The 72,089-nt window shown below is 33.0% G+C and overlaps 5 protein-coding genes across 6 annotated transcripts; 2 read left to right on the top strand and 3 right to left on the bottom strand.

Annotated features, from left to right (window-relative positions):
* Positions 8,217-9,055, top strand: LOC109721520 (LOB domain-containing protein 37-like). Its single transcript, XM_020249170.1, has 2 exons — positions 8,217-8,663; positions 8,811-9,055. Exons 1-2 carry the CDS (start codon positions 8,480-8,482, stop codon positions 9,053-9,055), a joined length of 429 nt encoding a protein of 142 aa, XP_020104759.1. The 5' UTR covers positions 8,217-8,479.
* Positions 35,242-47,749, bottom strand: LOC109721364 (QWRF motif-containing protein 2-like). Its single transcript, XM_020248935.1, is given in 8 exon segments — positions 35,242-35,718; positions 35,807-35,896; positions 35,975-36,091; positions 37,114-37,233; positions 38,338-38,913; positions 38,916-39,332; positions 47,423-47,502; positions 47,591-47,749. Coding segments are annotated over 6 exon segments (1,329 nt in total). The 5' UTR covers positions 39,189-39,332; positions 47,423-47,502; positions 47,591-47,749; the 3' UTR covers positions 35,242-35,565.
* On the bottom strand, positions 51,859-54,365 carry LOC109721363 (40S ribosomal protein S29). The gene is made up of 3 exons (XM_020248934.1): positions 54,208-54,365; positions 53,002-53,101; positions 51,859-52,140 (listed from the first exon to the last, which is right to left on the bottom strand). Exons 1-3 carry the CDS (start codon positions 54,267-54,269, stop codon positions 52,132-52,134), a joined length of 171 nt encoding a protein of 56 aa, XP_020104523.1. The 5' UTR covers positions 54,270-54,365; the 3' UTR covers positions 51,859-52,131.
* Positions 55,461-59,244, top strand: LOC109720921 (histone deacetylase 6). Its single transcript, XM_020248284.1, has 4 exons — positions 55,461-55,618; positions 55,691-55,827; positions 58,657-58,782; positions 58,890-59,244. The coding sequence occupies exons 1-4, from the start codon at positions 55,586-55,588 to the stop codon at positions 59,068-59,070; spliced, it is 477 nt and encodes a 158-aa protein (XP_020103873.1). The 5' UTR covers positions 55,461-55,585; the 3' UTR covers positions 59,071-59,244.
* LOC109720955 (FAD-linked sulfhydryl oxidase ERV1) lies at positions 60,888-64,836 on the bottom strand. 2 transcript variants are annotated; one of them, XM_020248332.1, is made up of 6 exons: positions 64,613-64,835; positions 64,439-64,516; positions 62,691-62,738; positions 62,039-62,103; positions 61,489-61,566; positions 60,888-61,347 (listed from the first exon to the last, which is right to left on the bottom strand). In XM_020248332.1, the coding sequence occupies exons 1-6, from the start codon at positions 64,796-64,798 to the stop codon at positions 61,224-61,226; spliced, it is 579 nt and encodes a 192-aa protein (XP_020103921.1). In that variant the 5' UTR covers positions 64,799-64,835; the 3' UTR covers positions 60,888-61,223. The 2 variants fall into 2 exon arrangements, with proteins under 2 accessions (XP_020103921.1, XP_020103922.1); XM_020248333.1 differs by lacking the exon at positions 62,691-62,738 and having other exon boundaries at positions 64,613-64,836.

Below are 72,089 nucleotides of genomic sequence, written 5' to 3'. Positions count from 1 at the left end.
ATTAAAATTAAATAAATTAAAAAATTTAAATGTGTCGATTGATAAGTTGAAAAATTATTGAAAAATATAAAAATATTATATATTTCCACTTATTTATTTATAGATAGTAAACTTAAATGATTAATAAAATTATACAATTATTTCATGTATAGTGAAGATAATCTCACCACTCTATCTAAAGAGATGATAAGATTTATAAATACAATTATCGGCTTCAAATTATCAAAAAAGAAGAAATGCAACTGCAATAGTTGCATCTACACAAAGCCAAAGAAATTAATGTTATTACAACTGTATGCATTTTTAACTACACTGTATTTACAACTATATCCAACCAAATGGCCCATAAATGCAATATAGAAGATGGTGAATGATTCATTATCTTTTCCTTATTTTTTAAAAATGGCGATGCAAAGGCGATGAACTATTCACCGTGTTCTTAATTTTTTCAATATGATATTAAGTTGGCACAAGGAGGGTTAGCTGGTAAAATAAAATTTGGAATAGTTATGTGACAAATTAAACATTTTTATAGGGATATTGTTAGAAAAAAAACTATAATTAACAACTATAGTTAACAAAACTTTTATATTTCTTTTTGTGGATATGATCCAGAAACCCATTGCTGGAAGAAAGAGACACCTACCAACTACTCTAGCCCTGTTTAAACATTGGAATAAATTATTCTTAAATAACTTATTAGGTATAAAATTTCTCGTATATGATTGAAGGCAAAAAGTTTGATTTTTACTCTTTGAAAGGTTTTGTCATCTATTTTGGTAGGATATATAACATATGTCAACTAAAAAGTAGAGTATATTATTCTATATATTCTAAACGTTTAATAATATTTTTTTATCTACCAAATACTAGAGCTTTTTAAAAATCAAAAGTATATCCAGAATAAAATATTATTAAACGTTTAGAATATATAGAATAATATACTCTACTTTTTAGTTGACATATGTTATATATCCTACCAAAATAGATGACAAAACCTTTCAAAGAGTAAAAATCAAACTTTTTGCCTTCAATCATATACGAGAAATTTTATACCTAATAAGTTATTTAAGAATAATTTATTCCAATGTTTAAACAGGGCTAGAGTAGTTGGTAGGTGTCTCTTTCTTCCAGCAATGGGTTTCTGGATCATATCCNATATATATATATATATATATATATATGTTATCCAGTAATGCAAAACAATAGCTTAACTTACAGAAATTTTTTTATAAATATCTATTTTTTTACTTTCCTTCTCCAACTTTTAAAAGCTTATATTTTATTTCTTAACATTTCAAGTCGTTGCATTTACCCCCTTCCGCCAGGGTTCTATCACTCTTATGTCTATTTCTTAATAATTTATACCGAAAATTCTTTCAAAATGACAGAAATATATTAAAAATTATTTTTTTTAGAAGGAATAAGAATAATTTGGTCATTTTGTTCTCTTCATTAATACTGTACTCCTCTGAAAATATTTGTAAAATTTTAAGAGGACAAAATGCAGATTTTTTAAAAGTCAAGAAAAAAAATTAAAAAAATGAATATTTATAAGAGGTTTTCTATATCTTAACCAAAAGAGGAAAAAAAAATCTTTTTCAACACCCAAATAGATCCCGAGTAGCAGGGGTACGTAAAATGACGTGCAGTTGTGCGAGCTTCCACAAATTTTCACCACCAAAAAAAAAAAAAAGAAAAGAAAAAGAAACACCCCCAAAAAAATATCTTAACAAAACTGTCAAAACAAGAACATATTTTGAGGATCCTCCTCTCGGGGGAGATGAGAGTTGAGAAAACGACCCAGTTATGTATCCCAATCCATGAATAAGCTGGAAATGTCGTGTAGCGCCAGGGAATTCCAAATAATATAATCAATGGAACATCTCCCCCAGTTCATGTATACACATCCATGATAGATCCCCCACACTCAACTTGTCTAAAGAGAGAATATATCGTTGTCCCCCGTGGCCGTGCCGCAGGGTGCGTTTACATCTCTCTCGCTCTCTCCGTGGACGCGGCACCCGCTCACCTCTTCCTCTCAGTAGAGAAAGAGGAGAGAAATTAAGGTTTCTGTACCACATATTTCAGAAGTGCCAAAGCTAGTAAAGGAAAACTTTACATTCTTTACATACAAAATAAAAAAATAAATAATTTTTTTTAAGAGAAATGTAGCACATTATCAGTTTTATTATTATTATTTTTTTTTGAAAAATAGGTAGCACGCTACCCGCTTCGTTTATTTCATTTAGAAATAAACTTAACTGGAAATATGAATCAACTAGGATTCGAGCTTGGGTCTCGGGTATCAACCACCAGGCCCTTTGCCACTTGCTTTAGGGACAGTCGGTATTATCAGTTTTATTTGAAAGTGTAATTGTACATGTGTCATGTAATAATAATAATTAGGTAATAAAAATGTACATAACTTATCTGAGCTCAACCATTCAAATTTATGAGTTTAGTACCCGATCTTTAAATTGGTTTGATTTGAATTAGTTAATAATATTTTGACTTTAAAATTTAAGTTAATTATTTTTTTAATGAATTAGTAGTTGCGAAAATCATATGAAATGTACTAACTAAATATATAAAAATAAACGACGCATTCATATTTTGAAGTCAAAATATCATTGGCTAACTCAAATCAAATAAATAGATAGGTTAGATAGTAAAATTAAAATTTTAAAGGATGGTACAGTAAACTCAAAATGATTTATAATTTACATAAATTTTGTGCATTTTTAACGAATAATAATAAATAATATGTGCTTTGATATTTGTGAAGAGGCTTTATGACAGACTAAAGTCAACGATTTTTTTTTTTTTTTTTCGATGTGGCAATGCAAGGTTTTAGACTTGTGGATAGAACTGCTAGATTATAGATTAAACATATTTCCACTTTGTCCATGCACATTTTACACAAGCACTTTAGATTTTGAACTTCTGTTTTTATTTGTGTTTCATTGTTTCGCATGCATGCATTTCATTTTGTTTCCTGATCATTAAACAGATATAGTTTTTATCGCAAAATAATCTTTTAATTAGGTTTTAAGTGAGCTGAACAAAAAGGCAATAATGCGAGTGAAGGAATCAAATGGTTAATATTATAAAATAATTAGATAATTTTCAATTGTTTCATACTAAAGTATATAGATCGTACGCGAAAAATGCGAGACTCTTCTTTTCGAAGATATGGTATCAGAGCAGGTCCTAAGCCCTCTCAAACTATTATGTGAGAACATTGCATTTAATTGGCTCAAATAGTTTATAAATTTATGCTTAATGAGTTACTCCGAAAATTGACGATATGATTTTTGAGTTGCATTAATAACCTTACTCCCTTGATGATGAAAATAGAGAAAAAAAAACTTTCGGCGGGGGGCCTCCCAATGACGATATGTCGCCACGTGTTATTTTTATCTTTATCCAAAAATTATGATCCTTTTTTTCTAGAATTTATTTTTTTTTTTTAGATTTTAGTATAAACAAGAATTAATTTCATACAGATTTCTGCACACATAGTGAATTACAAAAATATTACTACAAAGTTCAACTTTTATATATTATTCCTACAAAAGTCCTAATATTTTCAAATATGTCTCTATCGTTAGGATCTGTTAGAAAAAATTAGTTAACCATAGGTAAATACTTAACTCTAGTTAGTTAATTAGGTGAATTGAATATTTTGCCCCTCTTTAATTAACAGTTGGGACTTTTGGAGAGACATATTTATAATGACAAAAAAGTTATTTCTCTTATAAAATAAACAGTACTTTAACGGTAATTAACAAGAGGGACATATTTGAAAATATTAGAACTTTTACAGGAACAACATATAAAAGTTAAAGTTTGTAGAAATATATATTTGCAATTTACTATATTTACAAAGATCTGTATGAAATTAACCGGATCAAAAAATACCTAAACAAATTATAAAATAGATATAAAATTAATACATAGCAGTTGATCAAAGGAGCGTCTTTGAGAGCCCCCGGCTAAAGTTTTATCTGAGAATAGAGATAGATATCTCTCTCTTCTTCAAACTTTCTCACTCACCAAACTAATTTTTTTTTCTCTTTTTATTTTATCTTTTTTGTCTTTTTAATTTGTGCTTATATAATCCAAAGGGATACAAAGAAAATCTTATAGATTACGAGCACAGGAGCCCCCACTAAAGTCCACTAGAGGCAAGTAAAAAGGGTCAATAACAAGTCCTATATAAGCCTATTAAGGGGACAAGCGAGGACGCATACAATAAATATGCATAATCACCCCCATGTTCTTACCAAATTTTGGCTATATTACGTTTTCGACCTTTAATTTATTATAATTTTTCACCTAAAATTTTTAAATTGCTTTTACTAAAATTCACAACATAATTTACTTGACTGAATATTAACGTGTTGCTGATGAAAAATAATATGATATTTTAATTATTGTCATGGGGTCAATCACAATACTATTACACTATTTTTAAAATACCAGTATATCAATATTTAGTCAGCTAAATTAGATTGTGGATCTCGATTGCAATAATTCAAAAAATTTAATTTAAAAATTATAATAAATTAAAGTTTAAAGACCAGAGCATTACGTAAGGCATAGTTTTAGAACCAAAAGTATAAAGTAATCAAATATTTTACTAAGCAGTCATATATTTTACCAGTCAATAGTGCTGTCTTTACTTCGATCATTTTTAGCGCCAGTGGTAAAGAGTTTAATAGTTTCTATTCCATATTTCAATTCCAAAATCTAATTATTTTACATATTGAATTAAATTTTTTTTAAAAAAAATAAACGAAGTGGACAGTATATTACAATTTCTCTGGAAAAAAGAAAAAGTTTCCCTTACAGTAAGTTGTTTTCTAGGTTAATGTTGTTTCATAGCAGGTCCCATCAAAACATTTCATTCCTAAACTGTCTTATAAATGTGCTACTTTTCTATAATTTATTTTGTTCATCAAATACTCTGCTAAAAAATATCGTGAATACAAAATGCAAAATATAAAAGAATTTTAAGTTTTATTATTATTTTTTCATTTTATGATTCTGATTCTGGTTCTCTTATATGCGGCACCAGGTGCCTAACCACTAAGCTAAAGCTGATTTAGCAATTATATATAAATTTTTATAATACCAATTTTTTAGATTATTATTAAAATGAATATGACATGTACGAAAACGACGCTCCGTTCTTAGCGGAGAATTCTAAATGAATTGGAGCAAATAATTGCATGATTAAATAGCTAACATTGGATTAGCTTAGAATCTATCTCATCAACATCAAATGGGTAAGGTTACATTAAGTTAATAAAAACCCAAACTTGATCTAACTTTTTTTTTTTTTTGGGGGGCTATCTTGGCTAAAGAGAATAAACAAGTACTATAGGGACCTCCATGTATAAAATGTCAAAAGACGTGACACACCAAGTTGATGCATTATTATACATATGAAAAGTAAAATAAAATTGTATGGAAACACCCTCAATTATTGGCCACGTTTAAAATAGAGCTTTGAAATATTTTCTATTTTAAGTAAGAGCTTCATAACTTATGTGCTATTTTTCAGAGATAATTATAATTAAATATAGGATTGTTAATTTGTATGCAGTTAAAAATATATATTTTTTATCGACTGCTGCAGTTAAAATTACAACCAATTCGAATATAGTTTCAATTGCAATAGCAAAATCCTCGTGTACGATTCCAACTGCAGCAATACAACACTTAGGATTTAAATGCATAAATCTAATTTCTGTATTTAAATTTTTGCATGCAGCTAAATTGCAATACTATACTGACTACATGCAACCAAGCAACCTCTTAGTTAAGTTAAAACTTAGCACTGGATTTAATAATCAATTAATTACTAATTCTTATTTATTTAAATTTTATTTGCTCAAAATTAATTAAATAATTAAGTTTAATAAAAATTTTAAATTTATTTGAACAAAACCACTTAATATCAAAACAAAAAGGTAAAAACCTATAGAACTTACCTATTCAACCTTTTTAAATTTTAATTTTACTATCCAACCTTTCAATTTTTTTGATTTGAGTCAGTCAGCGACATTTTTACTTCAAAATTTAAGCCAATTTTTTATTTTAATAGTTTTATAGTTGTAAAAATTGCATTAAATATATTAACCAAATCTATAAAGATAAACAACTTTTAAAATCAAATATCGTTTGTCGACTCAAATCAAATAAATTGAAAAGTTTGATGGTAAAATTAAAATTTTAAAAGCGAAGTTCTGTATGTTTTTACTATAAAAAAAAATCAAGAGTTTGGGGGATTTATTTAAAACAGTATTATACTTGAGGGCTCTAGTTGCATTTTGTTCTAATAAATATATGATTAATTTCATACTAGCTCCTGCAAATATAATGAATGACAAATATATCTCTATAGTTCTCTAACGGTTTTCTAACGATAACGAATCATATGGACATATATGAAAATATCAGGGCTTTTATAGAGACAACATATGAAAGTTGAACTTATAGAAATATATTTATCATTCACTATATTTATAGGGACTTGTATGAAATTAATCCATATATATATATAAAGCAGGGCTACTATATTATTATGAGCACAGCAGTCTTTGTGCTCCTAACTTTCTAACTACCAATCAAATTTGATAGGTAGTTAACTTTCTAACCACCAATCAAATTTGATAGGTGGTTAGAATGAGAGAGGAAAGAGATATTGGAGATATTGGGGAGAAATTGGATGTCTCAATTTCTCTTTTTCTTGAATTTCTCTCAAACATCTCTTCCCTCTCTCATTCTAATCACCCATCAAACTTGCTGGGTGATTAAAAAGTTTGGAGCACAAGGGCTGTTGTGCTTCTAATAGCAAAGTAGCTCTGCTCATATATATATATATATATATATATATATATAGTAGAGCTACTATCCTATCGAAAATATAAAGTGATTGGTGCTTTCGATTTTTTAGCCATTAAATCAACCCCATTGATTATTTCTAACCATTGGATTAATATTATTAACCAATGGGGACCACTCCACCCTAAGGAGACCGCCATCATTCCAACTATAAAATTTTTAATCCAATGGCTAAAAAATCGAAAGTACCAATTATTTTATGCTTCCGATAGTGTAGTAGCTCTATTCATATATATATAGGCTTAAATACTTTTAGAAGTATCACCCTCTTAGTGCTATTAAGTTTTTAACCCTTAGATCCACTCTTTAATTACTAATAACCTTGGGATCAAACACTATTCCATCTACTACCACCTACCATCATCATCCAAATCTTATATTTCTCCATCAAAAGGTTAAAAACTCAAAAACACCAACCTTTTGGTCCTTTTGAGAGTATTCTAGCTCAACACTCTCTCTCTCTCTTTCTCTCTCTCTCTCTCTCTCTCTCTCTCTCTCTCTATATATATATATATATATATATATATATATATATATAAATAAAGAAAAGGAGAGAGAAGCAAGTGGGGTGAATATTAAATTGGAAAGGGAACAAGGGGTTACGTGGAAGAGAGCACAAAGTATGTAAAAAGAAAGGTATAGAAATAGAATATAGGAGAGAGATAGGTATACAAGCGGCGAGGGCGCATCGATGGCCACGCCACGCCCCTATCCGTGACCCCGGACGAATCGGACGGCGGAGAGATGGGGACCAGCCGCGGAAACACGGGGCCGCCACCGCGCACCCCAGGACTTTGGAACTTTTTTTTTTTTTTTTTGGTTTTCTCCTCCCAAAACAAAGCCCGTAGACTCTATCCCCCTAATCCTTCCGATAATAATAATGATAATTTAGTTTTAATTTATCATTCATTGGATCATGCATGAGTAAAATTTTGATTTTTTAATAAAAATAATTAAAAAGTCAATTCGTACGTTGAGATAAATAGTTTTTTTTTTTTAACAACTGTGTTAATATTTTGATGGCAAAATAATACTTTATAATTGATAATCGATTGTGGCAAAGTTAAAGTATGAAAAGTAAAATTATATAATAAATTAAAGTTTAGATGATGAAACAAAAGGCATCTAAAATTTTGATAGTTACAGTGGATCTTTTACTATTTTTAGAAAAAAGAAACCAGATGACTTATTAGTGAACCAGGTCCAGGGAAAAGTTCTCTGGCAGGGCGGTAACAATACCGTTCTAAACTTAACTCTGGAGTCGAGTTAAGTTTAACTCTCCGGTGACCCTTATATATACCACTCCCCACCTCCCCGTTTCTCCGCCTCCCTCTCTCCCCAGTCCCCTCCTCCCTCAACTTTTCTTCTTGCTCAAGCTACTACGTTTCCGCTTCCAAACTAATTGATTTTTTTTTTTAAAAAAAAAGAAACTAGAGAGAGAGAGAGAGAGAGTGAGAGATTTGACCTGAAGAAGAGGATCGATCGTCGATCGAGCTAGGGTTCCGCTGCTTCTTCTTCTTTGTTTTCTCCGTGGCATGATCGATCGGCGCCGGAGTTGGGGACGATGAGCTGCAACGGGTGCCGAGTCCTCCGCAAGGGCTGCAGCGAGGCGTGCGTGCTCCGCCCCTGCTTGCAGTGGATCGAGAGCGCCGAGGCGCAGGGCCACGCCACCGTCTTCGTCGCCAAGTTCTTCGGCCGCGCCGGCCTCATGTCCTTCATCTCCGCCGTCCCCGAGCCGGAGCGCCCTGGTAAAAACACGCCCCCCCCCCAACCCCTCTTTCCTCCGAAACCCTAGTTTGCTTCGCTCGATCGATGGCTCTCCGATCTCGCGATCGCGATCTGATTCGCCGCTTTTTTTTTTTTTTTTTTTTTTTTTTTTGTTCCTTTGGGTGTAGCTTTGTTTCAATCTCTGCTGTTCGAGGCGTGGCGGCGCACGATCAACCCCGTGAACGGGCGTGGGGCTCCTGTGGACGGGGAACTGGCACTGTGCCAGGCCGCGGTGGAGACGTCCTCCGCGGGGTTCCCTGGCCCGCTCCCCGATCTCGACGGCCTCTGCGCGCGCGCGCGCAGCCGCCGCGACGACGACGGCGGAGGCCTTACGCGCGGCCGAGGGGCGGGGCGCCTCACTTCTCCGCCGTGAAGCGTCTCAAGAGCTCGCTCGAGGACTCGCCGCCGCCGTTCTGCGGACGACACGTGCGACCTCAATCTGTGCCTGAGCCGCGAATCTCCGGCGCGCGCCGCCGCCGCCGCCGCGGGGGACGACGACGAGGATCCGCGTCGCCGCGCGGCGCCGACGACGCCGTCGATGACCTCGGAGGCTCCGTGACGACGAGCGGGAACGCAGCGGCCGCCCAACGCACTCTCTACACCTCTTCCTGATCGCGTTCCGAACGCGTTTTGAGGCCGCTGAAAAATCTCGTCGGTGTTGGCAGGTGCCTGTTTCCGATCCGGCGACGGATTTTGTTCGAGCCCGACCGCCCGTCGAGTTTTTTTTATATTTTTTTTTTTTTTTCAAATTTTCTTTTGGCTTCCTCATTTTGTGGTGTAAAATTTCCCCGGCCTTGATTCCCGGTTCAGGGATTAAGATGAGAGCGCCGGGGCGAGCTCGTCCTTGTGCTGCTGCTGCTGCTGCTGCTTCTTCCTTAATTATATTAAACTGTACGATCCTTAACTCCGATTAATAATAAAAATCTCATTTAAACCCTATTTTTAGTCTACAAAAACCTTTATCACCTTCAGAGATAATTGTTGGAGGACGGAATAATCTTTTCGTATTAGAAAAAGTTGACTTACATAGTCAGCAAAGAAAAGAATATATCTCTCTAATAATTTCACAAAATTTGGATGATTATCTTGGTCGATAATTTTCTTTCGGGAGTATACTTATTTTATTATTATTTTCTTTACATTCCTGGGAAATGGTGAAATAAAAAAAATAAAAAAATAAAAGGCGCAAAATAGAAGACGAGAGAAATCGAAAGCACTTACCTTTTGTGAAGGTGGAGGAGAAAAATAAAGTGCTTCGGTCACCGCGACTTTAGAGAAAAGCTTATGCTTTCTTATGGCGCCGCGTCTTGGGTGGGTGACGCGGCATTGCATTGTTCGAGGCCCTTCTCTGCGCATTTGCACGATGCTCCCAATTTTTTTTTTCACATTTGTTTTACTGGACCACAGTGGGTACGGTACAATGTAAGATACTTCCTTCTACTTGGGTCAGTTTCTTAAATACAACAACTATAAATATTTTATTTAATTACATGTAGTTGAAAAATAATTTTTAAAATTTTATTATTTTATATATATGATGGCGAGAAAAAAAATTATTTTTTATTTAAAAAATAATTAAAGAGGTAAGTTTTTTTTTGGTTTAAAATTACTTTCTGACTGTAGTTAATTTGGGCGTAATTTTAACTGTTGCAGTTGGACCTCCTGCATTTTTACTACAATAGTTAGAATTATATATATTATATATATTAAATCAGATATCGAATTTGTATTTGTATACAGTTACAACTGTCATGCAGCTACAATTACATGTAATCAAACAACTCCTTATTTGAGTCAAATTTTGAGTACTAATTACACCTTCGTTTGTTCGAGTTTTTGCATATGACATATCTCTAAAATTCCAAATTTTGTAAATAATTTATATAATATCAAATTTAAGAACTAGAAAGATAACTAATTCTGAATTTAGTATTTCGATGAAATATTTTTCAAATTATCAGATCATAAGTTTTAATACTTACATTAGTTAAACACGGAATAAACATTCAGTAAGAAGCTTCTTAACAACGTACGTTCTGTTGGGAAGCCTTAATAAAAAAGAATTGTTAATCCAAATCGCCCAACAAAATATTATGAGAAGCTTTCTCCTGAATTATTATTATTATTATTATTATTATTATTATTATTTTCACTAAGAAGAGCGGAGAGGTAGCATTACTTTTACCCAGAACTTTAATCATCTCCTCTCGGCTGGTTTGGTGACATGTTGGAAACTTGTAATTATTGCTGAACCAACTTGTGGTTTATCCCCCACTATATCACGTAATTATCCAAACACTTGGGAAGCTTTAATTTTTCCCAACTTTTCCATTAAAAAAAAAAATACGACAACAAGGGAGTCGGTGGAGAGGTGAGTTTCGGCGTGTTGCGAGAGAGAGAGAAAGAGAGAGGAATGGATAATTATTATAATAATAATAAAATAAAAGAATAGAAAAGAAGAGAGAGAGAGAATAGAGAACGGCTTTTGGGGAGGGGAAAGAGGCGTATAGAAGCGGAGGAAGAGGAGGGAGGAATCGCGGTGGGTCCCCCCGCCGCGGCAAGTTGGAGTTTGGGCACTGTCCCTTATTAACGTACCAAATAGTACCAAATAGAAAATTATAGTCGTACTAAATATAAAAAAAGAAAATATATCGCCACACCCCCTCACCTATCTGCTATTTTCAATTGCCTCCCTTGACTTAGACTTTTACTTTTTTTTTAAAAAAAAAATTGCAGTTTCTCAACATCTACTTAAAAAAATGAAAGCCAAATTGATTAGACATGCTATTACGTACATTTCCGCGTGATTCTCAGTGGAGGCAAATTAAAGCTAAAGATCTAAAGACGTAATTAATAGAATGTACGGTTAATAAATTTTTATTTCAATTTGCTAGTATAATTTAAATTGAAATAAATAAAAGTTAAGTGACTGTCGTTTTTTTTTATTAATAGACTGGGAAAATCATTACCAGCAATACTTTCGAGGCATACTAAACTTTCAATATTATGATTTACTAGATCAAGACAGTATTATTAGAGACATTAGAGTGCTATTTGGGTATCCACTTGAAGGAATTACAGATAATGATTACTGGGAAGATATTTGCCAGCAAGATATTCTGGACAAACTTAACCTTCAAGGCTATAGTTTCGATTATCGATATAAACTTACTAGGATCTTATGTTACCACCTATGTTATAACTTGATGCCATATTTCTCTTTTGTTATAAATCCAAATTGGAACTATCCAAATTTGGACTTTTAAAAGAAGACTCTACGCTTTCTTCTCCCCCCAAGAATTATCTGCGCTGAAAAAAAAAAAAAAAATTATTGAGAAGCTTTCAATCTGCTGTCACAGTATTACCTCAATCAAAGAATTATTATAAATTTCTCTTTTAGAACTTAATTTTTTTATAAATTTAGTAATAAATAATTCTTGAATAGAAATAAGATTAATACATGACAGTGTGTCGGAGGCTTCCAATAAAACGTTTTTGGAGAGCTCTTTACTTAAAGTTTTATCTGCCGTAACGATTAGAATCAAACTCTAGTTTTGAACAATGCTAAGATTCCGTTAGAGAGATTGTAGATAAATTATATTATTATTGAGATTATAAGCTCATTTTTTTGCAATTATATTACACATGAAGAGAAAGAACGAGATTAAAACATAATTTATTTACTTCTATAAATACTAATAAATTGATAAAATATAATTTATACAATTATGGTAAAAATTAAAAATACATATATTTATGTGCTCGCGTTCTATGTAACTGTTTTTTCGGCGTATATGCAATTCATGACTCCAAAAAAAAAAAGAAAAAAGAAGAAAAGAAAAGTTAATAGGTGGATTACAAAATAGGGTATAGGTGGGGGGTCCCGATGTATAAATAAATAATTACCAAAAAAGGAAAAGGGAAAGGAAAAGAAAAAGAAAAATAAAAATGAAAATGAATAGGAAGGGTGGGGGTGGTGTGGGGCCCAGGGAATCGGAGAGAGGGAGGGGGACATGGACGCGACCGGGCTCCTGGCCTCGACACGCGCAAATGCAAAAGCGGGCGGGCTGACTGGCTGGCCGGCTTTGTGTGCGGCGCCTGTCAGCGTCAACTCCGCCGGATTCCTTCCCTCCTCCTCTCCTCGTTCGTGGGGGATGACGTCGCCTATTTGTGGGACCCACTCCCCCCACTACTTGCCTTTTCCTGGCGCCACTCTATAGTTAGTTATGAGTACCCGCAGTATGTCCCAAGAGATGGGGGGTACTCCTTGATTAATATAGGAAAAACTTTAAACCCTCGTGTGGTTTCGTACTTTTTCATTTTAATATTCTGTGATTTAAAATGTATTAAGTTAGTACCTTATGGTTTCGTACTTTCTCACTTTAGTACCCTGTGGTTTAAAGTGTATCAAGTTAGTATTCTGTGATTTTATTTTTGTATCAAGTTAGTACCCTGAAACCACAGTGTACTAAAGTGAGAAAGTGCGAAGAAAAAGTGCGAAACCACAGAGTACTAATTTGATATACTTTAAATCACAGGATATTAAAATGAAAAAGTGCAAAACCACATGGTACTAACTTGATACACTTAAAACTACAGGGTTCTAAAGTGAGAAAAAATGAAACCACAAGGAGAGTATTTGAAGTTTTCCCATTAATATATAAGGTAAAAAGCCAAAGAGTTATTCTATTTTTTTATTCTTATGTTTTTTAACATCTCGAGCCTAACCACCGTCTAAAATACTATAATCAGATTAAAAAGTTTAGTCCTATTATATTTTAGAAAAAACTTCAAATACCTCCATTGTGGATTCACTTTTTCTCACTTTAGTCCTCTGTGGTTTAAAGTGTATCAAGTTAGTGCCCTGTAGTTTCGCACTCTCTCACTTTAGTATCCTATGGTTTCAGGTGTATCAAGTTAATTACTACCCTGTGGTTTCGCACTTTCTCACTTTAGTACCATGTGGCTTCAAGTGTATCAAGTTAGTACCGTGTGGTTTCAAGTGTATCAAGTTAGTACTCTGTGGTTTCGCACTTTCTCACTTTAGTACCATGTGGCTTCAAGTGTATCAAGTTAGTACCGTGTGGTTTCAAGTGTATTAAGTTAGTACCCTGTGGTTTTGCACTTTCTCACTTTAATACCTTGTGGTTTAATATTTCATTAAGAGAAAAATAAACCGCAGGGTAGTAACTTGACAAAAAAATAAAACCACAGGGTACTAACTTGATACAAAAATAAAATCACAGAGTACTAACTTGATACACTTTAAACCACAGAGTACTAAAGTGAGAAAATGCGAAATCACAGGGTACTAACTTGATACACTTTAAACCACATGGTACTAAAATGAAAAAGTGCGAAACCACATAGGGGGTTTTTGAAGTTTTTCCTATATTTTGTATATAAAGATTATTTTAAATTCGGGAGGTTACAATACTTTCTTATTTTAAGTCCTAACGTTCTCGTTAGGCTCAAACATACTTACAAGCATCAATTGATATAAGACTCGTCTCGTTACGCTTAGTCGACTTTATAGAGAGCTGTTACTAATCTTAAGCTTAGTTTGGTATTGAGGTCTATCTGACGCTGTTAGATAAAATAGAGTTAGAGAGAAAGCACATAGAGATATGCTTCTACGTTTTCCGGCGGGACCGCAGAAAATATATTATAACCGACTCATCGCAATATGAGGAACACAATATTACGCACGGAAACAAACAAGGTATTTTCCAATCATACTTTCTCACAGCACATAACACAATCCCTCTGCAATCCCAAATGAAGCCTTAGTCGACTTTGTGAGAAGTATGGAGCGTGGCTCTCCACAAGGTCGTTAGTCGGGAGCAAAATAAGATTTATCTCGCTGGCCTTAGTCGACTTAGTAGGGAGTTATTGTTGGATTTAGCCAACCCTGTGGGGAGTATGGAGCGTGGCTCAGCGCTCTACCTGCAGTATGACTCTATCTTAGCCGAAATTCATTTCACACTTCTAGTTGGTGATTGGATCTGATATCAATTTTGATGTGATACTTTTCAGTGGGGTCATCCATTCTAGAATTACTCTAGCTCTAACACGCTTAAGTGCTCTCTAATCTTTTGGAGCTAATCATTGTCTAAAATATTTTTTTTTGAGAGAAACACTGTCTAAAAATATTATTATTTCAAATTTTGGAGGAGTCACATCAACAACGCCTCATTTACGAGCTCTCAATCTGCTATTATATATCAGTTTTATATCTATTTAAACATTATAAATTTTCTTTTAAATTATAAAAAAATTTTGAATTATAGATTTTTAATATTAAAAATATTTAATAATTTTTTTTTAATGAAGGCAAAATAAACAACAGATCAGTAGTTTTTCAACGAGACGTTGTCGGGATGCTCTCCAACAACTGAAGTTTTGTTCAGAGCCCTATTTTGTTGCCGCAATTGATTTTCAGGTAAAGAACAACTTTAAAGGTATTGGAATAAATTCCGCATAGAAATTTGATTGTGATTTAAAACTAACTAAATTTTGTAATAAAAATAATAAACTCAACTTACAGATAATTGCTAAATCCAAATAGAAAATTTGATCGATCCGGAAGCGTGCGAGGCACTGCCCTAAGGCGTATTCCTGTCCTTACGTGCGGGATTAACCGGAAACACCACCTCAAGGTACGACTGGAACTCCTCCTACAAACACGATCGCGGAAGAGGTTGATGGAGCTTCTTTCAACACTCGGTAAAGAGATAATAGAATGAAAGAAAATAACAAGTCTCTCAAAAATTACTTCTCACTATTGTAGTTGTATCACCTCATGTGTATATAGCCCATAGTATTATTAGAGCCACAGGAGAGGTAAGTATATAAAGGCAAAAAGCATGGAACGTTGAAGCCCAACGTTCCAATGCCTGTACTAATTAATGTCTTAATTAGTGAAAGGATCTGCACAGGATCTCAACGCATCGAGCGGCTGCAATTGAGGCACCAAGCTCCCAACGCGTGAAACGGATGCGGCCGTTCATCTAATTAAAATTAATAATAAAATAAATAAATAGATAATAAAATTTTGGATTTTATCCAACAATTCCCTACAAAATTTAAAATTTTCAAAAATAAAATAAAATAAAATAAAAATAAAAAATTAAATAACAAAGAAAAGAAATCAATTAGTCACCGAGTGTTTATACTATGTAATAGGTAAGGTGTCTTTAAGGACTTAATCTCACTTAGTGTTAGCAGTTTCCATCAGAAGGAATCGTAGTGAACCAGGTCTTGAACTACGTTTCTTTGTCCCTGACTTCAACTACCACACACACAGTACAAAATTCTCCGTCGCGGGTCTGTGCGTTAATGGCCATGCACAGTACCTTGATTTTTCATAAGAGTTTCTATGTATAGCCCATTCACATAGCCGCGGCCACATACGGATACTCTTATATAGGTGGTTTTCTCCAGGGATGTGTGTAGAGTCACATCTGGTGAAAATTATCGCCTTGGATCCCATTAAGAGCTATCAGCTCAACCTAATCCACTACACAGAGCACTACTCACCATAGGGATGGGATTGGAGCTAAAGCTCCTATAAATAAACTGTAGAAAGTGCTATTTGGCCAGTCTAGCAGCTTGTTTTTACCACATTGAACCTTCTTCAAGAGATCTCCTATCACAAAGGTTGGGTTCCCACTGCAGGAAGGCCCTTTACGGGCAAAGTCCCATCCCCCTCGATGACTCCAGGACCTTAGTCCTATTCAGGCCTTTCGTCAAGCAATCTGCAAGATTCTGATCAGATCTGATAAAACTCAAATAAATAACATTACGAAAAATAATTATCTAATAAATTTACACCTCAAACTAATTTACCTGCCAATCTTAGAATTTACAAAATTTGTTTTTAAGATGAACTCTAGGATAAAATTACGAGAGCAATTATAATATCAAAATTTATCAAACTGATAAAATAGCTCCCCCCACAAGTTCTGTGATACACCAAAACTTAAAATTATGAAATTAATCATGTTTAATATAGTTTGGTTCATCAGCAAATATATGATCCAAATAATTATAAAAGTTTGATTTTTTTAAAAAATATTTTTTATTATTATTTTTTTTTTACAAAGAGTTTAAACTATAGCAGATTTTTCTTTTAAATTCGTGCTAGTATAGAAAATTACTGCAGCATAAAAATCTATAGCAAAATAATAAATTTTTTTTTTAAACCAAATAAGTTTTACCAAAGAATTTTACTGTAGCAAAATTCTAAAATTGCATACTAATAAAATTATTTTTACTGTAGCAAAATTATTTTTTTTTTCCAAAAGCCACAAAACAGTTTATGCATTTGCACCGGAAAATTTTTTTTCTGTAGCATTTCTTTTTAACAAAAGAGCTATAATAAAAGTATTTTTATTTTTTTTAAATAAAATAATCACCAAATAAAATGTAATTTAAACAATAAATTAAATAATATGCATTTACAGGTTAAAGTGCTAATTCTGAAAAATTTATGTTTGAATGCCAATCTTACAAACAAATTAACAAACAGATTATATACATATAAAATTAAATTAATTTAATACGAATTAGCACTCGTTAGATTTCAATCACAATCAAATTGGAATACGCCTTAGATTGTTGGAACAAATTCCGCATAGAAATCTGATTGCGATTTAAAACTAACTAAATTTTGTGATAAAAATAATAAACTCAACTTACAGATAATTGCTAAATCCAAATAGAAAATTTGATCGATTCGGAAGCGTGCAAGGCACTGCCCTAAGGCGTATTCCCGTCCTTACGTGTGGGATTAATCCGAAACACCGCCCCAAGGTACGACCGGAACTCCTTCTCCTACGAGTACGATCGCGGAAGAGGTTGACGGAGCTTCTTTCAACACTCAGTGAAGAGATAATAGAATGAAAGAAAATAGCAAGTCTCTAAAAAATTACTTCTCATTATTGCAGTTGTATCACCTCATGTGTATATAGCCCATAGTATTATTAGAGCCACAGGAGAGGTAAGTATATAAAGGCAAAAAGTATGGAACGTTGGAGCCCAACGTTCCAGCCCAACGTTCCAATGCATGCACTAATTAATGTCTTAATTAGTGAAAGGATTTGCGCAGGATCCCAACGAACGGAGCGGCTGCAATTGAGGCACCAAGCTCCCAACGCGTGAAACGGATGCGGCCGTTCCTCTAATTAAAATTAATAATAAAATAAATAAATAAATAAATAATAAAATTTTGAATTTTATCCAACAAAAGGGCACTAAAATTTAGATAATTTCTTTTTAGTGTTATTTGTTAGGTACGAAGTCTCCACTGTGAAAGCGAAGATTTTTTCTTTATTAAAAACTTTCGGATGAGTGTATAAGAAGATAAACAATTATAATTAATAATTGACTTTTTTTTTTCTATCTCTAATTGACTTCAGTATCAATTATGGCATTATGAAAATGTAAAATAGATCGAATTTAATCTACAATAAACCAAGCAACTAACCCCCACCACTTTCAATGAAAAATGTTCGTAATGGTATAACTAGTAAAGTTACTGTTTTAGATACAAAGAGAGCACATTTAATAAAAAAAAAATAGTTCACTCTAATTTTTGTAAAATATTAATAACAATAATTATGTTGTAGTGTTTGCTTCAATTTGATTAAGATATAATTTCTACAATTCTGTTAATGCAACTCTCTTAATAATGCCAAACGAATCACAAGCAGTTTAAATTTCAGCTAGTAATATTAGTGGCAATAAATTTGCTCATGATTAATTTAGATACTGAATTTGGCTATTAATTACTCATCAGTGAACGCGTTAATATTATATCTGTTGGCTTAAATGGGCCAGCATCCTGCCCTGTGGTGGGAGGTCATGTGGGCCGAGTCATGTTTGAAATGGCGTGCTGTTGGGTTGGGCCTAGTCAAGTTCAAAGTGGCGTGAGGCCGGGTGGGCGGAGTCACCATCGAGATCCGTGGGCGCTGTTTCTGTACGATTTAAGTGAATTAGTTATGTATTTCTAAAAGCTCGAGCTTTTTGGATTAATGGTTAGTGCCAACTATCCGATAAGTGGTATCAGAATCAGAGGCCACGAGTTCGATTCCTGCATGTTGCAAATGTGTGCAGGTGCTGGAGAGAGGATTGTTGGCTTAAATTACACTTTAACTGGAGGGGGGATTGTTGGCTTAAATTACGCTTTAACGCTTTAAGTGAATTGATTGCGTATTTCTAAAAACTCAAGCTTTTGGGATGGAGGGCGGTTTGTTGTCTTAAATTACGTTTTAAGTGAATTAGTTACGCATTTCTAAAAACTCGAGCTTTTGAGATTAATGGTTAGCGCCAACGATCCGACAATATCATTCCAAGACATGCTAAAACATTTTATGCAATTTTATTTTCCAAAAAGCTTTTTTTTTGTAGGGGGGGGAGGTGAAATTTTAAACAAAAGAAATATAGCGCATGCAGTAACCATTTCGGGGTACACGAAGCGGTACGCATTGCATGATACCTATCCCGCCCTTATCCCATTCCGGTGCTTTTTATTTGGATTTGCCCATCGCCCCGCCGCGTTCGTGGTGGGGCCCATCCTCTTTATCACGAAGCTCTTCCGAGAGAGATTCCCCAAATCCCACACACCACTGATTGGCCGCGGCGATGCTCGAGCGTCACCCACGTGCGAGCGGGGCCCACCAATCGAAACCTCTCTCCCTCCATCAGGACCGTCCATCTCCCCGCACCACACGATCTACCGGTGGCCCTCTTCCTTCCGAGCTAATATATGTTAAATTAGACACCACCAATGCAGCTCAGTGTTTGCGAGTCAGCTCGAGTCTGATCCAAAATGAGCTCAAAATAGAACATGAGTTAATTTTTTTAGCTCAAAATTTTAACTAGGTCGAATACAAGCTGGAGTCAACTCGCCCGTGTTCTATTCAATATAGCTCGAATATATGTATTACAATTTTTTTACAATTTGAATTTTAGGTCAACTCAAAAAATAAAGAAATTTATATTTTTATAAATTTTAATTATTAGATTAAGATTCTAATTTGTTTTTTTAATTTTCTTTCAACTTTTTATTCATTAACAGGACTGACAATCTATCTTATTGCTCGTGAGCCAGCTCATGTTCGGCTCGTTAATAAACAAGCAGAGCATGAGTTGGATTTTTCGACTCATTTAATAGACGAATGAATACGAGCCGGTCCCAATTCATTGGTATTCGACTCGCTAATAGCCTTACTCTATTATAAGATCTACATTTTATATCTCATTGTTTAGTAATTTAATAACTCTTTGCAGATTTTTATAATCAGCTAAGATGAGCTTTTTTCAAATTTAATATTCATATTAATTATAAACAGTTGCTTGGTTTAATTCCCTTTGATAAAAGGATCAAGAAATTTAATAAAGCCTGCAAAATTTTTAGCTAAATTTATTTAATTCTAAAAAATTAAAAATTAAAAGATTAAAAGTTGAGGGTGCCAATTCAAAATCATGCATAGCCGAGGTGGTGCCCATACATTTTTACCTAGATTGAAATGAGCCATATTAGTATTACAGGATTAAAATGCCTATTTTGTTAAAAAAATATATATATATTTTTTAAAATTTGTTGGTTAGATATTAAAGTACAATACATCTAGACATAAAAATATTCACGAGAACGAATGCGATGGACCACACGCCCGATAAGAGCCAAATTTGATCCATTCAAGCAAGATACGCCCGAATCACTTGAGCCAACTCAAATCCATTGGAAAGTGTGGGTTGTGGCCCCTATATTTGGATTTTGGAAATATTTTCATTTGTCGCGCTATATAAATATAATCGTCCAAAATAAGCCCAAAACTCTTCAAATTCAAAGGGCTAAATTTGGAGGATTTAAACTTATTCAATATTCATAGATAAATTAATCGCGAATCAAAAATTGTCACTACAATCAGAATATAGAACTAATAATTATGAAAATATATTAATTATATCACTGATAATAAAAAAAAATTGCACTGTTGAAGGAGATAAGGATGCTGTAAAGTAGGATACCTGGAGTGGTATAATCTTACTGTGCACATAGATTCGAATGCATAAAATAATAATACTCTCCCCCTTTTTCAAATGAGAGAAATAGTTGGAGGGATAGAAGGGAACACCAAAAACTGTTTTTTTTTCTTTTTTTCTCTCTCTATCTCTCTCTCTCTATATATAATATATATTATTTATATATATTTGTTTTTAATTACTTTTTCTTTTTCTCTCTCCATGTTTTGGTTTGTGATTGGTTGGTATGGCGTGGTGCCTCGTCAAGTGCATGCACCACATACGCATATTTTATTAAAAAAAATTGTGATATTTTGATTGGTTTCTAAGGTGAATGTTGGTGGTTTGGAAGTGTTTTAACTTTTATATATATATATATATGAGTGAGGCTACTATGCTATCGGAAGTACGGAGCCTTTCGCGCTTCCAGCTCATTTTCGATGTTGCGACTTTCGAATCGTCGATCGGCTTCGTTAAACTTGATCTAGAGTATTTGGAGTACCTAGAAAATAAATTTTATTATTTTTCGATATCATTTGCCTAGTGATCGAATGGGCTCAAAATCAACAAATTTCAATGGCCGTAGTGAGCTGTTTGCAAGTTTAACGGTGTAGAAATATCCAAATCACGTGAAATTTTGATAGAAAATTCTTTATACTATATAAAACAAGATCAATATCTTTGATTTAAAATTTTAATATCATATTATTATATTTTGTAAGATTTTTATTTTCAGCCGTTGATTTTGAACCCCTCCGTTCACTAGGCAAATGATATCGTAAAATCATAAAATTTATTTTCTAGGTACTTCAAATACTCTAGATCAAGTTTAACGGAGCCGATCGACGATTCGAAAGTCGCAACATCGAAAACGAGCTGGAAGCACGGAAGGCTCCGTACTTCCGATAGCATAGTAGCCTCACTCTATATATATAATCTAATATTTTCATAATACATTATATTGCATTTTACAATGGTGGTGCTTTTATTTTCTTATGGCAAAAGTTTGTGACAAGGATTCCACATTATTGATGATCATCTCCACGTAATTAACTTGACATTTATAACCATCTATACATATTGGCGGGTTAATTTTTATATATATAAGTTGATATGTCTTTCGCATTAACTATCTAAAAGGTCAGAAATTCAAATTCCTGAATATTTTATGGTGGTTTGCTTATGTCGAGCATTAATTAAGCCCTAAAAGGATAGGGAGCGAACTCAGATTCGAAACTCTGACTTTACCATGCATAGCAGTAATTTGACAAATAAATTCAATAATATGGTTTGATTCCTGACCCAACCTATATTCTCGCCTTCAAAATGCACCAAATTAATGTCAACGAATAAAGATTTTTAAGCAACATTTATGAGAATATGCCTCATAAGAAATTCATTATTTATCAGAGGATCTTGAATGCGTCAAGAGAGAGGAATGCTATGAAAAGAAAAGGTACAACAACTAAAATATTTTTCAATTGGAAAATTTTCTTAGGCCCACCACATAGGGTTTTGTAAATTATTAATGCATTTGGCATTTCTGTATTATGGTGTATTGAACAGCATGTATTTATCAGTCAAAATCTTTTATATCATATATGGCTAATAAATGAATGATTTCTGAATACAATATTTTGACGGACCCACAATCAAACTAGAGCTAGAATATTTTCAGAAATAAATAAAAATTTTATTTTCGCATCATTTTCGATCGATGACGGGACATATATATGAACCAATGATCAAAACTTGTTAAACTGGACACAAGTTATTTGAAGTTTATAGAAACGGAATGTTATAATTTTACAACATCATATATCCATTGGCGGAAGCCTCAAATTCACTTTGTATTAGCCACTGGAAACTGTCAGTTTTGAAACTACTTAAATATTAGGTAAATAATGTCAAAAACTAGAAAATATTTAGTTCTTAAACTGTTTAAATAATATAAATTAAATTTATACCTATCGCTGAAACTAACATAGAAATAAAGGATTCTATGTACTTCTAAAAGTTTACTACATTAACTCTCAGTAGTAGTTTTCTTTTAACTAAGATAGTAAACAATTAGTACCCAGTGTCTCTTCCATTAGCCAGCTGGTATGTACATTGTAAATGGAACTTGAGTGTGAATGAAAGCTATTCCCAATACATTTATTAATTCACATAATTATTTTTCTCTCTTTCCACTTGGTTTCCAAGAATCTTAGGTTGTTGCTCCTTTTAGTATGCTATTTAGTTTATTCATGTTAACCTTTCTAGGAACCCAAGCAATTAATCTGACCTTTCAAGTACCTTGGAGCCATACAACAATGTTCTTTTTTCCAATAAAAACCCTAACAAAATCCAAACATAAAGGAGCTATTAATTAATCATCTTGTAAAATATAAAAATATATAAACACTATTCTTTAGCAATTTAAACTTTTAAAGTACAATGGTTGTTTCACATGATATCAGAACATGAGGTTCTGAGTTCGAGTTAGGTCAAACTCCTAGCATTATTAATTTTCACCTATTTAATTCAAGTCCAAGTCAGTGAAACAGCCGTTATACTATAAAAGTTTAAGATGTAAGTGACCGACATTTATATATTTTTATATTTAACACATCTAACTAATAGTGATATTTAATGTCAAAATTATATACCTAATATCAGTTTTGGCCCGAGCAAGCGTTATCCCGTTATCGTAGAAGCTCCAATATAAAAAATTATGGCTTCTGCGATGGAGAGAAATGGATTATTGGTCGCCAATCTTTGCACCTTTTTTTTATTTGGTAATCAATCAATATAGTGAAAATTAATTTTGTTTTATTTGAAATTTATAAATTTAAAATTTAAAGTTAACTTATACTTTGAATTAAAATTTTAAATTTACGGTTAGATTGTTTTAATTTAAATTTAAATTTTTAAATATGATGGGTTCGAATTTTAAATTTAAATTTTAATATTGAAGTATAATTTTGGATTTAATTTTGGGGTCATATTCTAAATTTAACTTTCTATTTTGAATGAGAATTTTAAATTCAAATCCAATTTCGAATTCAAATTCAAATTTTGCACTTAATTTTAAATTTAAAATCAGATTTTAAATTTAAATTTAAATTTTAGTTTTAAATTCTGATTTAGAATTTCAAATTCAAATGTGAATGCGAATTCAAATTATATTTCCATATAATTTCATTCCAACTTTATTTTGTAGATGGACCTTACTGCCAAATGTAGCCTACAGTACTATTTGAAATTTTCTTGTTTTCATAAATAAAAAGAAAAACTCTCACATATTGTAATGCGTGCCACCATCTCATTTCGCGATTAACGAAACTAGTGAGAGGAAGTGGCAAATGACTTGATAGTTGGTACCTGAGATTCCAAGTTCGAATTCTAATTTATTCACATTTTCAGCGAAGTTTATTTCTAAATAAAATAAACGAAGCGGGCAGTGTGCTACCTATCTATCTCAAAAAAAAATGAAAAATAAAACGAAACGAGCGAGGGAGAGAGATCGAGGGAGACGTGAAGCTGTGCAAACCCGAAGGGAGAGTGTTGAGGATCGAGATGAAAAAAAAATATTCTGCAAGAAGTTTTCAACAATGTCTCGTTAAGAAGTTTCGAAGTATTATTTTTATTTATATCTAAAAAATTTAAATTTTAAAATTTTTATATTTAAATTTTAATATTCAAAATAAGTTGTGAGTTATTGAATAGATTTAAAATTAATCCGTGATATGGGATTAATACTACCAAACAACAACACTTCACTTTATCAGTAAACTAACTCATTACCGAAATTTTGATTGTGGGTAGATATTATTATTTAGGGATAATTACCTATATACTCTTCATACGTTTGAAAATATTCAATTTATCCCTACTTTTTTTCTTTCTAAAATACCCCTCATATTTTTCATAGTTATTACAAAATACCCCAAAAATATCCCTGCAGTTATCTCCTGTTAAGTTAATTTGGGTTAAACGTGAGTTAAATACCCACCACAGTTAAAAAAAATTAAAATATCAATGTTGCCCTTAACTTAAGGGCAAATAAGAAATATTGGTGTTAGTAGAGAGGTATATTAGAAAAGACCAAAAGTCAAAATACTTTTTGTACTCCTGACTTTAAGGGCAAATAAGAAAGTCAGTGATAGTGGAAGGATATATTTGAAAGGACAAAATAATAATTTTACAGAGATAATAGAGTTCATTAACAGTTTTTTACTCTAGAGGTATATTAGAAATAGGTTTGAACATAGAAAGGATACTTTCAATATTAGGCTTCTAAGATGGATAAGTTGAAAAATCAGCAACTTTTCAAGAATATATAAGCAATTGCCCTTTATATATATATATATATATATATATATATATATATATATATATATATATATATATATATATGGGGTCCGGCTACTATACTATTTTGAGTACGATCGCCCTCGTACTCATAAGTTGTTTTCGATGATAGAGCTTCCGAATCGGCGATCCACACCGTTAAACATTATTTACAGCATTTAAAACTTCTAAAAACTAAATTTTATAATTTTTCGACATCATTACCTTACGATCAAGAGGTCACAAATTTGACAATTTTTAACGGCCGGTATGGGATACTTGCTAGTTTAACGGTGTAAAAGAATCGGAATTTGTTGAACTTTTGATAGAAAATTCTATTCACTATATAGATAAAAATCAATAACTTTGATCTTGAATTGAAAGATTCAATCATCCTTTTTTAGGACGTCGTTTGATTTTGACTGTTTATTTTATGCCCACTTGATGGACTTTATTATGATTTCGAAAATTTATGAAATTTATTTTCTAAAAGTTTCAAATCCTTTAGATCATATTTAACGGCGTGGATCGTCGAATCAAAAGCTCCAACATTAAAAACAACTTATGAATACGAAGGCTCCAATACTCATAATAGTATAGTAGCCATGGCATATATATATATATATATATATAGAGAGAGAGAGAGAGAGAGAGAGAGAGAGAGAGAGAGAGAGGAGGCGCTACTATGCTATTGGAAAGCACGGAGCCTTCCGTGCTTCCAGCTCGTTTTCGATGTTGCGACTTTCGAATCGTCGATCGGCTCCGTTAAACTTGATCTAGAGTATTTGAGTACTTAGAAATAAATTTTATTATTTTAGATATCATTTGCCTAGTGATCGAATGGGCTCAAAATCAACAAATTTCAATGGCCGTAGTGAGCCGTTTGCAAGTTTAACGGTGTAGAAATATCGAAATCACGTGAAATTTTGATAGAAAATTTTTTATACTATATAAAACAAGATCAATATCTTTGATTTAAAATTTTAATGCCATATTATTATATTTTGTAAGATTTTTATTTTCAGCCGTTGATTTTGAGCCCCTTCGTTCACTAGGCAAATGATATCGTAAAATCATAAAATTTATTTTTCAGGTACTTCAAATACTCTAGATCAAGTTTAACGGAGCCGATCGATGATTCGAAAGTCGCAACATCGAAAATGAGCTGAAAGCACGAAAAGCTCCGTGCTTCTAATAGTATAGTAGCCTCACCCTATATATATATATATATATATATATATGGAGCGCCCATTTATCAAATCCATGTGTGCATGGTTTCTAGAAAGGGCTCGGCTCCCCAAGCAATTAATGGGCCGCCGAAATCGTTGACCTTTTCCTTCGAGTTTCGTACCACCCCGCTTGTACGACACGTCACATGCATGCCCATTCGCGCGCGCGGGCGCTCTCTCTCGCTTTTTTTTTTTTTTTTTTTTTTTGTAATTTTTTTNCTAAAATAATTTAATTTTGTTCTTTTTTTTATTTTACTAAGTAAATAGATATATAAATAAATATATTAATAAATATTATTTTTGTGATAATATATTTATACTTTAATTTTTTATACAATATAAATTAATTAAATTTGATATATTATTTATTTTATAAAGTTTTTATCATTTATTTATTAATATTTAATTATTTTATTTTATATTAATTATTATATATATAAGCCTTTTTTCATATATTATATACATTTTAAATTTGTATTGAAATCTATACTAATTATTAGTTAAAATTATAAGGTTATTGTTAGTATTATATGTGGGAGAAAATCCAATAATTTTTCAATTACTATTATTATTCTTTTATTTTATTAATTTTTTTATTCTCATTTATTAGTATTTATTATTATTTATTTTTTTTAATTAATGAAACGTACGGCCATTAAATCTATTAATGGAGTGGAACATTTGTGCTTCCACCGTTCCTTTTACACCCTTTTATATGGTATTCTTTCCACTGTTCATAAAAAGATGAACATTGCGGAGAGAAACATTGAAAGACATATTTTTTTTTATTATTTTAATTTATTTAGTTTTGATTTTTTTGTCATCGGGTGTTGAAAGAGTCTCCAGTCTCCATCAACCTCTTTCACGTTCGTGCTCGTAAGAGGAGGAATTCCGATCGTATCTTGGGCCGGTGTTTCCAGTTAATCCCACACGAAGGACGGAAATACGCCTTAGAACAGTGCCTCGCACGCTTCCGGATCGATCAAATTCTTTATTTAGATTTAGCAATTATCTGTAAGTTGATTTATTTATTTTCATAATAAAATTTAGTTAGATTTAAATCATAATCAGATTTTCGTTGCGGTATTTGTTCTAACATTATATGGTAGAATAAATTATATAAAATAAATTATTATATACAATAAAATAAATATACTATTTTAAATTATTGTTACATAAAAATTATATTATAAATTACTATATGAAATAATTTTATAAATAAATTTATACAAAATATACTAATATAAATTAATTATTTTATTTTTAAAAATATATTTAGACATTGTTCTATATTTTTTATCCAAACGCTACTAAAAATATCCTCTGACCGTCCCTAGCTAGCGCAAGTGGCAAAAGGGCATGGTGGTTGGTACCCGAGACCCATGTTCGAATCTAGTTGATTCACATTTCCAGCTAAGTTTATTTCTAAATGAAATAAACGAAACGGGTTGCATGCCACCTTTCGCTCAAAAAGAAAAAAAAAAATCCTCTAGCATATCTCCAAATACATCCAAATACAAATTTATAATTCTTTTTTCTTGTACCGAAGTATCCTCTGTTCTCAAAAATAATAAAAGTTGTTCTTTAAAATTTAGTTCTCTAACCAAACGTTATGTTAGAGTACAACGGTTATTTCATACAATATCAGAGTAGGAGGTTCTGAGTTCGAGTTGCGCCAAACTTTTATCATTATTAATTTTCTCTTATCTAATTTAAGTCCACATTATGGACGTTATAAAATGTATCTGAGTTCAAACATGAAGGAGAATGTTAAATATATAACTTTAGCACCGTTCTTTGATAGCTTAAATGTTTAAAGTACAAAATGGCTGTTTCACAAGCAATGAAGGTTCTTCCTCTCTAGCTCCTGCCTCCTTGAAACATGCATGCATGAAGTGGGTTTTGGTCATGCATAGTCATTAATTTATTTTTGTTATTATATAGTTTATCTTTGATTATAAAATTAATTATAAAAAAAAATATAATATTAACTTATTTGTTACATTTTTAACTTTGAAGTTATTGATTTTGTGCCAAAAACAAAAGCAGAAATAGAAGAATTTTATTTTAACAGCTATATAAATAAATAGTTCTACCGTCAATATTAACATTACCTTCGGTGAAACAAACGGACAATAAATGCACTACTAGTCTTTGAACTAAACAGTCAATATTAACTTTACTAGATGATTTATGTCAATATGAAAACATAAATTGAAGGCTGAATATGATATTTTATTTTAGATATTTTTGGTTGCATTAACATCTTATTCTTTTAATATATCTCTTTGGTTTTGTAATGCATGCATAGTTATTGAGGAATAATATATATAGTTATAAATTATACATTACAACAAAAACGGTCTATAGCGACACTTTTAAATGTAGGTACATGTCAAAAAAGTGCTGCTAGCTAAAATTACTGACACTTTTAAAAAGTGTTGCTATATGTGGGGTCGCTAGGTATATAGTGACAGTTAAAGAGTGTCGCTATAACCTAAAAGAGTGCTGCTAATTTACCAACACTTATTTAAGCATTTAGTAACCGCCGAAACTCTATCTCGTTGGCTGCGGTGGCGGAGGAGGACGACAGTAAAGGTTCTTCGTCTAGAATTTCATTGGATTGAGTGAAGAGAGAAGAAAAGATGGTAATTAATTTTTCTTTTTTTTTTCTTTTCTGTTTGTAATCGGGTCAAATGGATTGGATGTGGTGGGTTGAGTAGAGTAATCTTTTATTTTTGGTTGGATTGGGCTTTATATTTAGGCATAAGTAGATATTTTTTTAAGTTTTAGCATAAATGAGACACTTACTCAAAAGTGTCCCAAACATGTGTTCCTATAACCTAATTCTGTTGTAGTGATAGATAGTTTACTAATTTATCACATTTCGAAAAATATGGACTTAGAATGTTAAATATGGTATTCCACTTCAGATTGTTGACGACACTCGGTACGTACCTACATTAAAAGTATGTTAAGTAAATCAAAAAAATATACCGAATAAGATATATACTTTTATATCCAAATAAGATTGGAATGAGCGAAAGCCACGTTCTATACTTGGAGCAAGCTAGGCAAGTCGTAGAGACAAAAGTTTCTTTTTTTGTGACATTAGAACACCTGAGATATATTTTAAACTAATTTTATTGTACCAAATGAGATAATAAAAAATCTAAACAAGAATAATATTACAATTCATTTGAAAAGAATTAATATTTAAAATATCATTTTGGAAAATGAGGTCCTGTATGGCGTTGTTATCTTTTGTTTAATTTTTTTCATAGAATTTTTACATGAAATTGTATAGAAAGGATAGTAAATTGCTTACAATCCTTGCATCAAAAGTTTTAATATATTTAGTAACTAAAAACAAAAACTAAAAAATAATAGTTTTTTCAAATTTTTAAATGAATTATTATTTATTATTTAGCGAGAATGTAATGCATGCAAGCCGATAGACAATCACAATAATAGACAATCAAAATAAGAAAAAAATTTCTTCCATTAATATTTTAAATTATGTATAATTACCATATTTTTAGCCAATTTGTATTAAAAATTCACCATTTTTGCATTTTTGCAAAAAATATGTTTTTTTTTTTTTGAATTTTGCAGATTAAGTCTAATTTTTCAATAAACTAATCAAAATATTTTTATTCTTTTTTAATTTATATTTTTCCTTTCTTCCTCTCGTCCCTTTTTTTTTTTCTCTCTTTGTCTCCCTTTTTCTCACCGTCCATTCCTCCTTTTCTCCTTCCGCTTTCTCTTCCTCCTCTTTCTTATTCACTGCATCTCCCCGACTTCGCCCACATCTCTTCCAATGCCAGCGGCGGCGACGCGAGCTCACACTACAACAGAATTAGGTTATAGGGACACATGTTTGGGACACTTTTGAGTAAGTGTCCCATTTATGCTAAAACTTAAAAAAATATCTGCTAATGCCTAAATATAAAGTCCAATCCAACCAAAAATAAAAGATTACTCTACTCAACCCACCACACCCAGTCCATTTGGCCCGATTACAAACAGAAAAGAAAAAAAAAAAGAAAAATCAATTGCCATATTTTCTTCTCTCTTCACTCAATCCACTGAAATTCTAGACGAATAGCCTTTCCTGTCGTCCTCCTCCGCTACCGCAGCTAACGAGATAAAGTTTCGGCGGTTGCTAAATGCTTAAATAAGTGTTCGTAAATTAGTAGCACTCTTTTAGGTTATAGCGACACTCTTTAACTGTCACTATATACCTAGCGACCCCACATATAGCAACACTTTTTAAAAGTGTCGGTAATTTTAGCTAGCAGCACTTTTTTGACATGTACCTACATTTAAAAGTGTCGCTATAGACCGTTTTTGTTGTAGTGTCAGATATAGCATAAATCATGGTGATGAAGTTGTGACGGAGCCAGTTGCTACAGCAGATAGAGGACGGGAGAGGGATGCACGATGGCGAAAATGGATGCGAAAAAGAATAAAAAAATAAAAAAATTTCTTCATCTTGGAAGGCCACCATTTGTCGTGGTCGCTATAAGAAAGGCTAAGATGTAGAGAAAAAAGAAAAAAATACACTGTTTGAAATAAAATTATAATATTTGAGACTAAATTACACTCTATACAAAAATTGTATTATTTAAACTATTTGGTATTAAATTGCAAAGAGTCCTCCAAGAACTTTGGTGTAACTTTTGTGCCTTGAAGTTATGGTGTTAACGAAAATATCTAGAATATACTAATTATATTGCTGATATGGCAATCTTAACAAATAAGATTGTTTCCTTTGTATTCATATGTCCCCTCATAATTATTAAAAAATTATTTTTATTAAATTTTTTAAATAAAAAATATAATTGATTGATTATTGATGATATATAGTATAAACTTTATATAGTAAACTTTTCGGATACGACACGCACGTCAAATAGAGAATTTAAAAAGCGTTATATGTATTGTCCAGGACATAGTTGTCCCAGAGAGGTTATTATTAGGGTTAAATACATACATGTCCCTGCAAACTTAGTGAATTACAAACATATTTCTACAAAATTCAACTTTCATATATTGTTTCCTACAAAACTTCTAATATTTTCAAATATTTTTTTCTGGTTTGTTATCGTTAGAGAACCGTTAAAAACTATTTATATTTTCAATTTTGTCGTCACAAATATGTCTTTCAAAAGTCACAACAGTATAATATAAGAGGAGCAAAAATATCAAGTTATCTTATAAATTAATCAGGATTAAATATTTAATCTATGATTATCTAAATTTTTCTAATGAATTCTACGATAGAAATATATTTGAAAATATTAAGACTTTTATAGAAATAATATATGAAGGTTAAACTTTATAGAAATATATTTATAATTTACTATATTTACAGGAACCTGTGTGCAATTAAACCCATTATATATATAGAGAGAGAGAGAGAGAGAGAGAGAGAGAGTCTAGACTCTCCGCAGGGAAAAATTCTAGAATGCAACAGGTGTATTAGTGACGTGGCGTAACAAACCAATCAAATTAATTCTTTTAAGAATATACGTTCCATCATGATTGTAAAAAAGTATTTTTATTGCACTTTTGTTTGAAAAGAAGGAATGTGATTGATTTGTTAATTGATGACGTGGTGTAAGTATGACAGTGTAGAATTCCTCCTCCGCAGGAGGGGGGCGCGCAGAAACTACAATCGCCGCCGCCGCAGCTGCACGAACGAGCGAACGAGCGACGGATACAATGCATGTCTTAAAATTTTACATCTCATGCATGCACTCTTTGTTGTAGATTGACAAGATATATAGAAAGAGCCAGCTCTTTGTTTTATTAATGAGCTTTATTTATTATAAATGATTAGATAAATGCCATTAATACACTATTCAGGCTCAACAAATTAAACCGTATAATATATACCTAGTAGCGTTGCCTGACGTCTCAAAAGTTAATATCTGGGATCCCGAGTTCAATTTTAGTTTCTTTCGATTTTGATTTTGGTAACAGATGATAGAAATATAGACTATTCGCCTTTGTAAGTAATATCATATTTACACATCAAATAAAATATAATTTCTACAGGTTTATCGAAAAATGAGAAAGCGTATTTCTAGATGCTTTTGCCCTAAGATATTTTTTAGCCCTTTTTGTTCAATAATAACATGCTACTTACTTTTGGATGTGTTTGTTTCACCAAAGTGGAGACGAGAGCACTGCTCAGTTATAAATATCCACTTCTATTATTTGGTTCATTGTATCTTTCCCCGCCCAAATAATAATAATAATAATAATAATAATAAGTTATTGATGGTGGGAAACTTTAGTTTTATGCCTATAATGTTCTCCCAAACAAACCACAAAATTAAAAGAACTTCAAAAAAAAAAAAAAAAAAAACAAATAATTCTTTCTTTGCTCCAAAAATTAAAAGAACATCCAGTGCGTGTAAATGGCATGTAAACCTATCGACTGCTTGCAGAAAAAGCCAAAGTGTGGTCAAGATTTCAAACATTCTTTCCACTAATCGAAGGCATCAAACAAGTGGATGAGAATTACGACGGGACATTGAACCGCAATTTGGTTGACCCACCCCCTTTTCATATGATTTTTGTCCCTAATAACTAATTATTTGCTATATATATTTATTTATGTGCAGATATTCGAAGTAAACTAACACAATTCCAGTGTTGATATTCCCAAATGTGTGGTGCATATATATTTGCTCCATGGGAAAAGAATCTTACTAGTGCATGGCGTCCACGCGCCACGCTGAGCCCAACCTGGAAACCTTTGATTAGTTTGGTTGGCATAATAGCATTTTAGCAGACCGACCGTCCCTAGAGCAAGTGGCAAAGGGCTTGGTGGTTGGTATCTGAGACCCAAGTTCGAATTCTAGTTGATTCACATTTCCAGCTAAGTTTATTTTCAAAAATAAAATAAACGAAGCGGGTAGAGTGCTACCTATCTCTCAAAAAAAGCATTAGCAGTAGGACGCGAAGATTCTCAAATGCTAAAATGTACGCAAATTCGCGGCTGATTTGATGAGATTGCCTGTTTCGTATTGAGGGCTATATATTATTATTATTTAGCTAAAAAGTAAATCAAAGTGTACCATTCTGATAATTTTACATCAGATAATATGAACGAATGTGAGAAATTTATACATGACGAACACACTAATATTAATAATCGGACTTGAACATTTTGAGCCATTGGGTTAGGCCTGCGAGTTATTAATGCTCGTGAGTTAGAACCGAACATATATAAAGTAAAAAATATTGAGAGTTAACCTTATTTATTCCTCAATAGGATGGCAAAATACTATTTTAACGAAATCATTATGATCTACGCAACGTGATATCTTTTATGATAACGTAACACATTCTCTTCTCAATCCAGAACGCAACGTAAGTATACATTCTCTTCTCAATCCAGAACGCAATTGTTGAATACGTACGCACAAATATCAAATATCTCAAATCTACAAATAGGGCTTTAATGCAATGTGACACCACCGCATGCAAATAGTAAATAGTTCACCGTCTTTGTAAATTTTCATAATCTGTTATGTCATGACACTTATGCATCAAGAAAGAAAGTTATTTATCATAATAAAATTTTGACAAGACTAGATACCAAATTTTTCTTTTTGGAAGATTTAAATTGGAAAAGAAAAAAGCCCTGAAACACGGGACCCGCAATCAAATATCTCCGACCCCGTTATTATCTACGACTCTGATACCAAATGCAACGTCCAAAAAAATCGACTAGTATCTACATACAGTTCAGGCCCGATGAATTACTAATACTAAAACTAAACAAAAGCCATTAATTTGGCACCTTTAACTTTTCTCCTGTTATATTGCAGGCAAGGGGAAAATGAAAGATAGTCCTATCGGGCTTACCAAGATCCAAGTTTTCACTATATAACGGGCCGGGTCTCTGCGATTTTCATTCGGGCCAATGTTGTGTTCGGATTCACTTGGGTTTGAGCCTGATTAAGGGTAGCAAAACAATCCTACAACAATATTGAGCCCATGAGTGATAGCATCATTGAGGGACTGATTTGCAAAAAATAAATAATAAGAAAAAACCCAGCAGTAGCAGGTAATTCACACCCAGAAAAATTTGGATCCAATATAAATTGCCAAACACAACTAAGTTAATGGCAGTATATAATGGAACAAGCGCGAATCAGTCACTGATTTGATAGAGAAAATACGACAAATAAAGTTCCTTCAAAGGAGTCTATTTAGTTGCCTTTAAAATAATACCTTTACTAAAAGAAACAATGAGGCAGAAAAATAGGTTTATAGTTCTCTATCAAATCAGTGACTGATTCGCGCTTGTTCCATTATATACTGCCATTAACTTAGTTGTGTTTGGCAATTTATATTGGATCCAAATTTTTCTGNAAAAAAAAAAAAAAAAAAATCATGTCAGCTGCAGTTAACAATTGTCAATAGTTAGAATCCTGAGAAAACTCAGAAAAAGCTACAATATAATTTCGTATAATTTCTTAATGAAGCAAAATTTATACATGCAATTAATAAATGTTTTTTTGTGCCACTAAAACAGTACCTAGAAGATCACATGAACATCAAAGATTAAATAATGCAAAGGGAGAAGGGGAAGTAAGGAATAAGCCAAAAGATGAAGGCAAATAACAATGATCTCAAAAACAAAAAAAAGATTACACAGAGACTACAAAGTTGTCATAGCTGTTTTTTGACGCTAGTGGCGACTACCAGTTGCTGTGTTATATAGGTAATCATACTTACAATTAAATCATACTTACAGTAAAGAGATACTGCTGTATCCTGTTGTTCATTACCTACTTCGGTGTAGGTTGAACTCTACTCATTTCCTTTTTCCTAAAACCATTTGATGAGACAAGAAGTGCTTCAGTAGAGATAAAAGAGTTATATGACCTTTTCTTCTTCTAAAAAGAAATTAACTAAAAAACACTAAATTTAAACATATATATGCATAAGCTTTTCTTTTATAAGCACAAGTAATTTGTATACATCTCCTGAAATCACTGCAGGAAAAAGAGCCACTCATAATGTTATGTAGACAAAAATACATGAATTAGCTGCATTTGGTGAAAATCAACAGGGAGAATTAGAACTCTCAAGGATGCAGCAAACAAACAGGGAGAACTAGTACTCTCAAGATGCAGCAAACAAACTGCCATGATTTATTACCTTTTGTCGCAATCTTCAGTTAGGAAACAAAGAGGCCGCTTTGATGTTAGTAATCACAGAGTTGGTGAGAGAATTTGCTTTACAACTGTGCCTAGCTCCGACGCTATTTTAGTTGCAATAAATGCCCCTGAAGGCTACATTGCCTTACGTGCATGACTGCCACAGTGGACAAGACATCTCTTAATTGGTCCAACAGAGTTAATTCTTGTGCCGCCACTTTAGCAAGTTCGGACGCCAAGGAACTTGTTCCTTCTACCTGAAGAATTCAAATCTAACATGAGAGAGAGAGAGAGAGAGTTTTTTAATACATAAGATGTTGTAAGAGAATATAATAAAGGATCTACCTTTGACAGTAGAGAGTATATAGATGATCCCATTGTGTGCATTACATCAACTACTGACCCGACAGATTCTTTCATATCTTGGACATCTGCCTGTCAAAGAGAATGCGGCTATTAGTCTTCAGAAATATGTAAGTTCAAACCACTAACCAATATCAGATCGGAACAAACCTTTGCACCACCTACAACTGGAAGACGAAGCGTGCTAGCCTTTAATGCTTCAATAGCTCCTGATAACGAACTTGAATGATCTCTATCGAGAAGAGACCACTCTTCCAGATAATTTATCTGTAAAATAATCACATGGAAACATTTAATTTTCACATTAAGTGAGCAGATTTACCAATAACCAACCTCAAAGAAGTTGCAAGAAACATCTTCAAGAAACAAGGGAGGCAATGAGGTCGTAGAAAAGCAATCTGCACTCCTTTTGTTTCATGTCTTAGGAGCAATGTTTCTTAACTTCAGCAGTTTATTCAGATAATATTTTAATAAGGCCATTTGCTAACTGTTAGTCCCTTCTATGTAGATCTTTTGATAAAATTGAAAAAAAATCATGTGAATCTTTTTGAACAAGCCACTGTGCGTAAGCTTGCTTCTTATAATTGCATAAGATAATTTAATGAAATCAGATTTATTTTTGCCATGAAATATTTTCCAAATTTCAACCTACATTTCCCAGTATTGGAAAACATTACTTTTCCCTACTTTCAATTCTCAATTCAATCAAATTTCAAGGAACTTCACCCAGGAGTAGTGAGAAATTCTATCAATTAATACTTTTGAAACTCTTAGAATTATAATTGAACATCCATCATATTCTGTGACATGGAGCTTTTAGCTTAAATGTTCTGAACAAATATCCCATGCCAGGGCATGTCTGACACAAGGGTAGCATGTCAGTAGCACAACCAACATGCCATTGTAGCGTGGGTATGAATCACGGCACTGCAGGGCTTGATCTTATCTTATCTTTTTTAAGCGATAAATGAGCATTATCATGACAGTCTGTATGTAGCTCAGAGTATCTACAATAGTAGATATGACTGGTTCCCCAATTCATCCTTAATCTTTCTAGCCCTGAACAGTTTGTATTTATCACTATAACTTAGGCCTTCGCAAATTATTTTCTTAATGTGTTTTGCTATCTAGGTAAATAAGAAAGCATTTACTGGAATTCTGAAACCTTATACATATTTAGCTATTTGTCCAATATCATTGTTGTACTCCAGAGCAAAATTACTAAGAAATGGTGAAATGGAGTAACTGTAGATATAACTGGTAAATAAAGAAACGACGAGAGAACTTACTTGTCCTTTGAGAACTGTACTTAGTTTAATACATTGTCTCAGATGTTGGAGCTTAATACGCTTGGCAGTGATAGAGTTACGCAATTCTGAGATACTTATCCGCGCATTATACAAATTTTTCTGACAACAATAAAACAAGTATCAGTAGATAAGATCATAAGCATATTTCTGAGACAAAATAAAGAAAAACAATCAATTTTCTCAAGTGTGGATGCAAATCACTACCAAAAATAATAGCTAAACAAAGAGCCATCCACCAGAGTGCTCAAAGATAAATCTTAGAAATATATGGCGTGTATGAAAGAATATTAGCACCTGGGTTTTCAAACAACCCTAAAATTGTGTACAAGCACAAGCTATCTTCAAAGTGACCAGTGTTAATAGACTAATCAACAAATGCAGGTTAGAGCACTTAGTGCTACACATCTCAGATAAAAATGACCAAAAAATCTTGATACAGAAAATGACAATAAGATCCTCCCACAAGCCCAATACGCATGCGCACGCAAGCGAACGAGAGAGAGAGAGAGAGAGAGAGAGAGAGAGAGAGAGAGAGAGAGAGACCCAGAAGAACCCTGGCAAGATTGGAGCAGTGTTGTGATACTTGTTTTAGCAACTGTAAGCTTTGCATGCACGGTTCTCTGTTTTGACAATTTTTTGGTTTCCTACTTCACAAAATTGTTTGATTACTTCGTCAACATTGAAGGTGGCCAGAGCTTAAGACTTGCATGCCACTCCTAGTTGAACCCAAATTTAATCATAATGGCACTTCTAAACGAAGAAATTAATGAGCATATGATGGTCGCTGCCGTTACAGATTTAAGTAGCCGCTAACAAGAAAATGACACAGGATATCCAGATGCAGCATGCAATTATTAAGCAAGTTAGCAATCGTTATCTTATTGCAGGATACCTTCTAAGTTTCATTAAGCAATATGAAAGATAACGAATTACGACAAAGCCAAATATAACAAGTTGCTACAATTCCAAATTTGCATGATCATCGAATCAAGAGACATACCGAAGATCAGGCGATGCACTAACAAATTATGGTTTTATAAACCCGAGTAAAAGAATTACGAAATGGGAAGCAAGTATGATGTTTCCTCTACAAATCAAAGGTGCAAACGAAATAAGTCAAATTATATGTTGAACTAAGCAATTTCTGTGAACATCTGAATTTGAAATACACCAACAGCAATAGCATTATTAGCAATCAGTTACCTCTGTGGCCAATCTCTGCGCCAGAAGCACGGCATCGGCCCTCGCGTTCGCGTACCGCCACTGCAAATGCCGATTATCCAGTAGCCGCAACGCGTGCGCCTCCTCTATCCGGTTCTCCCCTCTCTTCGCCCTCCTCACTTCCACCGCGAAGCTTATTATAGAAGGCGCATTCGCCAGCTGAATAACTGGAACGGAGCCGCCCCGCGCCCTCAAAGGGCTGGTCATCCCTCTCGCCGGAGAAGGCATGCGGTTACCGGGCGGCGAAGCAAGCCCTGGTTTCGTGGGCAGAGGCGTTCCGGGCTCGGGCAAGCGGCGGAGGCGGCTGTTCGTCTCCTGCCAGAACCGCGCGGGGACGATGATCCCCCGGGGCGGGGCTTTCGATCGAGCGGGTGTGGCGAGGTCCGAATTGCTCCCGGAGGAGACGCTCTCCGTATCGGAGGAAGCGGAGAGCTCGGCGGCGTCGAAGGAGGCGCGCCGGGTGGGGTCGTCGAGCACCATGGAGCGCTGCAGCAGGTGGACGGTGGCCAAGATGGAGTCTTTCCGGTCGAGGGAGCAGTCGAGGCTCCGGGCGAGGGGGTCGAGGGCCGCGCGGCGGCGAGCGGGGAGGGGAAGCGCCGCGAGGTCGAGGTGGTGGTAAAGGTCGAAGAAGAAGAAGAAGAGTACGAGGTCGAGGTGGAGGTGGAGGTGGAGGTCAAAGAGGACGAGGAGGAGGAGGAGGAGAGGTAGCGGGAGGTGACCTCCTTAGCGCTGCGGCGCCGCGCGTTTGGGAGCGCGGCGGCGCCGGCATTGTCCTTCTCCGACGGGATCAGCGGTGGGCGCTGCGGATTCACCCCGGCGGCGGCGGCCACCATTGTCGGTGGCGAGATCTCGATCTCGAGCTCGAGCTATATTATCGTCTTCTCGTTCCCAAATACGTTTCAAAAGATGGGGGCGGTAATCTCACCGGAAGCGCTTCCTCTTTCTCCCTTCGCTTAGGGTCGCTTCTTCTACTACTGCTGTTGTTTGAGGAAGTAGAGAAACTTGAGGAGTGAGGAGATAGAGAGAGTGTATAATATGTTTATGTTTAGAGAGTGTTGTTCCCTTATTTTTGGGTTGAATTAGTGGGATATTTTTGTAGTATCTAGACGAGTTAATTTGCTAAAATACGATATTGGTTTTTGGGGCGCGTGAGTGAGCGACTAGCGAGTGTGTTTTACTTTACATACACAGGAGGAGAGATTCGGAATTGGGATTTGGTCTACAAACACTTATTACTATATTTTGGGATTTATGTGTTAACAAAGAGAAGGGTGATGGCGAAGGAATAGGCCATGTTAGAGGCCGGTCAATGTAATTCTCGTACCTGGTCCAGTAGACCCGACTAATCAATCCGCGACACGTCGTCCGGCGCAGCATAAAAACCGGATGATGACGTGCGTACAACCGGTCTAGGGAGACGGCTACTCATAATACCGTTGCTGGAGAGGGAAGAGAGAGCGAGAGAGAGAGAGAAACAGTACAAAGTTGAGGAGAAAATGATTTTTAGAAAAAATTTAATATACAAATTTGAGGAAACAGTAATATAATATTAATTAATTAATTAATAAAAGGACATGGAGAAAACAACGTGGAGGGACTGCCAAATTAAGTCTTAGATAAAGAACCAAAGCTAATCTTACTCCTATTCTTAGATTATGGTGAAATCAGTTTTACTCCTATTCTTAGATTATGGTCAAATAGTATAATATATTATCAGTTTACTGATAAATGCCTTATTTTTGTACTAGAGATACCGAACCAACTTCTTGTTTAAAAAGAAAAAATAAAATAAACAATTTTATAACAAAAATGATATTATTTATAGGGTTAATTCTAAAACGTCGAGCTATTAGAATTATATAATTAATTCATTAAAAGTGTACAAGAATAACACCTACTGATCTCGATCGTAACTCAATATTATTTTAAACACAATTTGACCTAACCTGACCTACCGCTACAATACAAGATTTTGACCTCTCTAAGCAATAAGAGTGACTCATTGACATTAATACATGAAATTTGTTAAATAAACAGCGACTGGATTCAAGAAATTCATATATTAACATCAAAATTAATTATTTCCGTTAATAATTCACATATCACTGTTGTCTCTTTCTATTAATAATGTCACGTATAACCGTGGTCCATTTATGCAATTATGCCACCACCTTGAGTTAAGTTGATGGGGGTAAGCTTTGCTAGAAGGTGATCTACACTCCAATCCTTAGAAAACACGATATTGAAGAGTTTAATTTATTAATCCATTGCTTAGTTAATTAAGTTCAAGTTATTATATAATTAATCGAATTTAGGACAAGAGATCTAAGTGAAAATGCACTTAAGTGGGCCAATTTAATTTTTCTATTGCCCTATATATAGTCTTGGATAGTTACAAATCCATTAAGTTGAGGCATTAACAGTTTTTTTCCAAAAAAATTAAATATCTTCAATAGCTTTTTAATTTCTATATATAACAGTAAGAGTTGGATCCTTGAATTAAATTGTTTTTCTATTTTGTTTGTCATATCCTTTTTCATTTTTCTTTTTGGAAACTACAAACTAATTAATCCTGAATTGTTGTTTACTATATTGATTTTTTGATAGTATGGTATCAGAGACGGTCATAAGCGTTTTCCACTTTGAGAGGTTTCAAGTTCAATATTTGAATTTGTTCATACATTTTCGTCTATTTATGTATATCTTCTATTTTATAGCATACATATTTTTGTTGTTTTATTTCAATTCTTGTGAAGAACAATTAATTTTGCACCATTTTATTCTTCTTTTTATTTTTTGTTACTATCATGCAAATTTGCTCCATTTCTTTGGTCATTTTCTCATGTACATATGAAGCATTTAAGTCAAAGTGTCTGGTAGAGAAATTTAAGTGAGAGATAGTACGTGCATGAAATTAATTAATGGTCCAGGTTAAGGATTCAATCATAGATAACATTTCTCTTATTGAAGAAACTAATTTATGTGAGCATTAAAGTTAATAAGTATTTGCATTTAATTTATTTCCCATAATTTCCTCTCTTTGTGGTTGATACCTCAGTACTCTGCATGCTCAAGTGATCTGCAAATAGAGTTTTTGTTCACAAATCTTAATCACACAAATTAAGCCACCTAATTAAATATTTTCAAGTAGTTTTGTTGCTTCCTTTCTAAGCTAGCAAAAGAGAATAAAGAGAGAGGAGATTAACTGCATTTCAATTTCAATATAGGTTGCTTAATTACCATCTTAATTCACCCACTTAATGTTGCTTGAAATTTCTTCAGGAAGTTAAGTAGATTTTCATCAAAATCATTTCATAAATAAGAATGATCATTAATATAGGAGCTCAATTAATTGTGATAGTGGCATTTTAACTAAGGGGTAGGTTAAAGTGATGCATTATATATATATAGTTGGAGTTTGTTGATTGAGACTAGGATTAACATACACAATTGGCTTCAGGAGGAAAATCATCATCATTTTTTTAAGGCATGGTAAAACTGACTTGTTGGATATTAAATATTAAAAATATCATTCTCTAGTAACTTAAGATTTTAAAGTAATAGATCTTTTGTTAAATATAATTATTAAAAATAATGTTCTCTGACAACTTATTCTTTCAGAGGAGATTTTGACTTTGCGTCCCGCCAAGCCCCTAACATAATTTTTTTTTTCATTTAATTCAAGTCAACATTTAGGAAGAGTGTTAGATATAAATATTAAAATATTATTCTCTAATAGCTTAATATTTTGAAAAATAACAATTGTTGTGCATAAATATAGATATTAAAAATATCATTTTTTGGCAGTATAAGCTTTCGGAGAAAAATGGTCTTTTATATAATTTAACATATTATCAGAGCTAAACGTCATAAGTTAGAATCTTGCAAGGTTCTTAGCATTATTTATTTTCCTCTCATTAGTTCAAGTCCTCTATTTATTTTCCTCTCATTTAATTCAAGTCATTGTCTTGGGTTTATTAAAATATTTCGAGTTCAGATGTGAGGGAGAATGTTAAATATAAATATTAAAAACACTTCAAATCTTGCTAGGTTCTTAACATTATTTAATTTTCTTCAATTTAATTAAAGTTCATGTCATAGGCCTATCAAAATGTCTCAAGTCCGGCCACGAGTGAAAGAGTTAAATATAAATATTAAAAACACTTCGAATCTTACCAAGTTCTTAGCATTATTTATTTTCCTCCCGTTTAATTTAAGTTCATGTCTTGAGTTTATTAAAATGTCTTGAGTCACGACAAGAATAAAAGTGTTAAATATAACATTAAAAATACTGTTCTCTACTAGTTTAAGCTTTTAAAGAACAATAATTATACCATATAATTTGACATGACATTCCCATTTTAGTTCAAGCCACTTCTTGATCCTATAATTTGATATGGTATTTCCATTTAATTCAAGTCTACCTCTTAAAGCATCAAGAAGTTTTAAGCGTAGATGTAAGTGTTGAATATAGACATTAAAAACGTCTCCAATAGTTTAAACTTTTGGAAAGCAACAATTGTTTCGCATAATTTAACATTTTTTCACCTCATATCAGAATAAAAAAATTTTAAATTTGAATATTGTAGAACTCTTTAATCCTGTATACTTTCACTCATTTTTTAAATCTGCTTCTTGGGCCTATTACAAAGAAAATCTCAAATCGCGATTAACCCTGATGTGAAGGAGAATTAATATTAAGTATAAAATATTAGAAGTATTATTCTTCAATAGTTTAAACTTTCAAAATAATCAGTTATTTCATAGAATTAGACTAGAAAAATAAGTTTTTTTGATCGTTGCATAGATCAAGCAAAAAAATAGAGAGAAAAATATATAGATCCTAAAAAATTTTGCCATGTCCACGCACAGTTATGTGCACATAAAATCATAACATCCATATGATTTACGAGATTGATATGCATAAACTAGACTGAACACAGGTTCCACATTGATCTAGTCAATAAATAAAAAACTTTCTAATTCTACGTATGCGTACAATTTGAGAGGTATATATATTGCATTTAATTTAGTTGGTGTGATTCATGATAATGTAGTTGCACACATCTAGTAATAATTTCTCCCTAGCTAAGAGCCACACACACGTACTATAGGTAGTAATTAATATCCTAGACTAGAAGAAGCATTACATGAACAATAATGATTTATTATATAATTAGTTGGGAATGCACTTTCATGCTGTAACCTTAATAAGAAGGGAACGTACAAGGGAACATTCTACTAGGGATATATACCTACCTAGATATATATCTTTGTCCCTTTGATTTATTGTGTTCTTTTCTTAGGTTCTACGCATGCTTCATTTCATCTATTTTTAACACAAATTGGTTCCAAATATCTAAAGAAAATTAACTTAATAGGATACCAAGAGATCCTTTAAAAAGGCCCCAATTAATAGTAAGTAAGAAATTTAGAAAGACCAACCAAATTCCTGTTTCAATTGGACTTAAAATTAAGTGCAAGTAATTAGTTAGATGATAAATGACAAGTCGAAAAGGTAGAGTAGGCACATTAAGCATTAAAGAAGATGATGCATAACAAGTTAACAACAACAACAACAACAACAGCAACAACAACAAAACAGTAAACTAGTGAGAAATGTCTTCTTCTACTTTAATCAGATTTATCTTAATTATTCTTGGTTTGATTCATGGGAACGTTTTTGCATGTAATCTTCTTTTCCTTTGTCCTTTTTTCTTTTTCCTTTTTTTTCGAGGCCCAGGTTGCCTTAATCTATAGTTCAGTTTATTTTCTAATTAAATGAAGCTGTAATATGCTATTTTTCTCAAAAAAAAAGTAACATTGGATGCCTAAACACTTGTTTGCGCTACCATAATAAAAATCCTTACTTTTCATAAATAGAAGGAACTTAACTATCAAACCACTATCTCTCTCTCTCTCATCCTTACTCAATGCAGTTGGTTGTTATCCATAGGACTATCCTAAAGTTCAGAGGTTCAAACTGAGCCATGAGTTCTTGGATTCATTAATTATAATAGTTGTTATTTGTTTTAAAGGAATCAAATTCTAATTCTTATTTCACCCTGGAATGGGATTGGAATGGGATGATCCAATCTTGCTTTGAATCTTCGACGGGCTCATTCTAAAGTAAACAACTCAAAATCCTATCTCACAAACGCCTCTCTCTTCTCTCTCTTCATCACTCTCCTCTCTCAACCAAAACCCTCTCTCAAAATCGTAACTGTCCATTCCAGTTTTCATACTAATAACAAAATAAAAATCTTTGGATGATTCGTCATTTCATTTTATTCCAATACAATCTAATTTGCTTCCCGTTAAGGTCACGTTTTTATTTGGATAATTGCGTTTATCTATACATTCGTCTTTATCTTTATCACAAAATTAATTAGATTTTAATCACGATCGAATTTTCAGTACAGTATATTTCTAACATTCAGGTCATGTATACAACCATTTTATAGTGTCAAAAAGGAAAATATTGAAGTGCTTAATATTTTTTTAAGTATCCTAAAATTGCATCAAACCCCATTTCCAAATTAGGAAAAGAAAAGGCGGCACGACACATATATGCGGCGGTTAATACGTCATTAATCAAATTGAACCACCTATTTAAAACCTAATTAATTTAGGACCACAATTCTCTTGCATATAAACAAATCCTATGAAAAGGAAAAGTTTACTAACGTAACAAGAGCTTAAGGCTCTGTTTAGGACTGTAGAAAAATTGCGTTATAAAAAAAAATATCATATTTATTTTCGTATATAATAGTAAGTCGATTATAATATATTTTCTGTAGTTTCTATAAAAAAACGCAAAAGCATTTCTCTATCTGCTTCGTCCCAACTTAATTAATTTTATCTATTAACAGTAGATGGATCTCGATACCGAAGGGGCCCTAAGCACCAAGCCCTGTAGAGAGCAACTCCATTCTAAGGGGACCCATTAGATCAATTGCACATGCATGCATTACACGGCTAGGCCGAATTAACAGGACCACCTAGCTAGCTAAAACCCAATTTTTCTTTTTAAATATTTTTGGATCTGTGCAGAAACAATCAACCTAATTTAATAACTTTATTATAGTCAGCGGCAGAATATATTCGAGCTATCCGATATTGCCAGCTTAGATGCATCTCAGTACTGATGGATAGGTATGCACGAAACTTTTCTGCACACCGTATCGCACAGAATGCAAGTCCGACTGCTGCAAGAGTGGGACGTTCTCTAATGAAACTATAGGATTTGTTTAGTTTTAATCGATTGGTTCATTTAGCACAATACGTCAGAATAAGATTTCTATTAAGAACTTATTCAGTACAAAAATATTCTCATGAGATTAAGAAGTATGATCATATAAATAAATGTCGTGAAACCTCTTTCCTACGACGAACTAGTAGGAGCCACTCATGAGCAGCTCAAGTTTATTTTCAAGCTTAATCTCGTATCTAGCCCGTGTTCGGATCGTTTAGAACTGAAGTGGAACAATTCTGGGTTGAATTAATTAAACGACCCGAACACAAGCAAACTAACATGCAATAGGCGCAAACTCTGAAGTGGAACAAATTCGAGCCTAATCCACTTAATTCGACCCCAAATTGATCCGATTGGCTCGATTGATGTCGATGAGTCGACTTAAAGTCAGGTCCAGTAATCAATTCATAAATTAGGTGGCTTGTTCGACAGAATGTAATTAAGGGTGGATTAAATCTAATACGAAACTCGATCAGGCTAATCCGACTCGATTTTTATCAAGTTCGACATGGATCAAATTAGGGTTTCAGCGTTCAGCGGCAGCTAAAAGAGCTGGATAGTTAAATAAGACTAAAAAGTATGGTAATTAAGATACGAACTCAGTATATCTTGTTGTGATTCTTATTAAATTATGTAAAATAATTATTATTCTCAAAAAATCAACCGTTTTTTAGTGCATATAACAAAGGACTTGATAGTTAATACCGATTAATCGCGATATGCGAAACATACGTACGGAAACAAATAGAATATTTTTTCATCGCACTTCCTCACTGCACGTAACGCAATCTCCCCGCAATTCCAAAAAAGCCGAAGTCTATTTGATTTACATTTCTAACTAAGTTTATTTTAAAAAAAAACAAAACAAAACAGGTAGCAAAAAAAAAAAAAACTATCGATTTTTCAAATATTTATTTTCAACAGATGAAGCATAGTTTAAGTAGATTTGAATTTGATTAGCCCAAAAATGAAATCCAAGAAATGGGAATTGATTCGTGGACCGAGTTAGCGTTTGCGAATATAAATTTGGTTGGATAGGGACAGTAAACGTAACAAGGAGGCAATACCTAGCTACTAGTTTTATGTACTCTCTGAAAAGCCAATTTGATCTAATTCAATAGCCCCACAAAATATGATAATAATGAAATAGAATATAAATATATACATATTTAACTACAAATTTCTCATTACTTGGTATTTTATAATGATTACGTATCAATTTAAACATTATGCTTTAAAATTTGGGAAAACTTCAAAAAAAAAAAAAAAAAAGGAAACATATTGTTACATTTTACAACTAATGGCCTAGATAATTAACAGTATAAGATAAATTGAATTAATAAAGTGCGAAGCAATTATTAAGCTTTATTCCATTTGGTCCAAATTAAATTAACTGTAACCTATTTGTTTCCTAATCACTTTTGAAAAGAAATTTTTATCAAAATCAAAACTTATTATTATAACTACCATGGATGATGGAGCATAAACAAAACTTATTAATTCCTGCTTATTAGTTAATTTTTTGGATTATCTCTCTAATTAAAGCACCGCAAAACAGTAGAATATATATCTTGCTTGTTTATGTAGAATAGAAAGCGAAAAAATCGAAAAAAAAAACATTGGTAAACGAATAGTTCGCTTAATTTGGATAACAAAATATTCAATTACTGCGCATTAATTCATCTCACAAATTTAATCAACTAGAATGTAATTAAGTTGCATGTTTAGAAAACAAAGTGAAAATGAGTAATAAGAGCATGAACTTAAGAATAGGCATTAACAATGAAAAGATACAGTTTTATAGTCGAGTACCTTAGCTTTCGACGAAGCTAACGATTAACACTTGTTCTTCGCGCGTAATCATCTGCATTTAATGCTTCATTCGCGAATAACTGCGATCAGCAAAAATAAAAAATGTGCAAAAAATAATCAGCTTTAGCGTGAAAAAAAACTGTTTTTATTTGCACGCTAAGCTCTTACCCTTTGCTTCCAAGGAGGTTCTGCTCCTCTTCCTCTCTTTTCTACATTTTTCTTTTTTTCTTTTGTATGTGGGGTCGAAGTCGAAACCTCTTATAGATAGGCACAACGCATCTACTTTTATTCTTTCGAACCTTTCCTTTACTGGTGCAAAGCGAAACGTCACGCATGTGTGTGCGTTCGACTTATTAAGTGCTTGTTTGGCCTAGTTTCGTAAAGTTCAGTGTCGCAAATGATGAATCTAGAGCTTCTGAGTAGAGTAAATCTAGCGCTCAAAAGCAAACTATTCTTCGAAATCTAGAGGAGAATACTATACAAGAATACGAGTATATCATTTATTTCTCGCGTCAGATTTAGACGTATAGAAAAATGCTTTGCTCATATGCAATCTTTTTAATAACATTTCACATACACTGATGTGACATTTTTTTTGTTAATTCTCTAATAACAATTACAAAAGTGATACAAACAATGGAAATGGGTATAGCATTAATCAGTAAAATCCAAAGCATGCATGCATTTAAAGCATGCCATTGGAATCCTCACTCACAAGCATTTTAGGGATATAATTATAATTAAAGAACTCATTATAGTTATCATCCAAAAAACTTCTATTGAAGTTGAGCTCACAGAATTGAATGAATCCAAAGGAAAGATTAAGATCTCTAGGTCTCATCATAGTATTTGGATTGCATCAACATTTGTATTTTAGTTACATGCATAGAAACTAAGCACTTTGGTCATATTTTTTATGGAAACTTTGAACATATTCCTGCAACAGACAAAAAAATATAATTAATTCCACTGAATGGCTTCTGAGAATTAATGGACAACAAGTTTTCTCAGAACACGGCAGGCATGCAAGCAATTATGGACAACAAATAATAGCTGCAGGTTTTTTTTTTTCTTTTTTTTTTCATGTGAAAAAGAAAATCCAACTTGTCATTTTGATCATATATACCTAGGAATTTTTTATTTATTCTCCCACTATATTTTGTTAAGTGTCATAGAAATTATGCTTTCCTCTTTTAATCTGTAAGAAACAAGAAGATCAACCAGGAAAGTAGAAAATCATTAAATCGTATTGGCTTCTAATTTTTTCTATGGCTGGTCCTCTCTTCCTGCAAGAAGTAGCTATTACAGGGATAGGTATAAATATGGGGATAAGAAAAATAGCGTTTGGATGAAAATTGGGATTGTTTCCGGAAATAAGAAAAATAACGTTTGGATAGATAATATGGAATAAGAAAAATAGTGAGTAGTTATATATAGAAAATGAAGGTGTTGGTGAGAATAGTTATACCAGTTTATTTCAGGTACCCGAGACTATTATTTTCGGATAAAAAATTAGCATTTGGGTATAAAGAGGGAATAAGGGGTTATTCCACCCCTTATCCCCAATCCAAGCGGTAAGGAGCTGTTTGTTTTGGTGTAAGTGAAGGGGTGCAATTCAAGTTCCATCATTTCTAATATTTGTTTTATTGTAAGTTGAAAAATATAATATAACGCAAGCTACAACCTCTACTTTATCTACTCTTAAGTTCTCCCTCTAAAGTATCGAACTCAAGTTCCACCATACTCATCTTTCTCTAAAAAAATTATTAAATATTAAAACTTAAACTCTACTTTCTTTAGAATGGGTTAGAGTTACTTTTCTTTGCAATGGATTTAAGATTACTTTTAAACAATAATGAGAAATTTAATTATTTAATAGGTTTGATTTTATATGGATAAGTTTACCATTATACTTAGGAGGTAATAGGATCCACTTACTTATATCAAAATAAATAATAAAACTCAAAAAACTAATTTCACCAGTATCAAGTTACAGCAAAACAAACAGAAAAAGTGATTGAATTCAACTTTCAGGTTGTGCAAGTCACATCAAACCAAACAGTAAAAAAATAATCACACTTCAGAAAAACTCAAACATCACTGTACTTGAGTTACGTTGGATCGAGAGATTTGTGAATCCAAATGCATCCTTTAAAAAGAAAAAGAAAATTTCTCACTTGAGACTTACTATTCAATCCTAATTATGTCATGTCCCACTGAGAAGGTTTGCTAGCTAAGTACCTTACATGGCCCAGCACTCAAAAGTGGGTGTTAGCTTAAGGAGCATGATTTTGCCTGGGCTCTGTTTATGAAAGCACCCCCTTTTTGCTGCACACTCCATTCACTATTATGGGAAAGAGGAATCAATGGACAAAGATAAGATATGATATGGGCTACAAACCCCACTCCACTCTTCCCTAGTTGATAGTGAAATGAGAGTGTGCAGAAGGGATGGTAGGAAAGCTGTGGCATCTCAAAGTGCTTCTGACTTCTTCATTCAGCAGGACAGCAATCTACCAAAAATGGGTTGGATTGTACTGCTAAGTCCCTGAACTTCTTTCTGCTAAGTTTATGCTCAAAAGTTTGAGGCCCTAGCTCACTCTTCTAATGAGAGTTTTGTTTTAGTCCTTTTGTGTGTTTACCGTTACTTACTCGATAAATTATTATCTACACTTATACATTTATCGACAATTCCGGTGTCCACCGTGTCAGATGAACTACGTGCAGAAAATAGTTTTTATTCTAATGTGCGGACTAAGAAGAAATAATTTTAAAAAGTTCAGCACTAAAATATTAAAAGCTCATGATTTCAAAATCAAAAACCGAAAAGCAAAAGTTTAAGGGGCTTGTAGTGCAATTTACTATAAAAGAATCGTAAAAAGAAAAGGAAGGAAAAGAGTCGACAACACCAATGTTGAGATTAGCTTAAGAGAAAAGAAAACATGTTATGATGAGGTTAACTCAGGGAGGTTGTTGATAGGTGTTTCTTTAGTAGGTTTCAAGTCTCCTTCCAGATAATCACATTTAATGTTGCTTGGAATGGAATAGTCGGAACGTTATTCTGAAATATGATTTAGATTTAGAAAATTGAGGTGCTTCTCTATGATTCCAATTCGCCATTTTTTTGTATTCTGAATCGAGAACCCAACACAAATTGGTATGTGCGATCCCGATCACAGGTCGGAGGGGGTTTCTGCGATCCGGAAACTATAATCACATTAGCCTTTTCTTTTTAGTGACACCACACACGAGCAATAACACGCACTTGACTAGTTCCTCTCTCTTTTTGGGTCAAATTTGTGACTTTTGCCGATATTTTATCCGTTTAATTGAGCATCTTTTTAAGCATCTACATCCAAGATGTGTTGCTAAAGAAAGAAGATTCGAGAATCAGAACATCACCTGTTGATGAATGACAAATTGACAGATTTGTACATTTGATTTGTTAATTAAAATGTGAGAATAACAGAGATGGATAGATACATAGAAAAGGGAATCACACTATAGTTTAGCAATCAAAGGAGAGAAAAGAGAACAAAAAAAAAAAAAAAAAAAAAAAAATAGAGGTTTACAAGATAAGCAATGATTCATCTGCATCAGACTCTATCCTGGAATATCTACTATCTAGTGAACAGTTCAGCTTTTCAAAATTAGTGTTTTACCAAGCTTCATGGTTTAAGTTTAAAAAGCTAAACCTATTATTAAAAGCAACATATAAAAATTGATTCATCAGCAACATTTACGCTTATTGGTCCTCCAATCTCCCTAGTTTTACTTAATAATAAACCATAGAAAAAATGGTCTCATTTCAACAGTTTCTTTCCCTTTCCCTTTTTTCCCTTTCTCTTTTCTTTTTTCTTCAATCAAACTCCTCTTTTCTTTTCTCCGTATCTGTCTCTCGCGTATAACAATCATGTATAATTCAGATAAGAAAAGAAAGCAAAATAATAGCTTTGTTTCACATATCTGAAGCTTTCCTTATATTACTGACTGATTTGAATTCCAACACCTCCAGCAATGAAATCTAACGTCAAGCATTTGTTTTGAAAATCTGTTTGCAATAACAACTAAGACTGAGGCTGCATCGAAAATTCGTGAACACTTGAATCAACAGCAGAAACAGAATTTAAGAAATAATGATATAGTACCACCATGAGAAGTAGAAGTGATTAATATCAAAGCAAGCAAAATACGACTCGCCAGGGGGTGTCATAGCAGCCCAAAATGGCATGTTGATGTATAAAACAACTAAGTAGGGGGGCAGTGTGTGGTTCATAGCGGCCCACCAAAATGGCATGTTGATGTATAAAACAACATCACTTATTGGTGTTACTAAGATTAATATGATGAAATCCAACACAGGATATCTAAATACGATTGGACCGCACTACCTAAACAACAATCAAATAAAAAGTATTGGCGAAACAAATCAAGGATGAAGGAACGGGCAGCAGTAGCACTAGGAAAAAGAAAGGTGCACATGTGAAACTTTCATCCATGACACAATTGACACTAAACCACGAAGAAATTAGATTCTGCAACCACATCTTACAGGTACTTGATCCATTACATAATTAAATATAAAACGTCAATGAAAACTAACATGGCATTGCTAAATATTGTAGACAATCTTCCGAAAGATGACGAATCCACTCTTGATTTCCCATTAAACCACATGTCCAGTTGATGGTAATCACCGCGAACTATGCTCAGCGGTACTATAAAAAAGAAAAAGCCATAAAAGTTCAGTTCTTGCTCACATTACCTCTGCTAAAAAGGAAATTTCAAGGCAAAGGACAGAAAAATAGTGGAAAAGTAATATAGGATTGAAAGCAGCAGGATTACTACTTGCACTGATCTAAAATTTCCAAAAGGATTAATTGGCCCAGGCCACAATACTTATCAAGGGTAACATTTATATCTTTGTTCTATAATATCACCAGTGAGATAGCTACAGCATATATTAAATTTTGAAATGGTGCACGTGACCATTGAGATACAAAACATGATCAGTTAGTAGTTCATCATTTGGTCCAATTATAACTAAGGAACAAAATGGAAGTTCAAGAGCAAATTTTGCGCATCTGAGATTCCACAAAACCCAGATTGGGGGCAGACCCGATGCACTGGGACAATACTGCGGTTTCGCACTAGCTACTCTCCTTTTACTCTAATAGACACCACATATGTTAACTATTACGGCACGAAAAATGGATAAATCAGTGTGAAAAAGAATCTTGTTGCCTGAAAATCATTCATCTACAAGTAGTCATACAAACTTGCAGGGTTGCTAAGCCATAAACATCATTGGCGTAAATTGAATCCAATATAGTTAAAAAAGCTGATAAAAAACCACTCCAGATGATACAGTTCAGTTTCAGATTTAGTCAGGTTCAAAAATATCAAGGTTTCTGGCCATTTATAACAGCAGACAATTTAACAAGTTCAAAACATCATACCAACTGTCGGAGGGCACTCGATCTTGCTAAAGATTCATATCCACCACGTATAATCCACACAGTAAAAAAGAAGTAACCTCCACACATAAGCAGAATAAAAAAGGTTCATTAGATATTTACCTTAATAAAGCCAATATCCTTGGCATGGCTACGGAAGCACTGCCTGCAACACATAAGCCCATACTTCCGAATCATTCCGTGGGGGTTCCCACAAACCCGGCTGCATGCAGAATAGAAAAAAAAAAAAAGGAAAAAAAAAGGCGCAAGATCAACGAGAGAAAAAGTTAAAAATAGTCATTGATGCAAAATTCACCTCCTTCGCTAGCTCCCTCTTTGAAGGAGAGAAAAGGAGAGAAAGACAAGTAGGAAAGAAATGTTTTTGCATGTTTCCTGTTAACTTTGTGAGAGAGAAAACAAATTATAGAAAGATCATCTCTTTCTTTATGTGCATCCAAACAACTGAAGAGAAATTCAGTTTCTTTTACTCCTTTTCTTTTCTCTTTTTTCCTTCCCTCTTTCTATTGGTTTCAAAGAGTGCACTATATACTATGCAATTGCAGATATAGGTATTTGCACTCCAAATCAACTTTATTACCATACGACCCTCGAGTACACAAAAGATATACGCCAAACAAGATATTCACGCATCCAAGCAGACTCTAACAATCAAAAGACTAAACCAAACAATTCAACTGAAAAAATGTATAGTTCAGCTAGCTTCTCAATACTAAAACCTTATTAAATAAAATCCCAGTTGATCAAATTCACTTTTTCCTTTTACAAGATTTTTAATGACTTTAGATTCCATATTTAAAAAAAACTCCAACAAAGAACCAGATGATTTTTTTCAAAAGGTTTTTTTTAAAAAAAAAACTTTGCAATAAGAGATATCTCATTTAAGGAAACATTATCAGGTGCAGGAGAACCCGATATCGGAACCAAAAAAATCCCAAAAAAGGGGTTTTTTTAAGCAAGTTCTTAATCACCTATGGCTCTATCTAAATATAACATCACGAGAGACAAAATATAAAACATTTCAAAGGCATAAACTATATAGCACACAAACAACCCCAAAGCCCTAACAAATCTCCAAGTTCGCAACTTCACCGCGTTTCCAATGATTCCTAACTCTAAAATCATATAGAATCACCAAAGGAAAAAAAAAAAAAAAGAAAAGAAAAAAGAACATTAATTAGGCGATGAATCGATAGAAAAGAAGATTGGGGACGAGGATTCACTTACCAAACTCGAGATCCAGGGAAAAAAAGAACATTAATTAGGCGATGAATCGATAGAAAAGAAGATTGGGGACGAGGATTCACTTACCAAACTCGAGATCCTGGGCCATAGTTCTTAGGGTGGGAGTTCCATACATTAGAGTGCCCCATCTTTCACTAAATTCTCGCTCTGGATCGTAGAGAAAACCCTAGAATCGAACTCTCGGGGATGAGGAAAGTGCGGCGGAGGGAAGGGTTCGGTTCGCATTTATATGCGAAGCAAAAAAAACCCTAATTTGGAGTTAACCCGATCCAAACGACGAGTGGGTCATCGTTACGGATCCGTTTTATATCGGATCCGGTTTTTACTCTTTTGAGAAGTAAATTGCGCGCATATCACTAAACTATCAAAATTACAGAGAGACTCCCCAAAAGTTTTAATTATTAAATATATTTTGAAACTTTTGCAGAAAATTGAATAATATATATAATTTTTTTTCTGTTCAGTTAAGTTGGATTTCAGTAGGTATTTTTTAATAATTTTTTTTATTATCATTGTCTCTATTCTAACAGTAAATGTTAATCTTTTTTTAAAAAATAATTTGAAAAATTATATTTTAAAAATAAATAATTAAATATTAAATATTAGCAATAAATTGACTAGTATTAATTAGTCAGATAAATTTTTTTTTTTGCTTTTAGATCATTGGATATATGAATTAAACTATATCGGTAAAATATTCTTGGCCTCCAATGAGATACGACACAACACGACATGACATGAGTCACATGACAACAAAAATAAAAAACTAGACTCGGCTAACCGAGAGAAGACTTGTTCCCAAGAGTTCGTCAACAGTTTCATCTTGGAGATTAACAACATGGGGTTTGATCGGATGTTGCGAAAGATCGTATCGTTCCTAACCTGCCAAATAACTGAGCAGCAAGTTATTAAACCAGCCAAACTATCATGAGGTGGTCGTTGTCCATTCCCGACCATCCACCTATTCCAAACAGAAACCACGTCGCCATCCAAATCCCTACTATTGGCATTCTCTACGGACATCACTATAAGAAATCAAATAAAAACACACCGTAAAAATAGATGGTTCATATTTTTCTCTTCAACTCCACACAACACACAAGTTGTGTTGCGAGTCTAACATCTTTTTACAAGATTATCTAGAATAAGAAGCTTCCTTAAAAGATTTGTCGAAAAAACGTTGAGTCCTATTCTCTGCATATTGCGTTTAAAAGGATTCTCACGGTGGAATTTACAAGTTTGCTCAAAATAATAAATTATTTTAAAAAAAATTTTAGATGAATGTATTTGATAATTGTAACTCCAACGAAAAAATTCATAATTTTAAAACTGTAAGGTATATATGTGCAATTACTGTTCAACTTTACTTTTAAACCCCTAATAAAAATCCTTATTAATTTCTGAACCCAGAAGCTCCGCGCACTTCGTCAGTTCGTTGTCGTTAATGGCGAACGAGGGCACGTCGTCGTCTCGATTCGTACGTAATCAAACCCTAACACTTCTCATCTCCTCCAGTTTTGAAACCCTAACCCTAAAATCTCGATCTCAGGAGGAGGAGGAGGAAGAGTTGGGGGAGCTGTATGGTGCCGAATCGGGATGGGTCGAAGCTCGATCGTCGTGCGATCATCTCGCCTCCTTGGCCTCCGATCTGGTCCACATCCCTCCTCCCGATTCCCCTTGCTTCAGGTTATGAATCAATTCCCCCTTTTTTGTTTGTTCTTTTAGAACGAATTTGTTTGGGTAATTGTGACGTTTTGTGAGCACTGGATCTCCAAGTAGATGTCACGCAATAGAGGGAAAATGATAGTAAATCCTTGTTTAATATTGTTGTCATCTTTTATTTTTTATGTTTTTTTAAAGCAAATTCTATGCAGTAGAGTGTTAGGGTGGATAGTGGATTTGCTTTTTGGCAACAGAAGGAGAAAAAAGGAAAAAAAAAAAAAATGAGAACCTTTTTTTTTTTGCCTATATGTTTCTAAAGAAGATGCCTTTTAGTATTTGGCGTGATTGCATTGCAAGATCGGTTGAGAAGTTCACCTATTAATACATTCGACTACATGGAATTCTTGTTTGGAATGGGAAAAAAAAGAACAGTAACAATGCGGAATAAGGCGGACCAAAAGATTCGTTGTGAAGATTGGAGTGTTATTTCTAGTGTTTCGTTTGCCCTTTCGATCTTTTAGCTGGAATATCCTAACTTACTATGATGGATGCTTGCGTCTAATGAGCCCATGAGAGAAGTTTCTGCAATTCCTATTCTTTGTTGTATCTACTTTATATTTCTAGCTTTGTAAATTTTATTCCTTGAAATGGAAAATGTTTGATACCTCTGTGTGTATTGCCACTTTAATAGCCATGGTTAAGACTGTAATACTTTACCAGCCCAAATTTGCTGTTTCGGTAGCCTGTGAGGACTTGTTGCTGAAATGAGGTTAAAATTGAGCACATGACAATCACGTGCTTAATTAATCATGTGATTCATGAGAATCAATAAGGTTAAATAACAAAAACTTAGTTTATGTAGTTTTAAACCGGCTATGTGATTGTCGTTTGCTCAATTTTTACTGCATTTAGCAGAAGTTCTTATCAGGCAATCGACATAGCAACCTCAGCATGGTTAAGTTTCATTATACGCCATGCCACCGTTAGGCAATTTGAATTTTTCCCGATTTCACTATTTTGATGAGGTATAGATCATGAATCTGGTAATGGAGTACATCGAAATCGGAAAAGAAATTCAGAAGCATTGCGTGTAATTGGAAGAAAGGTGATTATTTATTGTTTTTGTGCAATATTAGATGGCGGTCTATAATTATCAGAATAACCATTTTGTGAAGAAACATATCAGTGATGACCATTGAATCTATTTGAGAAGAACCCCTACCTGAACTTCATGCTGCCATGCCCTTGTTCTTCATGGAAAAAATTATAGATGAGTTCAAAGTTGGAGAACTAGATGTTGGTGATTCAATAGCCGTGTTGTCCAATTTCTGTATTGTTTACTCATTAGTGGTTGCCACTCGCTGGTGGCTAAAGCTAGAATTCTGGATCATGTGCTCTTGTTGCAGTTATTCTAAGCATTGTAGCTAACATTATCAAAGTAATGCCAAAAGACAAGTGATACAGTATAAGGTGCATAGTTTTGGTGAGGATATGGACATGATAGTGTAAGATTGTGTCTTTTAAAGTGGAATTCTTTGGAAGAAATAGAAGTGTCAAGTCCTGTCCAGTACCAGTGAAAAGGGGATTGGGGATTGTCTAATCATGTCTCAGCATCGACTTTACTTGTATCCTCCTAAAAGAAGTATGATACTATTTAAGCAAAGTTCATCAACATTTCTTGATCAAAATCCTGCCACATTTTATGAAAACTAGGTAATATGATTTCTTTCTTTTATCTTTATTGTTTTCTTGCGTGGTACTATACAAATAGCCATAGAATTAAGTCATCTTTCTACATTTCTTTGGCACGTATTAGAAGTATTTCTAATTGGTATATAGTATATTTGGAAAGAAGGTGGCTTATTCTGTTATTTTGAAGAAAGATTGTTATTGATTCAGGAACATTTATCCTTTCTATATGCTGCTCCTTGTTAGCTCATGCAACCAAGGATGTTGTCCAAGGACGCAACCGCCATTGTGGGCTGACCAGCTTGACTGGCGCGTCACAAATTATGCCATTCTGTTTAAATTTATGCTTAATCTGGGTGGGAATTTCATGGAAAAAATAAGAAGGGAAAAGGAATGGGGACCTGAGTAATGTATGGTCAAGGCTATTTGAGTTTGGTTGGGGCTGGTCTGGGTTCAATCCTGCGGATTAGACCTTGAGCCTCAATTGGACATAATCTGGTTTCGCCTGACCCTGCAAAGTGATATCCCTACGTATGACAATGGCTATTGCAGAAGATAAAGAACCTACTTTTAGTCATTTATTGCCTTGGAAATGAATTTGAAAGTTGAATAGACCAATCTTATCATTTGTTTTCACTTTTCTGATCTACTTTCTAAGACATCCTTACATGTTTGTATACATCTGAATTTTCCAAAATATCTTGCAGCTTTGTCTTCTTATATATGTTAAACCTAATTAAGTTCATCTCTGATTCAGCATATCTGTATTTTGCCGTCAGAATTTTACTCAGCTGTTCATCTGATAACGAAAGTTCTCACAACAAGCCCTTTGAGATATTGATTGTTCAATTTTGGTTTGATTTAATTGTCAGACATCTTTAAGCATTGATATTGATTTGCTCGATTTTTCTTTTCTGCAATGATGAGTTGTTATTTATGGCTGGATTATTCTGTCTTTAAAGAACTTTATCCCGTGTGCAATGACACGAATTTTTAGAGGGCTGGTGACACTTGTAAAATTCTGTTAATTCATTTACAGCTTTGGATAAAAGATACAGATTTTCTATAAATAATCAAAAATTGAAAATTTTATTTGCGGTTGACCCTTGAGACTGTAAAACCCTATTATTATTCCTCTCATGAAAGCATATCTGTACTCGTCAGATGCCACCATCCTGCTGAGAACTGGCTATGCTTGAGCTGCAAAGAGGTCCTATGCAGCCGCTTTATCAACAAACATATGCTTAATCATCATCAAGAAACTGGCCACTGTCTTGCTCTTAGCTTCAGGTACAACAAACCGTGCAATCTTTTCTATAAAAGAATTAATTTGTTTTTAGTTTTTAATTGTTGAACTAGTACATATATATTTCTCTAACTAAATTGATCTTTTACAGTGATTTGTCAGTCTGGTGCTTCGCATGTGAAGCATATCTAGATGTTCAGTTGATTCAGCAGTTGCAACCCGTTTATGAAGCCGCGCATCTGTTGAAGTTTGGACAGAGACCGCCTTTCCGATCGCTTGATGGCGTTGAATTATGTAGTTTGCAAAACAAGGGTGGCTCTGCAAAATCTTAAAATAACGGCCATCTTTTCTTATGTTTTCTTTTGACCGGAAACTGGATTGATGTACATTTTTCGATCTTTAACAGGGGTGAGAGTTAGAGCAAGTCTTTTGGCTTATTAAGCTGTAAAGCAAGATGAGATCATATAATGCTCATGGTTTTTTAGCTTTTCTTGTTGTAGGTGTTATTTTGGAACAAGCTTAAACTCTGTTCTGTGTTCTTCAGACAAAATCAGACATTTTGAGAAAACTCAAAAAAAGGATTTAGATCTTCTCTGCTTGGCCACAAAATTACTTGTCCGGATGCACGAACATTTAAATCGACACATCTTTTTTATTTTTTCAAGGGTGATACAATAATTGGTAGATGAGACATTAATTGTACACGCATGTCTTGTCTGTATACAAATTGCTGAGTCATTTTATTAAAATAAGATAAATTTTGTTGTAAGTTAATATAATATCCTAAAAAAGTATGACTGATAGGAGTCATAGGACAGCACTTTCATGTTGCAACAATGGGTGAAGAAAATGAATATATTGTTGATTTTAAATATCGAATCAATATTTTCTTGATCTTAAGCTACCGTTTCATTCGGAATTAAGAAAAATTAGTTATTTCAAAGATAGAGTTAAATTCAGGGTTAAGGTGGAATTAGAGTATTTTTGTGTTTGGTTGAGGATTGGAGTTAGTTCAGGATAGTAAAAAATAATGTTTGGTTGGAGTAGGTGGGATAAGAAAGATAGTGGGTTCTTATGAATAGAAAATAGTGTTTGGTTGGGATTTGGTGAGGTTAGATAGGATTAGCTAATCCAGAATAGCTCATTTGAGGTTGGGTTAGTTAACCCCACCTATTTTTGGAATGTTTGGAAATAATATGGGGGATTAAGGGGTTATTCCACCCCTAACCCCCAACCAAACAAATGCTAGGGTTTTTCAGGTTGTTTAATTTTCACCATTGATTCTGTGATCTTTTGCTACTCCAGAGAATAAATTTGAGAGGAAAAAAAAATGCAAAAAGTCAATTTCTACATGTTCCAAGTACTTATTCTTAATGATATGGATGATCAATTTTAAAAATGACGGGTCAAAGAATAAAATGTTTAATATTGAACAGCTTTGTGGAAGTAGAAAATATAGTTTTCAACTTAAGAGTGAGTTATAAGCGTTAGCTTATTGATCTAAATCTAAACAATGAAAAAATACTATCGACTAAAATTTCACTGATTTTAATTGCTTTACACTGTTGAATGCCAAAATAATTCATTTTGGCCATTAAAATTACCGACTTTAAGGTGCATTTCATAATGTAGACAATGTCAAAAAGACAAATTTTAGTTAGTTTGTATCTTAAATCTTTTAGATTATATTTTACGATATTAATCATCGGTACGAATGTTCTATCATGAGCATAAGGGATGTTCATAAAAGCACAGCACCTTAAAAAAAAAAAAAAAAAAAAAAAAAAAAAAAGAGAGAGAGAGAGAAAAAAAAAAGGCAATACACGCATGGTTTGCTATCTAGTAGGCAAAGTGCATTTCAAAATTTAGCCAGAAAAAAGGGGGGCTTTATACTGGATTGTGAATTCCACCTCATGAGTTCCTTAAAAAGTTAGAAGCAAAACGACAGGGAAAAAAAAAACAGTAATGTTTCCAGGTTACTTACTAGCTTCAGTTGAAAACCAAGTCATACAATTCTGGGCATTGTGAAAACGCTTAAGCAACTACATATTCTCATAACCTACTTCACAATTACAGCATAACCTTATTCACCAGATTTCATCCAAGCCATGCACAAGATTGAAGATTCAGTTCGAACATAACAACTGCATTGACCCAACCAATTTTTTCTAATCATTTAACGGACAATAATTGACAAATATACATAATATAGCTTACGTCAATACATGCCATGTCACAGTCTCAAAATGCATATAGCATACGGTTCAATGACAATCATCCATAGTTAAAAATCTAATCATTTTACTACTTTTTTGCCTTCACGATGGTTTGCACTGCTGTACAATGAGCATCATTATGTCCATCTAAACTTTACTTCAAATTGACTACAAAAATGGTAAAACAAGAGAGAGTGAACTTTAGTATTTCCTTTTCTTCCTTGATGTAGAAAGATATCGCACTACTCAAAATGATCCTTTGTGATACATCAGGTGTGGGAAGTTAAAGTTTTGATGTCGACAGTGCCTTCCAAATCACAGGACCGATCCTTACAATCCAACTTACCCCATCGAGCGTTCACTCTCTGACAGGGAAATATCACTTTCCCTAGGCTATAAATATCACCCAAAAACATATGTCAGAAAAATGATGAACTCTTTTTAATACTGAAAAATGACTCAATCTGCTTCCTGTGAGTAAAATGAAAAACAGATGGACAGTAGAGGTACAGTGTCGGAGAGGATTAAATTTACCTTCGATTAACCACATTGTGTACATGACATAGCCATTGAGAGAATTCAGCTTGTGATCCTGCTTGTACGGGATTCGCTCTGCCAAAACACAACACAGCAAATGGCTGTATGTTTACCCTTTATTCTTTCATGTAATACGTGCACACCAAAAATAATCTCTAAGCCAATACAAGCCAACTATAGCTCTAGGTGTTCTAAAAGCAGATCCCTGGACTTCAATATATTTGGCTTTGAACGCCCCACTATACTAAATGGTTTTAGTCAGCTTTGGTGAGACCAACTTTCTTAAAACATTTTTGACAGGATATTCCGGAATTTACCAGAATATTCTGTTATTTTCGAATATTAAGTAACTGAAACTACTAAGTCTAATGGAACCCGACCAAAATCAAACAACTGTAATTGGGAGGTTCAAACCCAAGAAACTTCAGAGACCCCAAGAGCACTTCAAAAACATTGATAATGTTGGCATTTTGACTTTTTTGTACAGAACAGGGGTTGCGATAACAATTTAGCAAGCAAGTCCTATGAAGGTAATTAATATACTTACTTCAACACTTCCTTAAAATGATCGGCACATTCTTTACAAGGGTAAAGTCGAGATATTATAGCCATCTGCGTGCACAAACCCAAGACCTGTGTTATTCTCATGTCTAATTTGATCAAAATATGAGACTCCATTGTTGAATGAACCAAAGGTTAATGAACTATTGCAAGAAGAGAAAAAAAACATGAAGTAGAAATCAAGCTTGTCTTTTTTAGATCTAAAAAACGATCTGATTAGCGACAATATATACCCAAAAAAAAAAAAATTGTCACATATTACGAATTAATATAGTGAGAGACAATAATACAAAAAATCAAAGAACTGAGCAACAATACTTAAAAAAGAAACATATTTATCATATTTCGATTTACAAAACATGTAATATATTATCCATTAATAGCTATCGCAGCAAAAGAGATTTCCAATGTTTCTGCAGAAATCTACCACTACCTTATCATCATATTTCATTAAATCTAGCAATTTACATGGAGCAACTACAAAATCAACTTCAAGTCTTCAACGCCCTAGGGTACAATTGTTGCATAGTGCATGGTCCCAACATGGAAAAATCTAATCAAAACGAAATGGACACCATTGGCTGCAATCGGGTATTAAACAATATAATTTAGCAAATGAAAATGACATTGCTGCATACCAATTCTTTCACGTCTCTTTTCTGCTGCCTTGTTGGGTGATCAGGATACTGAAAAAGTATTAAACAAGATACAGAAAATCAATGTGCTGTGTCCAAAGGAGAATGATATACACCAAGGTAAGCCCTTAATTTGATAGCTAGCAGAACAAGTAGCAGACTTGTGAAAGTAGTTCAACAGAAAAAAATCTAGTATGAAAACTTAACTTACAAGAATATTCTGTCTATTATCGTTGGTTTCAGCAGAAATCTCAACTCCATAAAGCTGCTCACACTACATATGGCTAATAAATGCTGTTTCCAGCTAGAAGAAAGCAAAATCATTTCTTCTAGCCAATAAATGTGTGACACATGGGTCAAAATAAATATAATAAACCAAGTTTAGTCAACTCCCGAAGCCAAACATAGGTGCTTGTTGCATGCCCGCAACCTAGTCGAAATTTAGATTTGGTTAAACAGATCAGAATAATGAATTTCAGCCTTAATTTAAGAAACTTAATTATTCAACCAACAATTACTAGGTGCCTTTCATACTTAAGCTGACTCTGGCACCATGTCAAAGCCCTCTTTGGGACTAGATTCTGGGGCTGTCGTTCACACTGGATGCCCTCTGTGTGACGTCCCACTTCCCAGGGGATCACCCATTATAGAACTACTCTAATCCTAGCACTCTTAACTCTCTTAACCTTTTGGGCTTAGCCACCGTCCAAAATGCTACAGCCGGGTTAAGAAATTTAGTCTTATTCCAAATCCTGGGGTCTCACATTCTTCTCTCTTTTAAACTCTGACGTCCTCATCAGGCTTAAGCACACTCACAAGTACCAGACAATGTGAGACTCATCTCGCTAGCCTTAGTCGACCTTATAAGAAGCCGCGCTCCACGCACAACAGTCATCGGCCAGAGAGTCTCATTCTGTCCACTGTATAACTTGGCTCAACCGAGACTCATCTCATACTTCCGGCTGGTAGTTAGTTCTTATACCAACTATGACGCCCCACTTCTCAGGGGGTCACGCATCTTAAGACTACTCTAACCCTAGCACGCTTGACTCCTTTAATCTTTTGAACCTAGCCACAGTCCAAAATGCTATATCCGGATTAAAAAATTTAGTTCTATTATATCTTATATATAGAACTATTTCAAATCTTCAAGTCTCACACTCTGGGACTAACATTCTTAACAATCATAACATCCCCATCATGCACGAGAAGATAATAAAGGAAAACATCCTAATTAAGTATCTATTGCTAATACCTATTCGAAAGCAAGCCAAAAAAAGTATCAATGGGCCAGCTCAGTGTTGAACATAAAATATTAAAACAATGTTATCTGATAGCTTAACTTTTTAGAGTAATTGGTTGTCTTATATGGTATCAGAGCAGGTCGCAATTACTTTCCCTCCATTTAATTGTAGCCTGCATCTTGGCCTATCAAAATGTCTTGAGCCTAGATACAATGAGAAGTGTTGAATATAAATTATTAAAACACCACTCGCTAAGAGCTTGTACTTTTAGATTAATCACTTGTTTGACACTCAGTTTCTTATAATCAACATTTCCAACAGCATTTTAAACAATACAAAGATTAAATTGACACAAGGTTACGTCATTTCTACCTCCAAAGGCTAATATCAGACAAAGTTACTCCTCTTTCACCAACAAAAAGGAACTCACTACGAAATGACAAGGTAACTTTCAGGGAAAAAACATGAGAAAGCACAAGATCATCACAGAGGCAAAAAACCAAACACCTGGGCCGCAATGCTGTGGAGCAGAGTCCACGTCGCCCTCCCGAGCTCCTCCTTCGTTAAAGGCGCCGCCTTTTTCTCCTAAACAAAGCCCCAAACACACAGACCTCGTAAAACCCAAATCCATAAGCGCTCAACACCTCTTCTTTGGACGCAAAAGAGAAGCAAAGGGCGCACCTTTATGGGTGAAGTGGTAGAATCCGGAGCCACGGGAGTCGGCGAGAAGGATAAGAGGGGACGAAGCAGCGTGGGTTTTGGAGAAGCGTTTTGGGGGGCGACGAAGACGCGGGAGAGGTGAGTTTGGACGCAGCGCGAGATTGAGTCTAGGGTTTTGAGGAGGGGCTCCAAGGGGTTCTCCGACATCGTTTGCGCTGCGAAAGAAGCGAGGAAGGAAGAAGAGAAGCGACGGATTTTAAAGGGTTAATTGCCTTGTTGGTCCCTAACCTTCATTCGTGTTTTTTTGGGTCCTCGATTCATTTTTTTTTTTTTTTTTTTTGCAATCCGGTCCTTAATTTTTAGTATTTATTTATTAGATAATGTATATCAGTATAGGTCGTTGAAAAAACTATTTATTTACTATATTTACTATATACTAAAGTAGAACTCTTGGTGTAAAACTGACACGTATCTTTCTATATACTTGCCACGTGTCAAACTCAATTTTACTATATACTAAAGTAGAACTCTTGATGTAAAACTGATACGTATCTTTTTATATGATTGCCACGCGTCAAACTTAAATATAGAAAAGCAATTTTATTAGTAAACACTATTAAATCAAATTATACCAATTAAATATAATTATATATACAATTAACTAGAATTTTATTATGAAACACTATAAATAGAATATCAATTTTATTAGGAAAGACTATTAAATCAAATTAAATCAAATTATACCAATTAAATATAATTATATATACAATTAACTAGAATTTTATTATAAAGCACAATTAAACACTATTAAATCAAATTATAATTATATATACAATTAAATCAAATTAAATTAAATTAAATGTTTATCATGCATCTTTCTATATACTTGCCACATATCAAACACAAATATAGCAATTAGATGATTAAAAATAAAATTTTATTAGAAAATACTATTAAATCAAATTAAATTAAATTATACAAATTAGAATTTTACTAGGAAACACTACAAATATAGAATAGGTTATTTATTAGGAAACACTATTAAATCAAATTATACCAATTAAATATAATTATATATACAATTAACTAGAATATTATTAGTAAACACTATTAAACACCGTTAAATTAAATTATAATTATATATACAATTAAATCAAATTAAATGTTTATCATGCATCTTTCTATATACTTGCCACATGTCAAACTCAAATATAGCAATTAGATGGTTAAAAATAGAATTTTATTAGGAAACATTATTAAATCAAATTATACTTAATTATTAATGTCAAATATACTATCAATCTTAATTAATAATACTATTAAACAAATTATTTTGCACACCAATTCATAGATAATAGAGCATGGTTTAATTTTGCTCTTTACCTGAGTATTTATTTTGGTCCATAATTTTGTTTCTCTAGCTTTCGTAATTTAATATGTATTATAATTAAGATTGATAGTATATTTCTTTATTTGTTAAAAAAAATATAATATTAATTAAAATATTTTTCTTTTATCATCCTATAATAACTTTTGTTATTTTATATTATTACATTAGCTGTGCATCGCACGAGTCATATACTAGTTAACTCTAAAAAGAAATACCATAAATATGACAAATATTTATTACATTAATATTTATATTAATAATTTTTTGACAAAAGAACAATAATAAAAAAGGCTTATGATCTAGAAATTCACCTAAATTTTGATTGAAGTCGAATTATTAATGTATATTAAATATATATATATTTTTAAAAAATTATAGACAATTTATTTTAGTCATATATAAAAATAATAATAATATAATAATAATAATAATAACTTTTCTTCTATAATCAGAATCACTTGTTGGCTCTACTGATTAATTACTTGACTATTTTTTTAGTATGATATTTTTCAAATTAAACTATAATTATTTTAGTCCAATCGATCAGTCCAGTTGAGCTCCAGAGCACAATATATAAGAATTGAATCTCGCTACATGGCAATTTTTCATCAAAACTAGTGGTATTATAAAGACAATGAGTTAAATTAAAATTACACTAAAGATTAGAAACTTAAATGGTGAAAAAGAAGATTAGGGACTAGAATGAAAAAATAGTTTTTTTTTTTGAGGTAAATTTGTAGAAAAGGTTTTTTATAGAGAAGAGGTCAAATTGCACTACAAACTCTGTTTCTTATCAGGAAAATATCAAACTTGTTGTTTTATTACTAAATTATTATTCATATTTCATCGGTTATGTACGCAAAAGATGATTAAAAGGTCAGGTTAATTTGAACCAAAACAAAAATTGTATTTGATACAAAAAAAAAAACAGGAAAATTATTTCGTTCAAATAAAGCATGTATTACATGAGCTATTTAATCTTAATCTACATTTTGAAATAAATATTTAGTGCAGACAAATCTCGAATGTGAGACTATTTCATCCACCGTCCGTCGTATGGACAACAGAAAATTTAAAATTGTACGAATGACGGATAGAACGGTCTTACGTTTGGAATTATTCCCAATAAATCTTTTTCATCAGTTTTTTCTGGGCTTATTATATCATTTCCTTATTGGGTACTCTCTCTCTCTCTCTCTCTCTCTCTCTCTCTCTGTGCATATCTACTCTTTAGTTCTACTAATTTTTAACTATGACATTTCCTTTGTTTTTATGTGCCTTTATTCTTTTTATTTATCACCTAATGAAGCATCAAATAGCTATCTCAAACATATAGCTAATTGCATCTTAAATTTCCATTTTAAGTAGTGACATGGGAATAACTTTTTTTTCCCTAATAAGACTTGTTTGGATAAGAGTAAGCTGCAGTCTTGCAGATGAAACTCAAAGAAGGAACATACTCTGAAACAAGAGTGATGGTTACTTCATTCTCCTACCGGCGCAAATAGGAGTGTCACTCGAAATTTTATCCGAACTTGAATCCGAACAGAACGGATTTATCCGATACTAGACGAATATGGTTTCGAATATGGATATCAAAAACAAAAATCCAACGGATATGAATTCGGATATGGATTTTGATTGTACTGGATCCGAACCCGTATTTATTTTACATTATATATACATATATATATATATATAAAAATTTAATGTTATATTTGAATTTGTATTTTCAAATTTTAGATTTAATGTAATATATTTTGAAATATTGAAAAGAGAAATAATTGTTTCGGATTCGAATTTTCGGGTTCGGGTGTAGGATTGTTGGTCGGGTTCAGATTTGGATATGAATTTTTAAAATTCATCGGGTTCGAGTTTCGGGTTTGGAGTTAGGTTCGGATTTGTAAAAATCCGTCCCGAATCCGATCTGTTGACATCCTGCAAAGGGTAAAAAAAAAAGAAACATCTAAACAGGCTCTTAGCAAATTAACTAATGAATCTCTCCTTCAATGTGACACCAAAAACGTTTTGAAAATTTGAAAATACAAAAATTGACAACCCCAGTAACCTAACCAAACCTCTACTAATATAGAGGCTACATTATACCAAGCCCATGTAAATTCAACAATTTAAAGAGAAATTGGTCCCCCCATAAGAGCCCAGAGCAAGTGAACATGCAGCCCAAAGAAGAACTAAAATCCAAAGCTCTGTTTGGGTAAGAATTTTTAGCCGCTTTGATTCAAAAAGGTTTTTTTTTTGAGAAATAGGTAGCACGCTACTCGCTTCATTTATTTCATTTAGAAATAAATTTAGCTAAAAATGTAAATCAACTAGGATTCGAACTTGGATCTCGGGTACCAATCACCAAGCCTTTTGCCACTTGCTTTAGAGATAGTCGGTCTTTGATTCAAAAAGTTGTGTTTAACTATTCTATACTTTATTCACTGAAAAAAAAAACTACAGAATAGTTTAACCTCGGGTCCTTACACTAAAATAAAAATAAAATTACTGGATAATTTATTGTAACTCTTTTAATAACAAGATAGTAAAGTAAAAAAACACACTAAATAATAGGATAGTTAATTTTAACTTTTTAAAGTAAAATCAACTATGCGGAAGCCTAGTTGACTCAGTTTCTATTGCCTAATTTATTTGCTTAATAAATAAAGCGAACAGAAGATCTTTTGAACCATCTGTTTCTCTAAAAAGAAAAACATTACACCGAGGCAAATTAAAGTTTATCCTTCTTTTTAGAAAAAGAAATCCGCCACTAATTAAAAAAAAGGAAAAACTATGCTATCCAATTAGTAACGGCTCATAATTTAGCATATATATATATATGTGTATATATATATATAGGCCATGGCTACTATACTATTATGAGTATTGGAGCCCTCATACTCATAAGTTGTTTTCAATGATGGAGCTTCCAAATCGACGATCCACTCCGTTAAATATGATCTAGAGTATTTGAAACTTCTAGAAAATAAATTTCGTAAATTTTCGAAATTATAATAAAGTCCATCAAGTGGGTATAAAATGAACGGTCAAAATCGAACGACGTCCTAAAAAGGATGATCGGATCCTTCAATTCAAGATCGGAGTTATTGATCTTTATATATGTATTGAATAAAATTTTTTATCAAATATTCAACAAATTTCGATTCTTTTACACCGTTAAACTAGCAAGTATCCCATACCGGCCGTTAAAAATTGTCAAATTTGTGACCTCTTGATCGTTTGGTAAGGTAAATGACGTCGAAAATTATAAATTGATTTCTAGGAAGTTTTAAATGCTGTAAAATGACGTTTAACGGTGTGGATCGTCGATTCGGAAGATCTATCATCGAAAACAACTTATGAGTACGAAGGCGATCGTACTCATAATAGTATAGTAGCCGGACCCATATATATATATATATATATATAATATAGAGAGAAGAGAGAGAGGAGAGAGAGAGAAAATTAGGCTGAAATACTATTAAAAGTATTTAGACTCTTTTGCTATCGAATTTTTAATTATCAGATTAAAAATAATAAGATTAGAATAATAGTGATCCCTAGGGTTTAGTAGTGGTCCCCCTAAGATTTAAGTGGATAGCTGGTTGAATAGTATGATTTAAAAGATAAAATTGATTAAAGTATAGATCTAACAGCTAAAAAATTTATAACAAAACAGTTTAAATATTATTAATAATATTTCAGCTCAACTCTCTCTCTCTCTATCTATTAAATTAAATATCATGAATTGAGAGTCGGATGCCACGTGGCGGGGGAGCGCGTGCAGGAGGAATTCTACACTGTCACACTTGCACAATGTCATCAATAACAAGCCAATCACATTCCTTCTTTTCAAACAAAGAGTACAATAAAAATATTTTTTTACAATCATGAATCATGATTGGACAGATACTCTTAAAATGATACATTTGATTGGTTTATTACGCCACATCACTAATACACCTGTTGCATTTTAGAATTTTTCGTGCAGGAGGAGGGGGAGTGGGACGGTGGGTTTGGGAGTGTGTAGGGCCCACTAGAAATGGTTTTTTTAAAATTTTTTAATTTAATTTTCTTCTTTCATTATAAAGTTAGACTTTATTTTTTAATTCAATTTAATTTTTTTCTCTTTTATTATAGAAAAATAAAATATATAAATATTCATACGAACTATGCTGGAATGCTACTAATAGTATCAAATTATTTGTGCTATTAGATTTTCGGCCCTTGGATGAAAAAATATATGGTTAAGATGATGTGAGCCCTTTAGGGTTGAGTAAGTTATTGATTTAATAGTATAATCTAACGGATAAAAATAGTCACAGACTTAATTCTAACGGTGAAAAACTTAATAGCACCCAACGTTTGGTGTTATCGATAGAATCCCAACCAGACTTTATTTATATATACTTTTAAATAGTTTAGATTACATTATTAAATAAAAAATTTAGTTTTATAATATTAATCAATTACATATAGATTATATACTCAAAAATAAATAAAAAAAAATTTGATGAGGTTTAAATTAATTATTTATTTTAATAAATTTAGTTACAAAGATTACATAAAGTATAGTAACTAAATCTATAAAGCTAAAAGAAGCATTCAAATTTTAAAGTAAAAGCATTAGTAATTGACTCAAATCTAATATTAAAATTTATTAGATGGCTTAACAATTTTTTTTTTTTTGATAAAATTACTGATTGAACAAAACAGACCAACGGTCTTCATTTAGAATAAAATTAAAATATAAAAAGAATAAATTACACTATTGATCCTAAAATTATAAGACGCGTGATAATTTAGTCCTCAAATTTAATGGGCAATATTTTCTTGCTCAAATTATAAAGTATGTGACGCTTTCAAACTCATATTTTAATTAGATATATGATATTTTAATTCTCAACTGTTATTGCTATTATAAATATAATTTATAATTTTTATATTTTTTTTCTTTGTATATTTTTATTCTTATGCTTTTATTATAGCAGCTATTGTTTTTCTTTAATTTCTTTTATTTATATTTTATTATTTTAATTTTATTTATTTTTATAAAATCGATCCGCCGCAGCGAGCGCATTTCACTAGCATACATATATATAAACAAACAAATTGCTGTGATAAAAAGACCCCACAAAGAACGTGGTAGGAGCATACATATTATTATTAACATATATATATTATCATATTATTTTAAGATAAAATAAAAGAATATATACAGTGCCGATTCTTATTTTGGTGGTCACTCACCACAAATCTCGTGCTTAGCATTAATTAAAAATTTTTAAAAAAACACACATACATAGAGGGAATATTCTTCGGGAATATTCTGATTACAATATCCAAGGCATAGTATCTTCTGTTTCTTTCCCCTTAATAATAATTATTATTTATTATTTATTATTTATTATTTATTAACACCGTCCACCTCAAATAAGTATAGCCAACCACCTTATGGACCCATCTTAAGCCCAACATTAATAATAATAATAATAATAATTTTAATAAAATAAAAATTAATAATAGTTTCATTACTTTCTCTAAATTTTCTAAAATTCGAGCGCAAAATAAATTATATGTCTCATTTTCTACTTTATATTAAATTTTGCTTAATTTCATGAAATATTTTTTTTTAAAAAAATCCAAATTGAGAAAAATAGATAAATAAATAAATAAATATTGAGAGGCAGCATAAAAAAACAAACAAAAAAATCCCACTATATGCATTCCGGGCCATAAAATTTCGATTTTTCATTTTTCCTCCTCCTGAACATTAATTCCCAAGAAAAAAAAAAAATCGAAGCAATGCTCATACACTACTAATTCTAGAACGAGTTAAAATAAAATTATCCCTAATAATGATACTCATTAAAAGTAATCATACACTACTAATTCTAATTTAGAGTACTAACAATAATAATAATAATACGTACAACGCAACAAACAAGTATGGTAAAAAAAAAAAAAGGGTGAAAACGCGATACACAGAGANACTTTAAACCGTATAGTACTAAAATAAAAAAAAAAAAGCAAAATAATAGGGGTGGTATTTGAATTTTTTTTTTTAAGGGTTGGTCAACGGAAAAGGTTGACCCAGACATTGCTGAA

Source organism: Ananas comosus, linkage group 15 (assembly GCF_001540865.1).
Source record: "Ananas comosus cultivar F153 linkage group 15, ASM154086v1, whole genome shotgun sequence".
Classification (NCBI taxonomy): domain Eukaryota; kingdom Viridiplantae; phylum Streptophyta; class Magnoliopsida; order Poales; family Bromeliaceae; genus Ananas; species Ananas comosus.
The sequence above is the reverse complement of the archived record's forward strand: the minus strand, read 5'-3'. Positions and strand labels throughout refer to the sequence as shown.

Coding starts and splice junctions, on each gene's coding strand:
- LOC109720955 (XM_020248332.1), bottom strand. CDS start 64,798: ATGTCGGAGAACCCCTTGGAGCCCCTCCTCAAAACCCTAGACTCAATC. Junction 62,739..64,438: donor TCCACAGCATTGCGGCCCAG/GTGTTTGGTTTT, acceptor ATACTTTTTCAG/TATCCTGATCACCCAACAAG. Junction 62,104..62,690: donor AAAGAGACGTGAAAGAATTG/GTATGCAGCAAT, acceptor TTGTGCACGCAG/ATGGCTATAATATCTCGACT.
- LOC109721520 (XM_020249170.1), top strand. CDS start 8,480: ATGAGCTGCAACGGGTGCCGAGTCCTCCGCAAGGGCTGCAGCGAGGCG. Junction 8,664..8,810: donor CCCCGAGCCGGAGCGCCCTG/GTAAAAACACGC, acceptor CTTTGGGTGTAG/CTTTGTTTCAATCTCTGCTG.
- LOC109721363 (XM_020248934.1), bottom strand. CDS start 54,269: ATGGGGCACTCTAATGTATGGAACTCCCACCCTAAGAACTATGGCCCA. Junction 53,102..54,207: donor GGCCCAGGATCTCGAGTTTG/GTAAGTGAATCC, acceptor TTCTGCATGCAG/CCGGGTTTGTGGGAACCCCC.
- LOC109720921 (XM_020248284.1), top strand. CDS start 55,586: ATGGCGAACGAGGGCACGTCGTCGTCTCGATTC. Junction 55,619..55,690: donor GCACGTCGTCGTCTCGATTC/GTACGTAATCAA, acceptor TCTCGATCTCAG/GAGGAGGAGGAGGAAGAGTT. Junction 55,828..58,656: donor CCCGATTCCCCTTGCTTCAG/GTTATGAATCAA, acceptor TGTACTCGTCAG/ATGCCACCATCCTGCTGAGA.